The sequence below is a fragment of the Eumetopias jubatus genome, unplaced genomic scaffold (assembly GCF_037043125.1).
Source record: "Eumetopias jubatus isolate StellerSeaLion01/CBP00866 unplaced genomic scaffold, mEumJub1_p1.0 scaffold_27, whole genome shotgun sequence".
NCBI lineage: Eukaryota > Metazoa > Chordata > Mammalia > Carnivora > Otariidae > Eumetopias > Eumetopias jubatus.
The window spans coordinates 1,524,942-1,597,030 of NW_028274833.1; the positions used below are offsets into that span (position 1 = coordinate 1,524,942).

Genomic DNA, 72,089 nt, shown 5'->3' on the forward strand with positions numbered 1-72,089 from the left:
ACACAAATGAAATAGGACCACACATGTTGTCTGCACACAGGTATGTGCACATGGTCACCCCCACACACACCTGTCCATGTGCAAACACACACTCAGGCAACACCCACCAACTCACAAGGTCTGTGGCACTCAAGCATGCACACTTGGACACACACATCAACACATATGTCGGCATGCAAACACACACACACAACACATAAATACTCAGGGTCCCTACATACTGGTACGCACACAGGGCCTCGCAAACACACATACCCGTGCACCTGCAAACACACCCCCCCCGATATACACACCAAGACTCATGGTCTCCGGTCCACAGGCATGCACTCTTGCCACACACACATGTGTGCATGCAAACACATACACACTGCACAAACATACACAATCCCCGGCAAAGAGGCCTGCTCAGCTGACTGCACATGCCAGCACACACACACACACATGCACGTGCGTACACACACACCCGAATGCAGATATCCCTCACACACAGCCCACTCACAAACCCACAGTGCCCACCACTCACACCTGCCTTCCCTCGCACGTCCTTGGAACTGCCCCCTGTGGCCGGGTGGTGAAGCGCAGGAGGGCATGTGTCCACAGGGATCGCCAGAGACGGCCTCCTCCTTAGTCCTCCCGGGACACATGGGTTTTGCAGTGCTCCTGACCGGACGCATGCATGGGAGCGCATCACAGCAGTGCGGGGCCCACTTCCAGGAGCAAGGGTACTGGGCCAAGTTCCCCAAGCAGTGTCAACGCGGCGGTACCAGGAGCCACCAGGCCACAAGGGCCCTGCTCTCCAGGACCCTTCCCCGCCGGTGTGCCCTGCCCTAAAGAACAAGGCTCCCGTGAAAAGTGGTCTGCCTTTTCCAGTCCTCCTCCCAGACCCTTCCTAGTAAGGGCGGTGCTCTGTCAGCATGTTTTTCTGCTGGTAAAATATTTTATTTCACTTTAAGTATTACACCAGCCAAAGAATGTAAAAGGGATGAAAGGAAAATATTTTCATCTTTTACAGTACTTAAGTCATTGGTTTTAAACTTTTTTTCTTTTTTAAGGTGTTTAGAGATACATATTTCTTTCTAATTATTGCTCTGCCTGTAGCTAACAAATTTTAACATTTATCATCAGTATCATTTGGTTAGCAATATTTTCCATTTTTTCTTGGGATTTATTCTCTGGCCTATTAATAAGTATTCTTAATTTCCAGTGTTCCATTGTTCCAGAAATATGTTATTATTATTAACTTCGCATATGATTCTATGATGGTCAGAAATATGCTCCAAGATTTCAGTCTCTTCAAATTGTTTACAGAGTTTTAAAAATCTTGAAATAAATTCATATTTTGGGTGCCTGGGTGGCTCAGTTGGTTAAGCGACTGCCTTCGGCTCAGGTCATGATCCCGGAGTCCCAGGATCGAGTCCCACATTGGGCTCTCTGCTCAGCAGGGAGTCTGCTTCTCCCTCTAACCCTATCCCCTCTTGGGCTCTCTCTCTCACTTTCTTTCTCTCTCTAAATAAATAAATAAAATCTTAAAAAAAAAAAGAAATGCATGTTTTGTGGTTTGATTTAGTGGTTTATAAATGTCAGCTAGTCCAGGTACTTAACACTGGTGCTCAGAATTTGTGTATTACCTTTTTTAAGTGTGTATATTTGGCCTATTATTTGCTGAGATGGCAGTATTTCAAATCTACTGAGTGCATTTACCTAGTTTTCTTATATAATCTGCACTTTTTTACTTTATATACTTGGAAACTTCATTATTAGGTGCATCAACACTTATGATGGTTATGTCTTCCTAATGAATCAACTTGTGTCTGGGAATAACTCTTTCTTCTGAACTTAATATATATGATAAGAACAGAGCTACTTAGTGTTTTTTTTAATTAAGTGAAATTCACATAAAAGTCACCATTAAATTATGTATATTTCATTGACATTTAGTCTTTTTCTAGTAGTTTCAAAGATTTTTTTATCATCTCCATTTACCCCTATTGACTTGTGAATTGTTCTGCTAAGAACATCTGTGTACAAAAATTTGAATACCTGTGTTCAATTTTGGGGTACATAGTGTTACATAAGTGGGTTAAAGATGACCCCTGTGTATTGATCTTACATTATTTACTGGTTTGTAGCATGCAGAGACAGCTCAAAGCCACTGGTGCCAAACTCAAAGTCCCATTGTTTTAAATACAGCCAAACAAGAATATTTTTAGTCATTACAAGTCCTCTGCTTTGCTTACCTGATGACACTGCACCCACCATCTGCTAGGCACAGGTAAGACAAGCCCTGGGGCTATAGAACCTTCTAAGTCCTGCTGCCCTTTGGAACTCTCTGACTTATAGTTTCCCTGCTGTGGTGCTGAGTTGTATCACCTAGACCCATAAGTGCTTGCTGTCTCTCTCTCTCTCTGATTCTCTCCTCCTGAAGAATTTCCTTTCAGGATGATGGCCCAGACCATTGTCTCTGAAAAATCTCAGGCTATGAGGGACTTCCTTCCTATCAAAACACCACCTGAATATAGCTCCTTCTGTGCTGTCTTCATTTTGAGGCCCTATCAGCTCCCAAATCCCTGATAGAACCAGTGTAAGGATGGATTTTTTTGTTTGTATGTGATTGGTATGGAGTATATCCAGTAAGTGGCCAATTGGTTGACTGATTAATCTGGAAATGTCAAGATGCCAGGACATAAAACTTAACTCCTCTGCATGAATTTGGTATGGCACTGCCACACACTGTTCTGCACTCTAATTGCCATGGTCTTCCTCTGTGTTTGATTAGCCCGGTAAACTAGGAGTGCCAGTAGTTGAGTGAACCCACAGCACTGGGACTGACTTTGACAGTGAGAGGAATCTGGGAAGGATGTCAACCCACATATGTGGGTTCTCCCTTGAGCAGGCCTGAAAATTGTTAAAATATGTGAGACAGAACAAGAAAAGGGAAGGAATACATGCTTCTGGACCAAGGTGGGCTGCACCTGATCCCATAAGCATAATCCGCTGAATTAGGAAGGATCTCTCCACTGGCACGCCTGTGATTCATAATGTTGTGGGAGACAACTTAAAATCTTTGTGCCTGGTAACAGCAATGACATTTAAAAGAACTGTCACAACAGAGATGCTGGGGTGGGCAAAGACACAGGGAGGACAAGAGACAGACAGACAGAAAGTTCTGGTTTTTTAAGCACAGCTGGGGAGAGCTGTCTTTGCAAGCAACATGTTCTCATCTGCTTTGGGGACCTCACCATTCTAGGCCCTCTACAGACCGATACCAAGACGCCCAAGTCTTGGCCTGAGTTGCTAAAGCCTTATTTAAAGTGACTAAAGGCAACAGAGCTTTTATTCTTGCCTCTCTGAACTCTGAAGAAGGTGGCTCTCTGACTGAATTGCTGCTTCTAACACTTATAGCAGCTTCTCTCCAGGATACTATCCAGAAGAGGAGGTAGGAGCCCAATTCCTGGGAAAACAGTCAGAGGGGAGGATCCCGGGGAAAAGAGTGACCCTCTGAAAAGCAGTGAAACAAAAGAGACAGGAGGGCAGAATCGTCAAGGAGAAGATCATTCTCATTTGGAGGAGGAAATCATGTCTTTTTATTCTGAGGCCCAGTCTCTCCTTAAGGGTATAATCCAAGAACTCTTTGCAAAAGGGCCTGCCCAGCTGTGTAGAAGTAATTCCGGTACAGTGAGGTCCAATTAGCAGGACTAAAAGTGAATAATAGGCTGCCATAGTACAGATGGAAAAATCTGTCCCTGATACAGGACCTGCACAATTACTGTGGAAAGTGGAAAAACCATCAGGGGAGGCTTTAGCTTATCCATTCCACTAAAGTCCACTAAAATCCTCACAATGGTACAGGCAGGTTATGACCTTTATGCATGACGTCTTACTCTGTGGACCATACAATACATAAGATGGCAAGTCTGTCCACATGCTGGGCTTGCTTCTGCCAATCAGGTTTTAGTACACATAGCATAATCGTCTTCCCTGGCCAACCTCCCCCATAAACCTCACTTATCAAGATAAACTTAATTTTATGTGCCATGTTGGGTAGGCTATGGTATCAGCTGTTTGATCAAACACTAGCGTAGATGTTGCTGTGAAGGAATGTTTTAGATATGGTTAACATTTACTTCAGTAGACTATGAATAAACCATATCATCACCCATAAAATGAGTGGGTTTCCTTTAGTCAGTTGAAAGCTTTAAGATAAAAAGCTGAGGTTCGGGCGCCTGTGTGGTATCGATGGTTGAGCGTCTGCCTTCGCCTGGGGTCATGATCCCAGGGTCCTGGGATCAAGTCCTGCATCGGGCTCCCTGCTCAGCGGGCAGCCTGCTTCTCCCTCTGCTTCTCTCTCTCTCTGTCTCTCATGAATAAACAAACAAAATCTTAAAAAAAAAAAGCCGAGGTCCCACAGGGAAGAAGGCATTCTACCTCCAGGCTACCTTGGAACTCAAGACCTTGACAACATTGGCACTTTTCTCAGTCTCCAGCCTGCCCATAGATTTCAGTCTTTTTTTTTTTTTAAAGATTTTCTTTATTTATTTGACAGAGAGAGACACAGCGAGAGAGGGAACACAAGCAGGGGGAGTGGTAGAGGGAGAAGCAGGCTTCCCGCGGAGCAGGGAGCCCAATGCAGGGCTCGATCCCAGGGCCCTGGGATCATGACCTGAGCCGAAGGCAGAGCTTAATGACTGAGCCACCCAGGCGCCCCCCATAGGTTTCAGTCTTGCTAGCCTCTACAATCATGTGAACCAATTCCTTAAAATCTCTCTCTCCGCCCCCCTCTCTCTCACCCACACCCCTACTCTCTTTCTCTTTCCCCGTACCCTCTTTGTTTCTCTAGACACATTCTACAAGCACTGTATCCCTGAAGAACTGTGACTAATACAGATTTGGGTAAAGAGGGTAAATATAGAGGAACAGAGACTTGAAGATGAGTTTCCTGAAATTTGTTCCCTAATGATTTTAGATTTGAAGGCACTAATGATTATTTCCAGTAGGAAAGAGAGCATGAAATAAAGTGGCAAGGGAGAGATGGTAAACAACCTCCACCAGATACTCCTAATCAGATACTTACAGGAAGTAAGATTCTGGGTGACAAAGTATCTGATACTTTGAACCGTTTTGTCAGACTAATTAGTTTAATGGGATTGGCTGGCTAATCCTGTAGGAGAGGAAAATGTTTTCTCTATCCTCTTGTTGTTCAATGTCTGGGCCTAAAAAACCAACTGACAGCAGACCCTTTAACGGAGAAAAGGCATGTAAATTTACTTAATATACAAGGTTTCACCTTATTTGGGGGAGCTTCAGAGAGGAAAGAGGAAACCCTCCACCCAAACAAAATAAAACAACAACAAATCAACAAAGCTTGGAGGCTTTTATACACCATTAGGGCAAAAGAGGATCTGATTTAACGAAAAGCGACAAGACAAAGGAAAGGGACTTTGAGCTTCAAACGGTGGCCGACTGTGGGAAGGCAAATACAGGAGTTAACTTGTGATAGATAAGGGCTCATTAGTAAGGTTTGTCTACATAGACTCTTTTTCAGTGCTAACTCTTCTGCAGAGGTAAGTGCGATGGAGTGGCAGGGGCAGGATCACAAAGCCGACTTAACGATCTGTTTTCAGGCAGGTAGGGAGAGGGCAGAGAATCCATACTGTGTCTCCCTTTCCTCCATTGCCTTCAACTCAAGATAACTCGCATGCCAGGATGGTACATTTTGGGGTGGTGTATTCTGATCTCCAACATTTCTCCTAACTGAAACTTCATGTGAAGCCTACATATTAAAAAATCCAGTTGATGACTGTGGAGAGAAGTTTTGGGAAACAGCTGAGTGGCAAGAGAACTGTAAAGGAAGAGAAGAATATAGATTAGAACAAGAAGAACCAAGCAGGAAAGAACAAATTCAAATAGAGTTTTCCACACCTCATTAAACCATTTTCCCAATCCTGGGGATAAGTCAGTCCAACAAAATGGCCAGTGGAGTGTGATTATCTTGTCTTTTAAAAGGTATAAATTGGACACGATTTATCTCACCCAATTAATATGGAAACTGCATTTTTGTCACCAACGGTTGCACAAGGTTCTCCCTGCTAGGCTACTAGCATATTCTTGGCATGGTGATATTGGAGCACATCTGAGACTGAACTGTTAACTTCTGACGGGACTGTTTCCAGCATTTGTGTAGTGATATTGAATGCTCATTCTACTACCATGGAGAGAGTTAGGACTGCCTTTTCTAACTTACAATTTCCAAAACTTGGGAAAACACTGAAAATATCGTGGAACTGTGCTATTCAAGTGTGTCTCTTACCTGAGACATTTAAGTGGTATTACATTGTGAACAAAGGATCCCAACTTTATAATTTATCTTGTGTAGCTATCTTTATTATTGTTTATTTCTTTGTATGGCTTTGAATTGCTGAGTGATATCCTTTCATTTCTGTCTCAGAATCGTCATTTTCATTTTTTGTAGTGGGTGTCTGCTCTCTTTTGCATTAAATTTGTTATTTTATTTTATTTTTTTATTGGACTGTGTTTGACATACAATATTGTTTTCAGGTGTACAACACAAAATATTCAACATTTGAATATGTTAATGAAATGATCAAATGCTTAATCTCATTACCATTTGTCACCGTCTTCAGCTTTTGTTTATCTAGAGATTAAAAAATCTCTTTACTTTGAAGGATAGACTTTGAGTTTATCATAACTAAAGTTCTTTCAGTTCATTCGATGTGTAGATGAATGGTGTTTCTCAACTGTGACAAATTTTTTGGCTATTTCTTCCAAAAAAACTTTTGGGGGGGCATCTTTCTCTTTCACTTCCCCTTTAACTCTCATTGTGTGTATGAGGGTATGCTTCCCGGTATCCTAGAAGTGTCTTAAGCGCTCCTGATTGTATTCATTCTTCTTTCTGTTTCTCGGACTAATTTCAGTTGACCTAACTTCCAGTTTGCTGATTCTGCTGCCTGCTGAGCTCTGCTATTGCACCTCTCTCTTTAACGGATTTTGCTTTTACAGTTACTGTACTGTTCAGCTCTGGGATTTCTATTTGGTTCTTTCTTTTTTTTTTAAGATTTTATTTATTTATTTTATTTGAGAGAGAGCATGAGATAGAGAGAGCATGAGAGGGGGGACAATTAGAGGGAGAAGCAGGCTCCTCGCCGAGCAGGGAGCCCGATGCGGGCCTCGATCCCGGGACTCCAGGATCATGACCTGAGCCGAAAGCAGTCGCTTAACCAACTGAGCCACCCAGGGGCCCTTATTTGGTTCTTTGTTTAAATAATTTCTCTTTACTGATGCTGTTATTTTGTTCGTATATTGTTTCCCTGATTTAGTGCTTTGTTTAAGTTTTATTTTTTTAGTTTAACTTTTCGAGCATAGTTACAACACTTGGTTCAACATGTACTCCGAATCAGTTTTATACCAGGGTTTGCTCAGGGACATTTTCTCTTAATTTCATACCTGTAATTTGCCCATCTTTCCATGTTTCTTTGCATAATTTGTAATTTTTCTGTTGGCAAGTAAATATTGTGAATGTTATAATGTTGTCAAACAAAAACAAACCGTGATTTGATAAGACACCTTATTCAAGGACAGTACAGCAATAGGGAGAACATTCTGATTTTAGAAAACTGAAAGTATTTCAGAATCAGAATGATTTTTCTTTGATTGGAAGGGGTAGGGTAAACAGGACTAGTAGAAACTTTACAAGAGGAAACTGAGCAAGGAAAGAATGAGCCGACAGCATGATGGGAAATGTGTCACAGCTCTTCCTTGGAATGACCTCTTAATTAAGGGGGCATAATCTGTATTTTAGTGCTCACTCAGGGGTAAGCCCAAATTCAGGGACCTGAGGGAAGGAGAGAAACTTGACTAAAGTTTGATCAAGAGAAGGCAATGAGTACGAGGTGTGCCGTGGTGAACACTGAACTCTGGAAGCCAGATTTCTTCCCCCTACTCCGTAGGGCTCCTGGTTGCTGCTTATGAGGGGTTGTAGTTGTTTAGTAACTTTTTATGCTTTGGCTAGTAGGGAGTTGTTTTGTAAAAATAACATATGCTTTGTATGGCTTTGGAAGTCTCTTCTTTTCGCTTAGAGGTCAGCTAGTGACTTGGAAGAGATTTCCTTGAGAACGGGGAACACCGAGAAAAACAAACTCAGTCTTTGCAAGACTGTTTGGGGAACTCCTTAGCGCTTAGCCAGGCCATTTAAAATTTTGAATATAGCAAGATGTAAAGTGTGAGGTCTTTTCTGAGCATGCACCCTGCCCTTTCGTATGTGTGGTCTTCTAGATTCCCTGGTATACCTGGAGCTTTTTCAAAGCTCTGTTCCATGTATCTTCTTTCTCAACCTTCTCATTTCCAGGCTGTTTGCCTTACCTGTTATTCTTAGCCAGAATAGTAGCTGCAGCTGTTAACTTCAACTTTGATACTAGGAGGCTACACCAGTCTGAGAGAGTTCTAAGGCTGGCAAAACAAAGGCTCCTTGGGAGCTGCCATGTAGGTCAAAATCCATCATCAGGGCTCTTAAGAGTTTCTGTTACCCACCCTGGCAACCAGCAAGTCACACCAGGAATGCTAGCTACTTGCAGGCTGCTAGGCACATAATTAGAAAGCTACAATGTCCCTTTACTAAAATGTAGTATTCTTTCTTCATTTAGCCTGTCTGTGGTTGTTGTAAATTTTGATTATATTCCAGAGTTTCAAAAAATTAATTTTTTTGGATTTTTTTTTTTTTGGAGCTTAATCTTTGCTTTAGTGTAGGAAGAATGGGTTTTTAGAAACCCCGCTTCATCGTTTTCAGTCATGGTTCTCCCTCTAGTATAAGCTTAATTTTGTAAAGTAGTGGTATCTGGATAACACATCCAGTTTAAAAAACAAACACAAGAAACAGCAAAACTTCCTTAGGTGATATAGTTCCTAATCATGTTGCAGATGTTTAATCAGAGCAAGCCAGAGCAATGAAGATACAGGGGAAAATGCTTTATATCACCTCCTATTTGGATTTTCCTGGCTTGATAACACCGATCACTTCACAAAAGGAGGTCTTATTTATAAGTTACAGTTGATTGAGAAGGAAGTGGTTGGTACTCCTCTCCCTGTTGTCCTACCCAGTTCCACGGCATTTTCCCTAAAGTTGGGTTTGCCTGATAATATGTAAGGTAGGGATCCCTCTTCAACAATGTCTTTTTTTCTACTGTCTTCCTGTCTGTGTCCTTATTTACACCCAAGGGCAACAGTTCTCTAACTTAACTATTACTTAATTTTATTTTAAAAATTACTGAAAAAGCACTGATGACTCCAATATTGAATCTTAAGCCCTATTAGAACTTTTTCTAATGTGCCCTTTTAAAATCCAATGCTCTGTTTTATGCTTTAGATGCAGCCTGTCCCTTTGGGTCATTTTGTAATGCGTTGTCATGCGGAAAATATTGAATCACTGAGTTGTGTAGATCTTTCAAATGCTGTTATAAAATATTAGACTATCATAGTTGTTGGTACCATGATCAGTCTCATCATAAAAGTCTTTATGTACTGGGAAGCTGCCAGTCATGGTGGCTGACTGAAATTTTCCAAAAATTCTAATTTTTGTTTCAAAGTTTGAATTTTCCCATTGAGACAGGTACTGTCTGTTGTTTATCCTTATGAGCTTGTTTCATTCATTTTCTAGAAAATGCCTGGCACATACCCAAATTTGAATAATCACGGTGACTAGAAACTACGAAGGGTCAGAGATGTTATTTTACTTACAAACTAATTTTTTTTTTGTCATAGGGAGAAGTATCAAGACAAAAGCCAGGTTTTTACAATAGCATATACCAAAGTGTCCACATTCACACCTGTTTCCTGAGCCTCAGTTCCTGCAGGGTGATGTAAAGAGAACCAGATGATGTTTGCATTTCATAGGAGGAATCCTAAGCTTAGGATCCTCAGATGACTCTTTTAGAATGTGGCAGACTCAAAGATGCCCATGTCTTAAACAGGGACCTGTAAATTATCTTATTGGCCAAAGGGATTTGGTATAGATATGCTTGCATAGATTAGGATTTTGAGGGGTTATCAGGATGGGCCCAGTGAAATTGCAAGGATCTTTATAACAGAAGGAGGAAGACAGGAGTCAGAGTGAGAGGGTAGGCATTGTGCATAAGGCTTGTCTTGCTGTTACTGGCTTTGAAGATGGAAAGAAGAGCCAGGAGCTAGCCTCTATAAAAGGCAAGGGAATGGATCCTCCCATAGACCCTTGAGAAGGGATGTAAGATAATAAATAAGCCACTGAGCTGTGGCAATTTATTATAGCAGCAATTGGAAACATGACAATAAACAAATATGTCTTACTGCTCTTGAAATAGACACCATTTCTCTTTCCCACCCCCCCCCAAGGCTGTTTGTCTCATGGGCATCCTTGGAAAGATGGCCTGAAACAAAGGCATCGTCTCTGTCCACAGGAGAAGCAGAAATACTGTCATAGGTTCTGGTGAATTTTCCCTTGGGTATACAACTCCACTGCTAGGACCAGATTTGTTCAGTTTATCTGATAGGATACTATCAACAGGACTCCAAGCATCAGGAAGAGCCCAAGTGGCAGAATTAACTTCAGCCCTACCCTGAGATCCAGATGTAACAGGCTGAACAAGTCTCATAATCTATCAGATCTACCTCAGAAAACCAGCTGGTTTTCTTCCTTGAGGCTCCGTGTTGACCTTCCACTGGCTGGGAGTGTGGCTCATGAATGGTCCACAAGAAGGGCAGTTTTATCATTACTAATCATTATCATTACATTTATCATTACTAATAATGGACTCACCTGAAACCAGGCAGTCATTGATCATTTCAACTAAAGTTTTGGACAGATTGCAGACTACCTTTTGTTAGTGAGTGGCTCCCATTGTGGGGACAAAACTACCTGCAGTGTGGGCATAAGCCCATGTTATGTGTGGAATGAGTTGGCCCTCTGGTGACTTCATGCAAGGAACCAAAGGTGTAAGGGCTACATGAGTACTAGTTGTGTTTCCTTAAACAGTTGATGATCTTTTATGACCACCCCTCAGGGAGAAGACACAGAGTTTTTTTGAGGGATGCACGTTAATGCACAGCTTCCATGAAAGAAGAGGTGCATATTGTACATCTGTAAAGAAAGTGTTTTTATGATTTTGGGGCTTCCCAAGTAGTACTTAAATCTGTGTTCTCAAGCGGATGCAAGTTTAGAGCGCTTTACTGCTTAGCTCCCTGGAGAACTTGGAAGTCTTACAATTTCCCGTTAAGTAATTAAATTACGCCCTCTTCCCCTTTTTGAAAGGCCTGCCTGAGGCCACTCTGTCCAGTTTGCCCTGTCTGTCGATTACATCAGCTGGATGACATTTGTTTACCCCTGGAATGACTTGGTGATGACTAGAGGAATGAGGGCAGGAAAGACATTCAGTCACTTAACATAAGTGTTTTATTTGGGGGATGCAGGAGTTGGGACATCCATTTCTGCTTCCCTTTAAAAGGCAATAAACTTACCATCGCTGTCTCTCTGTCAAATAAATAAACACACACACACACACACACACACACACACACACACACACACACACACACACACACACTGGTGTGGTCTTCTCAAACTGTTGCAATGTCCTTGGATCTGAGGCACTGCGGAATGTAGCTTCCAGCCAGATCCAAGGACATTGCAACAGTTTGAGAAGGCCACAGCAGATGTGTATGTTATATACATTTATGTGTGTATGTTACATATATTTGTATGTATATGTTATATACACATATATATATATTTAAGATTTTATTTATTTATTTGACAGAAAGGCGGTGAGAGAGGGAACACAAGCAGGGGGAGTGGGAGAGGGAGAAGCAGGCTTCCTGCTGAGCAGGGAGCCCAATGTGGGGCTCGATCCCAGCACCGTGGGATCATGACCTGAGCCGAAGGCAGACGCTTAAAGACAGAGCCACCCAGGGGTCCCCAGAGTATATTTTTTATGAGGAGGTCTCCAGGAATAGTTTTGAAAGACACAGGATAGTTAATTACTTTCCTCCCTCAACACTCCTCAGTCTAAGCTGTTACTCAGTACCTAGATTTTGTAACTGCCACAAGGTTGGTATTTCCAGTAGATTCAACTTCACCTTTTGTCCAGTCATCCCTCACGTGTAGCAGTCCTTTTGTCCAGAAAGGTTAGGTGCTTGGGGGATGGGGAAAGTTTTATAGACTGTACAGAGGTCAGAAGACCTCTTTGACATGTGTGGGCTGTCATCCGAGGGATACCCCATGGGCAGTGGACAAGTGGTCATTATCCTTGTGATATAGGACCATGTCAGTCCCATAAGAGAATCCAGGTAGCTGAACCAAAGTTTGACTCCTCTAGGGCCCATTTTGTACCTGGAGAATGTACCATGTGGATTGATTTGGTTTTGCTTTTGGGGGAATGAAAGAAGCATCAGTTTATGAATGGTCAGGGTTCTTTGAATTTCATTTGATGGTGGTGCAAATGTCATGATCAGTGCAATGACTGTAACTCAGGTAGCAACGGTGGCAATCTGGGTGGGGCAGGCTTGATCAGTGGCTTCATGGCTTCATTTTAGTTGCCTTGGGCATCTGTATGAATAGCCCAGATGATTCATTTAGTAGGTTTGATTGATTTCCTCATTTTGTGATGCTGAAGAGGAGGTCTTTCATCTACGACTGTATTCATCTACTGCTCCACAGTTTTCTAAGTTGAACACCAAAGCGTGGGGCTGTAATAAGGCTTATCAGGGAGTACAGGTCAGAGCAATTCCCTCCACTAACACATTCTTGGTCCTTCATAATTTATGTTGAGGCAAATCAGCCACTGCAGCCAGCTGCACACTGTTCAGTTTCATTGTAACTGAATCCCCTAGTAAACAGGAACAAGGCATTTGCAGAGCCTCTGTGAATCCCACTGGGCCAGTGGCTTTGCTTTAGGCAACAGATCTCCAAAATGATGCCCTATACTTCTTTGTGTAGCATTGAGATGAGACTTTGCTGGCTAAATTCTTGACTCTAGACTCTACCATTTCAGTTTGAGAAATGAAGTTTGTTGGGCCTTTCCTACATGGTTAGTCTGATAAACTGAGCTGACCCACCCCAAAAGAAGAGTATTAGGCCAGAGACTCAGGAGGGTTTCATTCATTAGGTGTTAACTGTTTGCAAGAGCCCCGAGGTAAGATAATCGGTGCTTTTCCAAAAGGATATGTCTGGTGTGTGAGGGAGGCTGCTCTTTGCTTGCCTTAGCATAGAGACTTGTGACATAAAAGAGTCATTAGGGTTTGCGGACCCCCAAAGTACTTATTTGTGGGTTTCCCAAATGAGAGAATCCCCATTGGCAGCATATTACACTTCATATCTAATGTATATACGTATTTGTGTAGTAATCTATACTATACATTCAGATTTGGGGGCAGCACTAACAGTACATTGAATAAAGGCCAAAGCTGGTTGGTCTAACTTCGTAGGTCCACTGTGACGTGTGCCCCAGATGCCATTAGTGAAACAGAATCAGGTGGGGCAGTGATTTAGGTAGCTGTTTCCAAACAGAGACCTAAAAATTTGAGTCCCTCAATTCTACACAGCGCGCCAACATACTAGGATGCGTATGTGTGACCTTTGGTTTCATTTGGGGATGGGGAATCCTTGGTCCCAACCCTAACCATCTTTCTCCTTAAGGTGGTTAACGTCAGGTTACACAGGAAGAAATGAGAGGACATGAAGGAGAGAGTAGGTCCATCCACGTGATACGCAAGAAGTGTTTCTTCTTGCTTCTGAACAGCATAACCAGGGTGTTTATAACTCTGCTTTCAAATGTTAGCCTTCACTTCCGTTTGAAGGCCAGGAGGAGATAAAAGATAAGTTTGGGATGTGAGAGCTTTTAAAAGCATATCATCATCTCCTTTTCCAGTTTCTCTCCTCTCAGTTTTTTTTTCCCCCTCTGTTGCTTGCTTTTTCCTGATTGTTGTCCCTTAATCCAGCTGTTGAAGTCAATATTTGTGCCTATAATGCTTTTTTCCAGAGCTTCCTGGAAAGCTGCCCCACCTTGGGGCAGCTCTCTCAAGAGTGAAACAAAGGCAAACTCTTGCACAGGTTTCTCAGGGAGCTGCCAGAAAGGTTGAGGGAATCCTTTGAAAATAATGTCTGTATTATTCCCTCTGGCACTAAGAGTCTGGGCTGCCATCTTTACGGCCACTGTTGTTAGAGTGTGAGGAAAGGTAGGTGGGTTGTTTTAAATCCCACGGTGCTCTCCTAGAGCAAAACAGCAGCTTTTCTCTTCACTAAAGCCTTCCATTTGGGTTGAAGTTTTAATTTCGTGGGTACATTTTTAGAAAATTCCAGAAGGAGTTGTTTCTGCGAAAGTTGTTTCTGATGGATTCTGCCAGTATATACTACTTTTTGGAGGCACAGGGCCTTGGAGTTTCTTATTCCACTGTTACGGTAGTCCTTTTTAACTCTTTGCCTCCTTTCATTCTAAACAGCATCGTTATTTTGTAAACAACTGTGAAAGGATGAAAAACTGTCAAGTGATGATGTGCCTATTGATTGTACCACATACAAAAAGTAAAACGTACTTTTAGACATGAAGAAAGAATGTAGGATGGAAAACTGTATTTTTATGTACTGCATAGTTCCCTCCCTTGATTTCATTTGATTGAACTTCCCTTCCATGACCTTTCTTTCTCCTCATTCTTTCTGGCTTATGATTGGCATAATGGAAGACTCTAGAGTTTGCAGGCTAGGACTAAAAGCAGATATATCGTGTATCTCTCAATCAAATGACATTCTTCAACATCAAGACTCAAATTGTGCTGGTGCAAGTTATAAGAATCCCTTGCAAGAGGGTGAAGGCAGTAACTTTATAACAAAGAACAGGAATTTGGTGAGCCCAGTACACTGCATGCAAGAGTCAAGAGTGGATCCTTCTGGACCAGAGGCTGGAACAGATCCTTCTGATAGTAAACAAGATTCAGAGTGCAACAGGAACAAAGAAAAAACCTTAGGTCATAATCTCATAAATAAATCTCATGTCTCATAAAATTTGACATTTTTACATGCTGCTCATTTTACCTAACTTTTCTGTGGCACAGGCAATTACAGAACCTGTCCAGTTTCGAGGTAGTTGTGGTTTTGGTTAAAACACACCTCTGTGGTCAGTTATATGTAGAAGGGGAAAATGGCGAGATAGGGACCTTAGTTATAGGATCCGAGTTATTTCTCCCTGAATAATCAAGAATTTTTTGTGTGTGTGAAAAAGTCTATGGGCATTTGGCAGAAGCACTATTCTTTTGGCCTGTTTCTTTTGGTTCTGTAAAGTAATCGGACCAATTACTGTGAAGACTGTGTTTTTGCTCAATTTATTTAAAGAATATTTACTAATATTTGGCATGATACATTATTGCTGGCTTAGAAAGCAGGCTAGTAACACTGGATTTCACGGTGCGTTTTCTCCCTTCTGCTCTGGTAGTTTGAGAATTTAGGGCTAAGAATGTGATACATTAAATTTCATGAATAAAATCTAAAACCCTAACTTTGGCTTTAGGGGTTGCTTCTCATTTTTAAAAATTCCTGTTTGTGGGGCGCCTGGGTGGCTCATTCGTTAAGCGTCTGCCTTCGGCTCAGGTCATGGTCCCAGGGCCCTGGAATCGAGTCCCACATCAGGCTCCCTGCTCAGTGGGAGGCCTGCTTCCCCCCTCCCCCTGCTTGTGTTCCCACTCTCACTGTGTCTCTCTCTGTCAAATAAATGAATAAAATCTTTAAAAAAAAAATTCCTGTTCGAACCAACATTTACCGTATTTGAATTGAGTGATTTCTGTACCTGACACTAACTTGGAATTATTTTAAATCCACTTTCTGCCATCCTTTATGACTTTAAAATTTATAGGAATATGGGTAGTATTTAAAATTCCTTGCAAACAAGACAGGTATCTTCAGACTAGGCATCCTCGACAATATATGTAAAATGCGGCTTTAAGTTAAGATTGTTTAAATAGTTATAAATGGTTACAGTTTAAAATCTTCATAAAATTACATTTTAAATGTTCTGTTACTTAACAAATTGTCATTCCCTCTTTATTTGTCCTTGAACTCAAGGAGAAACAGTTTCAGAATGAAAATTTTATGTGCAAAGTATTTTATTTTATATTATTTAAATTCAATTAAATAACATATAGTGTATTATTAGTTTCAGAGGTAGAGTTCAGTGATACATCAGTTGTATGTAACACCCAGAGCTCATTCCATCACAAGTCCTGGTTAGTGCCCATCACCCAGTTACCCCATCCTGCCTCCCCCTCCCTTGCCCCCAGCAGCCCTCAGTTTGTTTCCTAGAGTTAAGCATCTCTTACGGTTTGATTCCATCTCTGTTTTTGTCTTATTTGTCCTTCCCTTCCCCTATGATCCTCTGTTTTGTTACTTAAATTCCACATATGAGTGAAATCATATGATAATTGTCTTTCCCTGACTGACTTATTTCGCTTAGCATATTACCCTGCAGTTCCATCCATGTCCTTGGAAATGGTAAGATTTCATTCTTTTTGATGGCTGAGTAAAAGTCCGCTGTATATCTTTATCCATTCATCTGTCAACGGACATCTGGGCTCTTTGCATAGTTTGGCTATTGTGGACATTGCTGCTATAAACATTGGGGTGTAGGTGCCCCTTTGGATCACTATTTTTGTATCCTTTGGGTAAATAATTAGTAGTGCGATTGCTGGATCATATGGTAGCTCTATTTTCAACTTTTTGAGGACCCTCCAAACTGTTTTGCAGAGTGGCTGCACCAGCTTGCATTCCCACCAACGGTGTAGTAGGAGGGTTGCCCTTTCTCCACATCCTCACCAACATCTGTTGTTTCCTGGGTTGTTCATTTGAGCCATTCTGACCATGGAAGTGGTATCTCATTGTGGTTTTGATTTGTATTTCCCTGACGATGAGTGATATTGAGCCGGTTTTCATGTGTCTGTTGGCCATTTGTAAGTCTTTGGTGAAATGTCTGTTCACATCTTCTGCCCATTTCTTGACTGGGTTGATTGGTTTTTTTGGGTCTTGAGTTTGATACGTTCTTCATAGGTCTTGGCTACCAGCCCTTTATCTAATAAGACATTTGCAAATATCTTCTCCCAATCTCTCGGTTTTCTTTTGGTTTTGTTCACTGTTTCCTTTGCTGTGCAGAAGCTTTTAGCCTTGACAGAGTCCCATTAGTTCATTCTTGCTTTTGTTTCTCTTGCCTTTGGAGGCGTGCCTAGCGAAATTTGCTGTCACCGAGGTCACAGAGGTTGCTGCCTGTGTTCTCCTCTAGGATTTTGATGGATTGCTGTCTCACATTTAGGATTTTCATCCATTTTTTTTAAAGATTTTATTTATTTATTTGAGAGAAAGAATGAGAGAGAGAGAGAGAGAGCACATGAGAGGCGGGAGGGTCAGAGGGAGAAGCAGACTCCCTGCCAAGCAGGGAGCCCGATGCGGGACTCGATCCCGGGACTCCAGGATCATGACCTGAGCCGAAGGCAGTCGCTTAACCAACTGAGCCACCCAGGCGCCCCGGATTTTCATCCATTTTTTAGTTTATCTTTGTGTATGCTGGAAGAGGTCCAGTTTCATTCTCCCGCATGTGGCTGTCGAGTTTTCCCAACACCATTTGTTGTAGTGACTGTCTTTCCCTATTGGATATTTTTTCCTGCTTTGTCGAAGATTGGTTGGCCATAGAGTTGTGGGTCCATTTCTGGAGTCTCTATTCTGTTCCCTTCGTCTATGTGTCTGTTTTTGTGCCAGTACCATGCTGTCTTGGTGATCACAGCTTTGTAATAGAGCTTGAAGTTGGTCAGCCTGATGCGCCCCTAGCGTTGTTTTTCTTTTTCAACATTCCCCTGGAGATTTGGGGTCTTTTCGGGTTCCATACAAATTTTAGGATTGTTTGTTCCAGTTCTGTGAAAAATGTTAGTGATATTTTGATAAGGATTGCATTAAATGTGTAGATTGCTTTGGGTGGTATAGACATTTTAACATCATTTGTTCTTCCATTCCATGAGCATGGAATGTTTTTCCATCTCTTTGTGTCTTCCTCAATTTCTTTCACAACTGTTCTGTAGTTTTCAGAATACAGATCATTTACCTCTTTGGTTTGGTTTATTCCTAGGTATTTTATGGTTTTGGGTGCATTTGTAAATGGGATCGAATCCTTGGTTTCTCTTTCTTCAGTTACACTGTTAGTGTAAAGCAGTGCAACTGATTTCTGTGCATTGATTTTGTATCCTGCCACATTGCTGAATTCCTGTATGAGTTCTAGCAGTTTTGGGGTGGAGGCTTTTGGGTTTTCCACATAAAATATCATGTCACCGGCAAAGAACGAGAGTTTGACTTCTTCTCTGCCAGTTTGAATGCCCTTTATTTCTTTTTGCTGTCTGACTGAGGCTAGGACTTCTAGTACTATGTTAAACAATAGTGGTGAGCGTGGGCATCCCTGTCATGTTCCTGACCTTAGGGGAAAAGCTCTGTTTTTCCCCATTGAGAATGATATTTGCTGTGGGCTTTTCATGGATGGCTTTTATGATATTGAGGTATATGTTCCCTCTGTCCCTACACTGTGGAGAGTTTTAATCCAGAAAGGATGCTGTATTTTGTCAAATGCTTTTTTCTGCATCAATTGAGAGAATCATATGGTTCTTGTCCGTCCTTTTATTAATGGGATGTATTACACTGATTGACTTGTGGCTGTTGAATTAACCTTGCAGCCCTGGAATAAATCTCACTTGGTCATGTTGAGTAACCATCTTAATGTATTGTTGCATCCTATTGGCTGGTATCATGGTGAGAATTTTGGCATCCCTGTTCATCAGGGATATTGGTCTGTAATTCCCTTTCTTGGTGGGGGTCTTTGTTTTTGAGATCAAGGTAACTCCAGCCTCATAGAATGAGTTGGGACGTATTCCTTCCATTTCTGTTTTCTGAAACAGCTTCAGAAAAATAGGTGTTGGGACACCTGGGTGGCTCAGTCGTTAAGCCTCTGCCTTCGGCTCAGGTCATGATCCCAGGGTCCTGGAATCGAGCCCCGCGTCGGGCTTCCTGCTCGTGGGAAGCCTGCTTCTCCCTCCCCCACTCCCCCAGCTTGTGTTCCCTCTCTCGCTGTGTCTCTCTCTGTCAAGTAAATAAATAAAATCTTAAAAAAAGAAAAATAGGTGTCAATTCTTCCTTGATGTTTGGTAGAATTCCACTGGGAGGCTCTCCGGTCCTAGACTGTTATTTTTGGGGGAGATTTTGGATTAGTTCTTCAATTTTGTTGCTGGTTATGGGTCTGTCCAGGTTTTTTATTTCTTCCTGTTTCATTTTTGGTAATTTATATGTTTCTAGGAATGCATCCCTTTATTTCTTCCAGATTGCCTAATTTGTTGGCATATAGTTGCTCACAATATGTTTTTATAATTGTTTGTATTTCTTCGGTGTTGGTTGTGATCTCTCCTCTTTTCCTTATGTTTATATTTATTTGGGTCCCTTCTCTTTGACAAATCTGGCTAGGGGTATTTCAGTCTTGGTAATTCTTTCAGAGAACCAGCTCCTATTTTCATTGATCTGTTCTACTGTTAATCTGGCTTCTATTTCATTGATGTCTCCTGTACTCTTTATTATTTGCTTTCTCCTGCTGGGTTTGGGCTTTAATTGCTGTTCTTTATACAGGTCCTTTAGGTGTAAGGTTAGGCTGTGTATTTCAGATTTTTCCTATTTCTTGAGAGAGGCCTCTATTGCTATATACTTCACCTTCGCGCGAAGGTTTTGTAGAGTTGTGTTTTCATTTTCATTGAGCAAATATTTTTTTGACGTCAACCTGTTTCTTCCTCCCTACCCCTCTTGCATTGCAGTTTGTAAAGTGTATACCAACTAGGAAAGTTTTCTTCAGATTCTTAAAATGAAATAATCTACATACAAGAGTGACCAGTTTAGGAAATAAAAAGGCACCTACCCTCAGCGTAAAAAGGAAACATTATCACTTACTTTGAAGTACCATTTGCCTGCACTTATCGCAGCCACATCCTTCTTCCTGCCAAAGTTATTAAAAGTATTCTTTTTAAGGTTTTATTTATTTATTTGAGAGAGAGAGAGAGAGAGAATGAGAGATAGAGAGCACGAGAGGGAAGAGGGTCAGAGGGAGAAGCAGACTCCCTGCTGAGCAGGGAGCCCGATGTGGGACTCGATCCCGGGACTCCAGGATCATGACCTGAGCCAAAGGCAGTCGCTTAACCAACTGAGCCACTCAGGCGCCCTTAAAAGTATTCTTTTAAAACTCTTTTGCCTGAGGGAGAAACAAATTATTTGACTTTCTTTTCTTGGCCCTTAAGTTGGTTAACACCCAGAATATGGTTGGTAAATCACCTGAAAACGATTATAACTCAAATTGGTCCTTAGAAAAGTTGTTGGTCACAGCGGATTTTGTGCGTTTTCGATAGGCAGTGTGCTAGCTGAATAGTCTTAAACTTCCTTCAGTATTTGTATTTGGCCAGCGGGAAGGTTTTGAAAGCATTCCCACCCTTTGTAAAATGTTTTATCTTGGAATCAGCAGTTAAGTAAGAAGTGTTTTTTGTTTTGTTTTGTTTTTAATTTTATTATGTTATGTTAGTCACCATACAATACATCATTAGTTTTTGATGTGGTGATCCACGTTCCATTGTTTTCGAAAAACACCCAGTGCTCCATGCAGTACCTGCCCTCCTTAATTCCCATCACCAGGCTAACCAATCTCCACTCCCCTCTCCCCTCTGAAACCTTGTTTGTTTCTCAGAGTCCATAGTCTCTCATGGTTCATCTCTCCCTCCGATCCCCCTACCTTCATTTTTCCCTTCCTTCTCCTAATGTCTTCCATGCTGTTCCTTGTGTTCCACAAATAAGTGAAACCATATGATAATTGACTTTCTCTGCTTGACTTATTTCACTTAGCATAATCTCCTCCAGTCCCATCCATGTTGATGTAAAAGTTGGGTGTTTGCAAATGACACTACAGATAGAGGGCTGGTATCCAAGATCTATAAAGAACTTCTCAAACTCAGCACCCAAAAAACAAATAATCAAGTCAAAAAATGGGCAGAAGATAGGAAAAGACACTTCTCTGAAGAAGACATACAAATGGCTAACGGACACATGAAAAAATGTTCATCATCATTAGCCATCAGGGAAATTCAAATCAAAATCACATTGAGATACCGCCCTACACCAGTTAGAATCGCAAAAATGGACAGGGAAGGAAACAACAAATGTTGGAGAGGTTGTGGAGAATGGGGAACCCTCTTACACTGTTGGTGGGAATGCAGGTTGGTACAGCCGCTTTGGAAAACAGTGTGGAGGTTCCTCAACATTTAAAAAATAGAGCTACCCTATGACCCAGCAATTACACTCCTGGGTATTTACCCCAAAGACACAGATGTAGTGAAAAGAAGGGCCATATGCACCCCAATGTTCATAGCAGCCATGTCAGCAATAGCCAAACTGTGGAAAGCAATCTACACATTCAACAGATGAATGGATAAAGAAGATGTGGTCCATATATACAATGGAATAAGTAAGAGTTTATAAAATTTCAATAAGTGGTGTGCTTACTGTCTTAAGTGCTAATTGCTAATGGCATTAGTAAACTGAAGCAATTTGATGGGGAGGCAGGGAGGGGCTCTTCCTCATAGTTTCCCTGATTTACTGGTGACTCTAAAGCTAATTAACAGCCTTACATCATAATCTGAATATTTGAATATCACATTTATGTAGAATTTACAGATTGGATTCATTTTATCCTTCTGGTACTTTTTTTTTTTTTTATTGACCATCAGGAAAAGAAGTGTTATTATTGATGCAAGCCTAAAACACACTTTCAACTCCAGTGGAGAAGCTGGCAGCTCTCTGTAAGAAATACGCTGATCTCGTGAGTATTAAGGGTGCAAAGCCTATGTAAAATAATAGCAAAATGTGTGTTTTAAAATAGAATTTTGATATGGCTTTAAATGTAAAGTTGTATTTCACTACAAAATTGAAGGGAAGAATCTCTTTTTTTATTGTTATTTTTTTTATTTTTTATTGTTATGCTAATCACCATACATTACATCATTAGTTTGGATGTAGTTTTCCATGATTCATTGTTTGTGCATAACACCCAGTGCTCCACGCCGAATGTGCCCTCTTTAATACCAATCACCAGGCCAACCCATCCCCCCACCTTCCTCCCCTCTAGAACCCTCAGTTTGTTTTTCAGAGTCCATCGTCTCTCATGGTTCGTCTCCCCCTCCGACTTACTCCCCTTCTTTTTTCTCCTCCTGCTATCTTCTTCTTTTCCTTTTTTCTTAACATATGTTGCATTATTTGTTTCAGAAGTACAGATCTCTGATTCAACAGTCTTACACAATTCACAGCGCTCACCATAGCACATACCCTACGCAATGTCTATCACCCAGCCACCCCATCCCTCCCACCTCCCACCACTCCAGCAACACTAGTTTGTTTCCTGAGATTAAGAATTCCTCATATCAGTGAGGTCATATGATACATGTATTTCTCTGATTGACTTATTTCACTCAGCATAACACCCTCCAGTTCCATCCATGTCATTGCAAATGCCAAGATCTCATTCCTTTTTAGGGCTGCATAATATCCCATTGAGTATATATACCACATCTTCTTTATCCATTCACCTGTCGATGGACATCTTGGCTCTTTCCACAGTTTGACTATTGTGGACATTGCTGCTATAAATATTGGGGTGCGCGTACCCCTTCGGGTCCCTACATTTGTATCTTTGTGGTAAATACCCAGTAGTGCAATTGCTGGGTCATATGGTAGCTCTATTTTCAACTTTTTGAGGAACCTCCATACTGTTTTCCAGAGAGGCTGCACCAGCTTGCATCTCCACCAACAGTGTAGGAGGGTTCCCCTTTCTGAAGGGAAGAATCTGATTTCTTGAGGCTTAGGTTGATTGTACGGCCGCATTTTATGGTATGATATATATAACATTTTATTGCTTTCTGACATGTAAGGTAGATTTTGTAAAACTCGGTCGGTTTTAGCATTTCTTTCTTTTCTTTTTTAAGATCTTATTTATTTGAGAGACAGAAAGCAAGCATGGTGGTGGGGACGGGGGCAAGGGAGAGGGAGGCTGAAGAGGGGCTCGACCTCAGGACCCTGGGATCATGACTTGAGCTGAGGGCAGATGCTTACCTGACTGAGCCACCCACATGCACCAGTTCTAGCACTTCTAAGCGAGCATTTTAATTGCATGTTTATATACCTGACAATTGTGAGGGAGTAATTTCATGTGTAAATCGAGGAATTCTAGACATGAAAGCAGTATTAAGTTTGAAGGATTTAAGGATTTTGAATGAAGTTGTGAGTTGCATGAAGTAGTCTAGCAGTTTCTTAGGAAAATATTTCCTTAGCACCCACTCTATGCCAGGCATTGTATTTTTTTCCCATGTTCCAAAGAAATTGACTCCTAAAAAGAGTTTGTTCTGAGCTATGGTCTGTGTTAATTTAAGTAGCATTAATCCTTTCTTGGGGGATATGGAAGAACTCTCAACATGGAAACCCTGCCATCATTTTAAAAGTGAAGAATGGGAAAGTCATAAAACCTTTTGAAGAACAGTTGTGGGAATTTTTTTAGAATCGTTGGTTCTGATGTAAATGATGAAATTCTTGTGTTTTGTGAAATATTTATGTGAATTATTTCTGGTGAATTTTATGCATTCACACGTGTTATTAAATCAACTACGCTATATCGTATATATTAGATTGGAAGGTATACATCATATCATCTAATAGACGATGTTTTGTGAATAATGGACTCTAAGTGTAGAGCTGGAACAATTATAGTTACTATTCCTTCAGGTAGTACATAAATACACCCCACTGGCATTTTCTGAAATTGTGAGATGCAGGAACCACTCAGCATCAATGAAAAGGCCTAGAAACTGTCCAGATGCAAAGATGGCCGTAATCAGAGTTGTTGGATTGCTGGCCTCAGGAAAGGAAAGGGCTGTTGCCATTGGGTAGGGAAGTCAGTCTGTAATGGTACACTCACATGATGAAAATCAAATGAGAAAAGGTAGAAAAAGAAATATGGAGAAAGGAGTGAAACTCACGTAGGAAAGTGGCAGAATGGAAGGTTGGGTAGTTGACCTGGTGATGTGATATATCAGCAGGCAGCATGAAAGGATTAGGGAAGAAAGAGCAAATTGACTAGCAAGCAGAGTGGGCTAGGGCAGTCCTTCTCAAACTCATACACATCACCAGAGAATTTTGATTGTAGATTCCGATTCGGTAGATGTAACATTCACTTTATAGTAGGTCTGAGGCAGGGATGGGGGAGATGACTAAAACACCATATTCTAGCAAATTACTAGTTGATGGCCAAAGCTGTTGGCCCAGGGACTAGACTTGGAGAAACAGAAATCAAGTGGGGTTTCACTTAGGAGGAGGACACGATAAGTAAGAATTACTGCTTTTGTTTTAGCAAGCAACACATTAGAGACTTTGCTAGTGAGTAGCCTCTCTTTGATCCCATTCAGATTAGTAGTTCTTGTGAGTAATACCAGCAGGCATATTTTGTTTTGAAAAAAAAAACACAATGTTCTAATACTTTGTTACTTGAAAAACTAATTTCCTAAAAAAGTAGAGTAGTAGAGTTAGGGTACATAACAGTGAGACCATCTTGAGAGTATAACATCAGTATCAGAGTAAAAAGCAAAGGGCCACATTACAGTGGATAGGAGAGACCGAGACACAAATCCCATCCCCAGCATGGCTGCCAACAATCCGGAGGATTGTCTGTGAGGAGCAAAGCGTTCATAGCTCATATCACACACCCCAAGTTTGAAGATCTGCAACTGAGAGACAGACCTCCACAATATCAGGCTTTGAATACTGGTGGGGTTTCTATTCACAAGACCCAAAGGGCAGTGTCACCTGAGATACTGTTCTGTAAGGACTTGTGCCTAGACTCACTTGCCCTAGGGCCCAACACAGAAGCCGCTGTTTGAAAAACACCCAGACTTAATGTGCAAGACACTCATCTGATTATCTTAGAGTGTGGACCTGAGGGACAAGGGCGTGTTGGAATGCTCCTCAGGGACTGCGGTGATAGCAGGCACCATTTTTATACCGTCCTTCTCCTATCCCTTGCTAAAGCCCATGAGTGCCTTTTTTTCCCCCTTAACTCTAGACCCCCGCCAATCCCCCCTTTAGTGGGTGCCATCTTTGCCCTCTCCCTGTGTGTTGCTACAATCCATGGGAACCATTCTTTTATTTCCTTTTCCTTGGTGGTGCCATCTTTGAGCTCTCCGTCTGCCATGCTCCCCAACTCCCAGGGGGAAGCTTGTTTTTGTGGTTGCCTCCCAGGGGACAACAGTTTTTTGTCTGGCTCTTGAGGCTGAGGAAGTTGTTTTGCTGGATCCCACAGGACTGTAACAAGCAGGGACAGTTCTTGGCTGATTACCACCCCCAGGGCCCTGCACAGACACCACACAGGTAGCCGACTGAAACATGTCTTCAGTCTTTCTGGGAAACTTTATCATCACAGCTGCAGTCTGAGGGTCTGTCTTATAATAGACATCCCTCGATAGGCAGACTGTAAACTTCTCCAGAGATCTTGGAAGTTGTGTGTTGTCTTTGAGCTCTCCCTCTCCCACTCTGGAGCACCAGATTCTCTTAGAGAACAGCTCTTATACGTGTCTGCTGCCCACAGGACACCCCTTGAATGCCTCGTCCAGTGGCCACAAAGTCTTGTGTTCCTGGATCCCATAGGGCTGTAACAATCAGAGAGATAGTTCATGACTAGAACGACCCACAGGACATTGCACAGGCGGCCGACTGAACCATGCCAGCAAGTCTCTGTGAAAAAAGCTTGTTTGCTTGTCCTGAAACATCAGCTCGAGAGGCAGGCTTCAGGTTTCTATATAGTTGCTCTCTTGGAAGAGAGACCAGAGTATGCCATGATTATTCTCTTCCTCTGCCTCACTACAGCTCACGATTATCTCCCAGAAAGCAGCTTGTTCGCTCCTCTGGAATTCTGATTTTTATGACTTTCACCCAGGGGATACCTCCAGATCTCCTGTTCTGGGAGACAGGCTGGCTTATGCTTCTGGTCCTACAGAACTCCAGATATTTGCATATTTTAAGATGTGTTATCTGGGCCTGTCTTCCAGTCAGCACAAATCTCAGTGATCTCTGAGACCTGCCTACTTTGGGACACTGACATATCTTGGCACACTGAACAGCTGTGAGTCCATGAAGGGACAAACAGGCCACTGGACACTCACGAAGGCTTGACAGACAACCAAGACGTAAGGCATTGCTGAATTCCACGGTTCATCCCACAGAAGGCACTCCTTCAAGACTAGGAGGGGTGGCTGCTTCATCTGCTGCATAGAAACCAGGACAGAGAGTCAAGAAAAAGGAAGAAACAGAGGAATGTGTTCCAAAGGAAAGAGCAAGATAAAAAACCATAATGAAACAGAGTAAGTAATTTACCTGATCAAGAGCTCAAAGTGATGGTCATGAAGATGCTCATTGAACTCGGGAAAGGAATGGTTGAAAACAGTGAGAACTTTAACAAAGCCTTAGAAAATACAAGAAAGAGCCAAAGAGAAAAGGAATACGATAACTGAAGTGAAAAATACATTAGAGGGGTTCAATAGCAGCCTAGATGAGGTAGAAGAAAGAGTTGGTGAACTTTGTAGCAAGAACAGTGGAGCTCACACAATCAGAGCAGCAAAAAGAAAAATAAGAATAAAAAAAGGTGAAGATAGCTGAGGGGACGTAACCGGACAACATCAAGTGGATTAACATTTGCATTATAGGACTCTGAGATGGAGAACAAAGGCAGAAAAAAGAAAATTTATTTAAAAAAGAATAGGTGAAAACTTCCCTAACCTGGGGAAGGAAAAAGACCTTGAGATATCCAGAAAGCACAGTTCCAAAGAAGATGGACCCAAACACATCCACACCAGGACACATTGTACCTAAAATGTTAAAAGTTAAAGACAGAGATTATTAAAAGAAGCAGGAGAAAACAAAACAAACAACAACAACAACAACAACAACAAACACCTTATATACATAGGAACCCTACTAGATTATCAGCAGATTTTTTAGGAGAAACTTTGCAAGCCAGAAGGGAGTAACACAATATATTCAAAGTTCTGAAAGGAAACAAAACAAACAAAAACAAAACCTCTAACTAAATGAGAACACCTACCAGGTGAAAGCTATTATTCAGAATTGAAGGAAAGGTAAAGAATCTTCCAGATAAGCAGAAGCTTAAAGGAGTTTGTCAGGCCTAAACTGGCTTTACATGAAATGTTAAAGGGACTTCTTCAAGCTGAAAAGAAAGGATACTACACAGCCATAAAAACACAGGAAAGTCGGGGCGCCTGGTTGGCTCAGTTGGTTAGGCGACTGCCTTCGGCTTAGGTCATGATCCTGGAGTCCCCGGATCGAGTCCCGCATCGGGCTCCCTGCTCAGCGGGGAGTCTGCTTCTCCCTCTGACCCTCTTCCCTCTCGTGCTCTCTGTCTCTCATTCTCTCTCTCAAATCAATAAGAATAAAAAAAAAAAAGAAATTAAAAAAAATAAAAAAATAGAAACACAGGAAAGTATAAATTGCCCAGGTAGAGGTTAAAGGCTATAAAAGGCAGTGGGTTAATCACTTATAAAGCTAGTATAAAGTTTAAAAGACAAAAGTAGTAAAAATAACTACAGTATAGACATGGACATGGATATATAGTACAGGATAGACATGATAAAAAGATGAGAAATGTGACATAAAAACATAAAATGCAGAAAGAGAGAATTAAAATGTAGAGCTTTAGAATATATTCAGTCTTACATTGCTATCAACTTAAAATAGTCTGGTACACACACGTATATGTATGATGTTATGTGCAAGCCTGTTGGTAACCCAAAAACAGAAATCTATGGTAGATACCCAGAAGACATTGAGAAATGGATGTAAGCCTACCGCTTAAGAAACTCATCAAACCACAGAGGAAGAGAGTAACAGAAGAAGAAAGGAACAGCGGTAGCTACAAAATAGCCAGAAAACAATTAACAAAATGGCACTAAGTGCATACCTATCAATAATTACTTGAAGTATAAGTGGACTAAATTATTTAATCAAAAACCTAGTGATTGAATGGATTAAACAACAGCAACCACAACCACCACAAAAAAACCCCAAAACAAGAGCTGTCTATATGCCATGTATAAGAGAATAACATAAGATGTAAGGATGCACACAGACCAGAAGTGAAGGGAAGGGAAAAGACATTCCATGCAAATGAAAACCAAAAGAGAGTTGGGGTAGCTATAGTCAAATCGGACGAAATAGCCTTTAAAATAAAAAACCAAGACAAGGGCATTTCGTAATGAAAAATCAGTCAGTCCAACACGAGGATATAATGGTTTTAATTATCTATGTCTGCAACTTAGAACAGCCCAAATCAAACACTAAGAGACCTAAAGGAAGAAATAGATAGGAATATAGTAACAGTGAGGGGCTTTCACACTCTATTTACATCAATGGACAGAGCGTCCACACAGAAAATCAGTAAGCGAATATTGGCCTTAAAACAGCACCGTTAGAGCAGATGGACTTAACAGCTATATATGGAACATTCCATGCTAAAGCAACTGAATACACATTGATTTAAAATGCACATGGAACATTCTCCAGAATAGATCACATCAGGCCACAAAAGATTTCTTAGTGCATTTAACAAGATTGAAATCATGTCAAGCATCCTTTCCAAACGCAATATATATGTTGGTATAAAACGAGAAATCAGTCAGGAGAACTAAAGTGGGAAATTCACAAATACGTGGAGGTTAAATCACGTGCTGAACCAGTGGATCAGTAAAGGAATTTAATTAATTAAAGGAAATTTTTTTAAATGTTGGGACAAGGGGCACCTGGGTGGCTCAGTCGTTGAGCGTCTGCCTTCGGCTCAGGTCATGATCCCAGGATCGAGCCCCGCGTCTGGCTCCCTGCTCAGCGGGAGGCCTACTTCTCCCCCTCCCACTCCCCCTGCTTGTGTTCCCTCTCTCGCTGTCTGTCTCTCTGTCAAATTAATAAATAAAATATTTAAAAATAAATAAATAAATAAAATGTTGAGACAATTGATGATGGAAATCACATCATACCGGATTGTGGTATACGAAACTGCAAAACTAGTTTTCAGAGGGAAGTTCATAGCACTTTGCTCCTACCTCAACATGAGAAATCTCAAACAAACAACCTAAGTTTACATATCAAGGAACTAGAAAAGGAAGTTAGGAGAAGGAAGGAATACATAAAGATAATAATATTAAGATCCCAGTTGAAATGAATGATAAAGAGACCAAAAAGCAGTAGAAAAGATCAACGAAACTAAGCTGGTTCTTTGAAAAGATTAACAAAACTGACAAAATCTTCAGCTAGACGTAGCCAGAAAAAATAGGGACGCCTGGGTGGCTCAGTCAGTTAAGCGTCTGCCTTTGGCTCAGGTCATGATCCCAGGGTCCTGGGATCTAGCCCCACGTCAGGCTCCCTGCTCAGCAGGGAGTCTGCTTCTCCCTCTCCCTCTGCCTGCCTCTCTGCCTACTTGTGCTCTCTATCTCTCTGTCAAATAAATAAATAAAATCTTAAAAAAAAAGAAAAAGAAAAATATAGAGAGGCCTCCAATAAATGAAATAACTAATAGAGGAGACCTTCCAAGTGATAGCACAAAAATACCATTAACTATAGCTGCTGATAGTGGCTGTCTGTGGGAAACCAATTCCTAGGCCCTGCTCATTGAGCCACACTACCAGAATAATCTTGCCTCCTGGCCGTAAGTGAAAGCCATGGTGCCTAGGACTAGGGGAATTAGGTCTTGAGGATGGATGATGTCTTTCCTTCTCCCCTCTGACCTCCACCAAAAAGGAAACAGACAAAACTTCTATGGTCGTCTTTGATTCTTACTCTGTACCACATGAAATGCAAACTCCAGAATTTATAGCCATATCTAAAATCAGTACCTCAACTTGTATTGCCGAAAGCTGTTTTTCCCCTGAGGACCTTACTCCCTTTTGGTCTCGCCTCCCCCCCCAAATATCTTGAGGCTAGGAGGTGCACCGTTTGCACTTCTTTCTGTTTCTCTGTCTTCTTTTTTCTTTTTTTCTTTTTTTTAAAGATTTTATTTATTTATTTGACAGAGAGACACAGTGAGAGAGGGAACACAAGCAGTGGGAGCGGGAGAGGGAGAAGCAGGCTTCCTGTGGAGCAGGGAGCCCGATGCGGGGCTCGATCCCAGGACCCTGGGATCATGACCTGAGCCGAAGGCAGACGCTTTAACGACTGAGCCACCCAGGCGCCCCTCTGTCCTCTTTTTTCAAAACCTGTGTTTCCAAAGGTTTGAAACAAATCTAGCTCTCGTGCTGTTGTTTATTTTTTTTTTTTCTCTCTCTCTCTCTTTTTGTTACTGTCATGAACCATCTTTTCTGGTCACCCAACTCTCTCACTCATGGAAGACTTTTGCACTGACCCACAGTGGTCCACAATACCCCGACTCCTATTCTCAATCCTGGTGCTTCCTCACTGTGGGTGCCCCATATGAAACTCCAGCCCTGGCCTCTTGTTTCTGTGTTTTTAAAATAATGTGTTTTAATATATATACATACATACCATTAAATGTACCATATTAACCACTGGTAAGCAGTGCATTTCAGTGGTATTAAGTAAATTCATATTGTTGTGAACAGTCGCCACTGTCCATCGCTAGGAACAAACCAAACCTCTAAACGGTAACTCCTCCTCCTGCTCTCCCTCAGCCTCCAGTAACCATAATTCTACTTCCTACCTCTACGATTTTTGACTACTTGAGGTGTGTCATTTAAGTGGTATACGTACATACATATACACTGTTTTATATCATGTAGCATGTCTCAGAGTTCATTCATGTTGTAGCATGTATCAGAACTTTCTTTCTAGCAGAATAATATTGCATTGCATGTGTATACCACAGTTTGTTTATCCACTCATCCTTTGATGGACATTTGTTTTGTTTATATCTTTTGGCTGTTTTGAATAACGCCTCTATGAATATGGGTGTACAAATAATCTGTTCATGTACCTGCTTTCAGTTATATCACGTGCATACCCAGAAGTTGAATTTGCGGATTATATAGTACTTCTGCATATACCCTGGTGGCTATAGCCAGCCAGCAATGCTCAATGATTGCAGTTTCTCCACATCTTTGCCAACATTTGTTGTTTTCTGTTTGTCTGTTAAAAGCCATTCTAATGGGTGTGAAGGGGTATCTCACTGTAGTTTTGTTTGCATTTCTGTAATGACTGGTAATACTGTGCATCTTTTATATGCTTACAGGCAATGTGTATGTCTTCTTCGGAGAAATGTCTATGCAAGTCTTCTGCCCATTTTATAACTGGGTTGTTATTTTGTTCTTATGTTTTAGGAACTGTCTATAACGTGCAAATACTAATCTCTTATGATATGGGACTTATACATAACATTTGTTTTTCTGTTCTGTGAGTTGCCTTTTCACTTCCTGGATAGTGACCTCTGATGTAAAACAGTTTTTAATTTTGATGGAGTTAAGTTGTTTGTTTGTTTCTTTTTCTTTTCTTGCCTATGTCTTTGGTATCAGGTCCAGGAATCATTGTCAAATGCAAGGATTCTTTTCCCTAAGTTTTCTGGTAAGAATTTTACAGTTTTAGGTCTTACATGTAAGTCTTTGATCCATTATTTTTTCTTTTAGGAGACATTTGGGATACAGTCTCTAGGTTGTTGTTGTTGTTGTTGTTTAATAGGGTTCTTCTTCTTTTTTTTTTTTAGTATAGTTGTTAACATTAGTTTCAGGTATACAACATGGCGACTGGACAAATTTAAACATTATGCTATGCTCACTACAAGTGGAACTACCATCTGTCCCATTACATCCCTATTACAACTGTGCCTTTTACTCTTGACACCTAATCATTCCATAATCGGAAGTCTGTTATCTCCCACTCCCCTTCACCCATTTTGCCCATCTTCCCACTCCCCTCTGGCAACCATCAGTTTGTTCTCTGTGCTAATAGGTCTAGTTCTGCTTTTTGTTTGTTTTTTAATTTTTTCCCTTAGATTCCACTTATGAGTGGAATTGTGTGGTATTTGCCTTTCTCAGTCTGACTCATTTCAATTAGCATTGCACCCTCTAGTCCTGCCATGTTGGTGCAGATGGCATGATCTCATCTTCTTCTATGGCTGCGTGATATATCATTGCACGTTATACCATATTTTTCTCACCCATTTTTCTTAGGTTGCTTCCAAGTCCTGGCTGATCTAAGTAATGCGGCAGTAAACTTTGGGACACATATTTTTTCGAATTCATGTTTCATTTTCATTGGGTAAATACACTGTCATTGAATTACCAGCTCATACGGTAATTCTCTTTTTAATTTTTTTTGTGGAACCTCCATACTCTTTCCAGAATAGGCTGTACCAGTTTGCAGGAGGGTGGTTTTTCTCCACATCCTCATCAACAGCTGTTGTTCCTTGTGTTTTTTATTGTAGCCATTTGGGCAGGTGTGAGGTGATAATCTTATGATGGATTTGATTTTCACTTCCCTGAAGATTATTGATTTCTTTTAATTAAATTAATTAATTTTTAGATTTTATCTATTTGAGAAGGACAGTGAGAGAGAGAGAGAGTAGGGGCGGAGTGGGGGGAGGTGCAGAGGGGGAGGGAGAAGCACTCTCCCCACAGAGCAGGGAGTCCGATGCGGGGCTCGATCCCAGGACCCTGAGATCACGACCTGAGCCAAAGGCAGATGCTTAACCGATGGAGCCACCTAGGCGCCCTGAGTTGTTTAAGTTCTTTATATATTCTGGCTATTAGGCCCTTATCGGTTATGTCATTTGCAAATATCTTCTCCATTTAATAGGTTGTCCTCTGTTTTATTGATTGTTTCCCTTGCTGTGCAGAAGCTTTTATTTTGGCATAGACTCAGTAGTTTTTGTTTTTGCTTCCTTTGCCATAGGACACATAATGGAGAAAAATATTGCTGCGATCGGTGTCAGAGACATTACTGCCTGTGCTCTCCTCTAGGAGTTTTATGATTTCGGGTCTGACATTTAGGTCTTTAGTTCGTTTTCTGTTTATTATTGTGTGTGGTGTAAGAAAGTGGTGCAGTTTCATTTTTTGGCTTCTTGCTGTCCATTTTTTCCCGAACCATTTGTTGAAGAGACTGTCTTTTTCCAATTGCATATTCTTGGTTCATGCCAAATGTTAGTTGACCATATACCTTGGGGTACCTTTCAGGGTTTTCTGTTCTGTTCCATTGATCTGTGTGTCTGTTTTTGTGCCAGTACCATGCTGTTTTGAATACTACAGGTTTGCATTATTTCTTGAAGTCCGGTAACATCTTACCTCCAGTTTCATTCATTTTTATCCGTATTTCTTTGACCATTCAGGGTCTTTTGTGGTTCCACACAAATTTTAGTTTCATTTGCTCTAGTTTTGTGAAAAATGCTATTGGCATTTTGATACGGATTGCATTAAATGTGTGGAATGCTTTGGATAATGTGGAGATTTTAACAGTATTCTTCAAATCCACAAGCATGAAATATCTTACCATTTGCTTGTGTCATCCTGAATTCATTGCATAAGTGTTTGTTATAGAGTATAGATGTTTCAGCTCAGTGTTAACTTTATTCATAGGGTTGTTGAATTAATTTATTTATTTGGTACAATTATAAATGGTATGTTTCTTTAATTTCTCTTTCTGCTACTTTGTTATTAGTGCATAGGAACACTACCTATTTCTGGGCATTAATGTTGTATCCTGCCACTTTGCTGAATTAGTTTATGACCCATAGTAGTTTTATTGCTGGAGTCTTTACGATTTTCTATGTCATCTGCAAACTTTAATTTCATTCTTTTTGGATATTATTTCCCCAGCATCTTTTGTTGAAGACACAGGTTTTCCCCCATTGAATGGTCTTGGCAGCCTCGTTGAAAATCATTTACCATGTACTTGAAAAACTATTTCTGTACTGTTTATTCCATTGATCTGCATGTTTGCCTTTATTCCAGTCCACACTATTTTGATTAGTATAGCTTTGCAGAAGTTTTAAAGTCAGGAAGTGGTGAGATATTCAACTGTTCTTTTTCAGTATTTGGCTATTCTTGTCCCTTGATATTCCACATGTTTAGGGTGGATTTTTGTACTTTTGTGAAAAACCAAAAACCAAACCAAACCAAAACGAAAAAGCCCACACCATTGGAAACTTGATAGGGATTTCACTGAATCTGTAGATCACTTTGGTAATGTTGCCATCTTAACAATATCCTGACACTAGTATAGCCACCCCATTTGTCTTTTGGTTCTCTTTGTGTGTAATGTCTTTTTCTTACCTATTTACTCTACCTATGTGTATTTTGGATGGTAAGTGAGTCTCTTGTGGACAGTGTGTAGTAGGCTCATGCATTTGCTTGCCCATTTATTTACTTACATTTTTTATTGAGATATAAATGGCACGACATTTATTAGTTTCAGTTGTACAGCATAATGATTAACATTTGTATATGATCGAAAATGATCACAATAAGTCTAATTAATGTCCATCAACACACATTACTCACAAATTTTATTTTTCTTGTGATGAGAACTTTTAAGATCTTCTGCCTTGCCAACTTTCCAATATACAGTACAGTGTTAGTTACAGTCACAATATAATACATTACATCTTCAGGACTTACTTATAACTGGAAGTTTGTACCTTTTGACCACATTGACCCATTCCTGGCTCCCCCACCAACCCTGCTTCTGGCCACCACCAGAATTTCTTTTGTTTTTGTTTTAGGATCCACATATAAGTCAGGTCACAAGGTATTTATTTTTCTCTGCCTGACTTACTTCACTTACCATAATGTCCTCAAGGCCCATCCATGTTGTTGCAAGTGGCAGCATTCCCTTCCATTTTTATAGCTGAATAATATGCCCCTTCCCCTTTCTGTGAGTGTATGACTTCTTTATCCATTCATCAGTCAGTCGACACAGGTGGTTTTTATGTGTGGCTAATGTAAATAATGCTTCGGTGCACATATATGTTTGAGTTTGTACCTTCATTTCCTTCACAAAAGTACTCACAGGTGGAATATGGTACTCCTATTTTTAACTTTCCAAGAAACGTCCATACTAATCACCATGGTGGTTCTGTGGTTCTGAGCCTCTTGTAGGACAGTTATGTTTCTGTGCAAAATGCCATTACAGTTTGGATACAGACTGCATGAATTAGTAGATTGCCTGGGGTAGTATGAACATCTTAGAATGACAATTCTTCCAACCCATGAGCATGGAATTGCTTTACATTTATTTGTATATTACTCATTTATTATTATTATTTATTTATTTGACAGAGAGAGACAAAGCGAGAGAGGGAACACATGCAGCGGGGAGTGGGAGAGGGAGAAGCAGGCTTCCCACTGAGCAGGGAACCCGATGCGGGCTAGATCCCAGGACCCTGGGATCATGACCTGAGCCAAAGGCAGACACTTAACAACTGAGCCACCCAGGCACTCCTCTTTTTTTTCATCAATATCTTATAGTTTTCAGTACAGGTCTTTCATCCTCTTGGTTAAATTTATTCTGAAGTATTTTATTAGTGTAATCGTATAAGGGATTGTTTTCCCAATTTCTCTTTCTGGTACTCCCTTTGTTGCTGTGTAGAGAAAAACACAGCTGATTTCTGCATATTAATTTTATATTCTTTAACTTTACTGATTCATATATCCATTCTAACAGTTTTTTCGTCGAGTTGTAAGGGTTTTCTCTACATACATATCGTGTCATCTGCAATTAGTTAGAGACACTTTTTTCCTTTCCAATTTGAATTATTTTATTAGTATTTTTTCTTGTTGAATTGCTTGGCTAGAATTTCTTTTCTTTCTTTTTAAGATTTTATGTATTTATTTGACAGAGAGTGAGGGAGCACAAACAGGGGTAGTAGCAGAGGTAAAGGGAGAAGTAAGCTCCCTGCCTGACACAGGGCTCGATCCCAGGACCCCTGGATCAGGACCGGAGAGGAAGGCCGTCGCTTAACCGACTGAGCCACTCAGGCACCCCGTGGCTAAGATTTCTGCTACTATGTTGAATTAAAGTGGTGAGAGTGGGTATCTTTGTCTTTTTCCTGATCTTAAAGATCAGGAAAGCACTGATTTATTTATAGAGACAGGGAAGAGAGGGGGAGAGGGAGACGGAGAGAAAGGATCTCCAGTACTCTATGCTGAGGGTAGAGCCCATCACAGGGTTTGATCTCAAGACCCTGAGATCATGACCTGAGCCAAAATCAGAAATTGGATGCTTAACCTACTGAGGCACACAGAGCCCCCTCGGCTTTTCACCATGGACTGTGATGTTAAGTGTGCGCTTATCACATATGGCCTTTATTGTGATGAGGTGTGTTTCCTCCAAACCCACTTTATCAAGAGTTTTTATCATAAATGGATGTTGGTTTTTCTGCATGTACTATGATGATCCTATGGTTTTTGTCCTTTATTTTTTTGTTGTTGTAGTATATCATATTGATTGATTTGTGAATGTGGAACCATTCTTGTATTCCTGGGATAAATCCCACTTGATCGTGGTGTCTGATCATTTTACTGTATTGTTGAATTTGATTTGCTAATATATTGTTGAAGGTTTTTGCATCTATGCTGCTCAGGGATACTGGCCTATAATTTACTTTCCTGTCTTGTCCTTGTCTGGTTTTGCTGTCAGCATAGTGCTGGCCTCATGAAAATGAGATCAGAAGTTTTCCCTCCTCTTCAGTTTTTTCTTGGAAGAGATTGAGGTGGCGTGTTAATTCTTAAAAGTTTGGTAGAATTCCCTGGTGAGGCCCTTGGGTCCTAAACCTTAGTTTGTGGGGAAGTTGTTGATTACTGAGCTAATCTCCTTACTTGTAAGTTGTGTGTTCGTATTTTCTATATCTTCATGATTCTGCTCATAGGTTATTTGAATCTAGGAATTTATCAATTTCTTCTAGGTCGTCCAATTTGTTGATCTATAATTGTGTGTGATAATCTCTTATGATCCTTTGTATTTCTGTGGTATTTGTTTTTATGTCTCCTCCTTCATTTCTGATTTTGAATCCTGTTGTTTTCTTGGTAATTGTGGCTAAAGATTTGTCAATTTTATTATTATTATTTTTAAATCAGCTTAGTCACTGAGGTTTTCTATTGCCTTTTTAGCCTCTATTGCTTTTATTCCACCTGATCTGTGCTATTTCCTTACTTCTACTAATTTTGGGTTTTGTTTATTCTTTTTTGTTTGTTTGTTTGTTTTTTAGTTCCTTGAGGTATAAATTTAGGTGGTTCTTCATTTGGGCTCTGTGTTTTGATGGAGGCATTTATTACTAAGAACATCACTGTTAGAAATGTTTTTGCTGCGTCCCATTTTGGTAAGTTGTTTATCCACTTTAATTTGTCAGAAGATCTTTTTTAATTTCTTTTGATTTCTTCATTGATCCATTGGTTTTTCAGTATGTGATGTTTAATCTCCACACATTTGTGTATTTTCCCCTCCCCCCCGATATTGATTTCCTGTTCCGTACCATATTGTTTGAAAAAGGATGATACGATTTCAGTGTCCTCAAAATGGGCTTTGGGGCCTATCATAAGACCTCTCCTGGAGACTGTTGCAGGTGCACTTCAGAAAAATGTGTATTCTGCTTTTGGGTGGGGTGTCTCTGGTGCAGTTTTGTTATATCCTTTTGGTCTAACCTTTTTTAATCCATAGATTGATTTTCTGTTTGGGTGATCTTCCTTCTTGTCTCAGTGGAGTTTGCTTTGAAATCTGTTTTGTCTGAAATAAGTGTAGTTACCCCAGCATTTTTGGTTTCCATTTGCATGTACAATTTTTTCCATCCCCTCATTTTCAGTCCTGTGCATTCTTATTGTTGAAGTGAGGCTCTTCTAGGCAGCAAATGGCTAGTCTGTCTTGTTTTTTTAAATCTGTTCAGCCACTCTGTGTCTTTTGATTAGAGAATTTAGTCTATTTACATTTAAAATAACTGTTCCTGCTGTCCCTACTGCTGTTTTGTTCATTGTATTCTGTCTGTTAATGAATTACCAGTGTAAATGTGCTGTAATCATAGACCATAGTAGGACTCAAAAGCAAAACTATTCTTTCCTGGCAGGAATTTCAATGAAAGTATTTTTAGTAGCTGTAAACATGTTGCCTCCAAGAGTGTTTTTTTTTTTAAGATTTATTTGTTTGAGAGAGAGAGAGAGTGCAAGTGAGTTGCCTGAACATGTGGGGGGAGGGGCAGAGGGAGAGAGCAAGAATCTCAAGCAGACTCCCTGCTGAGCACTGAGCAAGACACGGCTGGATCCCATGACCCATGAGATTAGACCTGAGCTGAAACCGAGTCGGATGCTTAACTAACTGAGCCACCCAGGTGCCCCACCTCTAGGAGTGTTTGATAAATCAACATTTGTCAACATTTTTTTCTTCATGAAAGCTTTATTGAAGTGTCAGCAAGACTCCTATAATTTGCTCTGTCTACAATTGCCTTCTTCTCACTCACAAAGAGCTGCTAATTTTTTCAATAAAGTAGTTTTTGTATGTTCTTGTAGAAAAGCAAACCCAGATGGTGTGTACGTTCATAAGAAGTTTTCCTAAAAGATCTCTCTTTGTTTTTCATGAAAAAAATAGACACTGAGTTTTGATTTTCTTCATACACTAAATTATTTGCATACCTTTTTTATGTCTCAACTGAATAAGAGAGTAGTAGAAAGATTCCATGATGGTACCTCCCCAATTTTGCCAACTGTAACTCAGAGGTTCTTACTTTACTTTGTAAACATATGGAGTGCTTGTTAATTTTAGCTGGAGGAGAGCAGGAATGTTCAGAAGCAAATGAAGATTCTGCAGAAGAAACAAGCCCAGATCGTGAAAGAGAAAGTTCACTTGCAGAGTGAACACAGCAAGGCTGTCTTGGCAAGGAACAAGCTAGAGTCTCTTTGCAGGGAACTTCAGTGTCACAACAGGACATTAAAGGTTAGTTTGTTGACTTTTTTGTTTTTCAGGAGATCGTTAGGGTGATTTTATAATCACTGTGTATGTGTTCGAAGTAAATCCTTGCTTCACTTGCTGTACTGTAACTTGGTTGGAATAATGGGTGCCCGTTCATACTCCTAGGTACACTTGCTCTGATAGGTTAGGTTCCTGAGCAGAGGACTTTGTGGGGTCCTCAAGGACGTACTACCTTGCTTATTTGTTTATTCATTTTTGCCTGGGTTAATGCTGTATGTGAGTCCACTATAAATCTGAGACTCACTCTGTCTATCCAACTCATGGTTTCAGCTTCAAGGAAGAGCTCTGTAGTATGTATATCTTATACTTGATCACAGGGAACCGAGATGGTATTGATGTTTACGTCCATAGCCTTCCTGCTTAGTAGGGAGCTCAAGGTGGCCAGATACTCTGCTGATCATTAACGTAGTTGATTACCACACTCTTCTTAGATAAGAAATGAAATGCTTAGCTGAAATGAAGAGACTGGTAGGTACAGACTTGAATCAGAATGAGTTTAAGAAGGAAAAACAGGTTGCAGAGCTGAGCCGCACTATGGATGCTGATTGGTGAGGGTGCCTGAGTATTCTCTGCCAATCTTCAGCTATTCAGTTGCTAAATACTGCAGAATAGCACTTATACCTAGGCTGATTTTATGTACCTGTGTGTATGTAAAAAGTATATATAAATCCAGGTAGTCCTATATATAAATTAATGTCCTGTATATAGGATTATAGATTATTTGATTATTTGTATATGAAAAGGGTTATATGTGTGTGTATTATATATGCATATGATTTTATACATAAAGTATATGTATATTTATACATAAAGGAAGAGGGAACAGGTATCAAAATTTGTGTAAACCAGGGAAGAAGGAACAAGAACAGAGACTCTAGAAGGACTCTGCCTTCTATAAAGGGAACGTGTCTGCCTTTAGCTAACAGTAGCTAAGCAGGTACAAATGGAGTAGGATTTTGATTAAGTAGGATTTCTAATTACCTCTGTCACAGCAAACTCCCTGGAATATAGGACGACTCATGAAATGAATCCTTATGTAGTGTGAGGCTTGACCCCCACCCCCCCCGTTTAGAAGCCTTAAATTTGGATTTAACGAAAGTGGGTTTTTTTCCTCCTTATTTCAAATTAACATTTTGACTAGACTGATCATTGTTTAGGTAAAGCTCTTTTGTGCTTGTATCCTATGAAGGATGGAGAGTAAGGGTTTTTTTTTTTTTTATTATGTTCACTTAGCCACTGTACAGTACATCATTACTTTGTGATGTAGTGTTCAGTGATTCATTAGTTGTGTACAAAACCCATTGCTGGGTATTAAGGAGGGCACGTGTTGTGATGAGCACTGGGAGAATAAGCTTTTAAAATAAAGGTTCCATGTGTCCCTTGACCCTTAGGGAATGGAAAGTGTGACTCAGAAAGTAGGCTGCTAGATGGGACATCTCTCTTCAGACTGATATAGAATGATGTTTTGCCAAACCAGTGAGGAGAATAATGGGGAAAATAATGAGGAAGAATATGACTGTGTGGAGAAGCTTCTTACTTGTGATTTGGGCAGTAAGGTCTGCAAAGTCAGCAAAACACTTATTTGGTAAGCAGGGCAGTTGTTTCTCTCTGTTTATCTACTTAGGAAAATGTTTGCTTTTAAATGAAAGTTTTCTGGTCATAGATAAGGAGAAGGAGGTGAGAAGCAATACTTGGGGCAGGATTACATGAACTGACATAGCAGTAACATGAGCAGTTTATGTATGAGTTTTATACCATACCAGTAACAGAAATTATTTTGGATAATAAGGAAGAAAATACGCAGCAGGCACAAGAAGAGGAAGAACATCGTAAAGAAGCAACTGCACGTTTCCAGTTTACTTTAGATGAAATCCAGGCACAGCTGGAACAACATGACATACACAATGCCAAGCTCTGCCAGGAAAACACTGAACTGGGAGAGAAGCTGAAGAAACTTGTTGAACAGAATGCATTAAGAGAGGAGGTAAAGACGTTTTGTTTATTTAGACAGCATCTTGTTATGAAAAACTTTTCACCATTCATTACTAAAGACTACTGTCACAGGACAATATTTGAAAACTTGTGTACACAGGGTAGTAGTCGGGCATTCATTAGGAAAGTATTAGGCACACTGTGAAGGACTAATTGGGGATCATCACTGATGACCCCAGAGTCTTTGGATTTGGATTTGAGGTACTTTCTGCAAGACATGTTAAGTGGTACTTGTTTTCCCTGCGATAGTAGAAGATTGTGGTTTTAGCATACAGATTGTTTTTCTCATACCCAACCTACCAGTAAATAAATATTTGGCCCCCCGATATCCAATAACTCAGACTTCCATGGTAATCCATCATATATCTATGATGATACAAGGTATAGTACCATTGCATTCTACCTACCATACTTTTTGGGAGAAAAAAAAAAAGAAGCTTCTTTTAACAGAGCACCCAATCTGCTTGGTTGTCACACACAGTAAGTTTACAGGAATGATCTATAGCTGTACAGGTGCAGTTATTTTACACAAACTAGTCTGGAAGTTCCGTGGCATCCAGCTTAAGAGGAAATTGGTGATAACAGGCTCATTAAATTTTGTTACTTTCTGAGTTCAAGTGTACAGGGTGAGAGCCTTTGGGTTTTCCAGAGGGTACATTCCTCTGCCTTTATTATGCTTTAAGAGTAGTAAAATGTGGCATTAGGTGTGTTGAACTCCTCACACAACAGATTAAAACTGCTAATTCAAAAACATTCTGACCAATAAAAATGGCTAAAATGGTAAATTTTAAAATGGTGTATTTTATTCGCCAAAAGAGCCCCCAAACAAATCCAACAACAATTTCTATGGCCTTTATCCAATTGTACTTCAAATTTTAGATTGTTTTAACTTACGGAGTTATTTACAGCCTTTGAAAACATAGTTAGGATTTTGAGCATTTTCCTAACTATTCTCGTTCATTCATCTTTTAACAGCAAATCTGTGTTTAAGCATATCCGAGATGTCATATTACTTCACTCAGCACTATTTGAACATATCTTGAAAGGACAAGACTCTCTTGAAGCAGAAACACAATACCATTTTCACACCAAAATATTTAATAATAATTACTTAATCAACTACCTTGTCACTACCCACCTTTTTCTGTTCCCCAACCGCCTTTTTAAGATTGTTTTAATCAGATCCAAACAAGGTTTATACGTTTCATTGGTTGTTGTGTCTCAAGTCTTTTTTCAAATACAGGTTTCCATCTCTGTGTTCATTCTCCATGCAGTGTATTTATTGAAGAAACTGTTTTTCAGCCCTACAGAGTGGATTGTCTTTTCACTACGTTTATTTTATAAAGTCCTCATTTTCTTAAAGTTTTCTTTCATTCTGTGGTTGTTACAAATGACAGCCTATTTCATTATTAGAGTGGCACATTTTGGAAGTGTATGTTCAAATCATACTACGTGTAAGTCTTTTTGTTTTAGAATTTTCTCTCGTCTGCCCTTTTTTGTAAATGAGGTCAGAATATAATTTGATAATCTAAACAATTTACAAATTGTTTAGACAAATCTAGTGCACTCCTTAAAACTTAGATGACTGATTATTATCTAGCATTTCTTCCTATCACATGGAATATTGAACAAAAAGTTTTAATGTTTCTCCATCTGTAAAGGATGTTCTGATGACTTTATTATACAGAAATACTACTTAACAACCCAGTTTGGAAATAGGAATGACCTCTTCTCTTACTAAGTGTCTAATGTGGTTAGGCACCAAGCACATTAAATACTGTAAGCATTGTATTGATTTTTACAATAACGTCAGAAGGTACATGTGTGGCTGTCCTTCATATAGGACAATAAAGGAGCTGAGATTCATCAAGGAGCAGAATTTGTCCAAGGCCATACACTGAGCCATGATGCAACCCCAGGCCATTCCTACCACTTACCATGCTACTACTATCTACTCTAAGAAATTTGGGGAAATTTAATGAGGAGAAAAAGTATCCTGGAGTTGTGTGTATGATAAATGGGTTCCGTAGTTGGATCTCCTTATCTGTCTGGGGTTTTTTGGTTGTTGTTGTTTGTTTGTTTGTTTGTTTTGATAGTTTGAGCCTAATTCTCAGTGTAAAGCAGAAACAGGAACTACAAAGCCATTGATTGGCTTAGACCCCATCAACAAGAATGGCCTCAGCTTAGTAGTCAGAGGGAATCATTTCTGCAGCTGCAGAGTGGTTTGCAAGGTGACATGAATAGATGCTTCTGCAAACACAAGGATAGAAAGACCCAATGTTACTAGTTATGGTGGTATGAGCAGAAAGAACAGGGAAGGAAATTATTGTTAACTTGTGTTGTATCTCCTCACCAATGTATAGCCTTTTTCATTAAGTGACGGGAGAAATTTTATATTTTCTGTAGCATATTGATAAAGTGTTCAAACATAAGGAATTGCAGCAACAGCTTGTGGATGCCAGGCTTCAGCAAATAACACAGCTCATAGAGGAAGCAGATGAATAACACCAAAGGGAGAGAGAGTTTGTAAGTTCTGTTTCCTAAACCATTATTGCACAATTGTAAACAAAATATTTAAAATCCTTAAATTCATTCAATATTTTACATAGACCTGGGCATGTAATTTGTTTTTTTACTGTCAAGATTGAGAAATTTTAGAATACATTCTGCTTTTTATTTCTGTTGAAATTTTCTTACAGAAATAGACTTGGAAATAATTAGACCAAGTGAGTCGAAAGACCTGCAGTTGGCGATTTTGTTCACGTGTAGAATGTTATCTTGATTTTTAGGTAACAGTCACCAGGTACAATAGTTGTGGCAGGTATTGGCAAATTAGGCCTTAAGAGCTACAGACAGTTACATTTCAGATCAAGTTTACTGTCTCCTATAGCCTGTTACATTTTCTCTTAAATGAGTAACTTGAAATAGGCAAGCTAGTTGTTTAACAACTCTGGTATAATTTTCTGGTAAAATTTAACAGAATTCCCTATTTCCTTAATCATGCAGCATTTTTCCCCTGAAGATGTACTTAGATTATTTTGTGTGTCAGTAATTGTGAACATAGTGAAATCTCATATGTAACATACAGGTCAAACTGTATATTCTTAAGTTAGCTTAGATAAATTGTGGACTATTTCATCAAGCATTTCACATTTCATTCAAGTACCCTAGATGCTGAGGTAATGATGATATGAAATGCTTAGTTCCTGAATCTTCCTCAGGATGTGAACAACACATACTAAGTCTGAGTTTGGAAAGATGGATTTTCCAAAGCATGGACACCTTTAGTGCAGTGCAACAGTGATACCTGGTGTACAACTGAAGGAACTGTTGCCATTTCCAACCTGGAGTATAAAGAGTGTGTGTGTGTGTGTGTGTGTGTGTACACGTATGTATACATAAACGTGTACATACATACATTACATGTATTATACTTTCTGGTTGGTTTACAAACCTTATTTGTAATATATGTGACATTTTACTTCTGAAATTCAAAGACTGAATTTCACAACTGCTTACTCTACAACTTTTTACTATATAATTTTCTTAAAAACCTGGGTACAAAACTAGACCCTCCTCTTCCCCACTTTTTTTTTTTAAATGTAAGCAGAAACTGATACCTGTTTTCACTGCTTTGCTCTGTGTGTCCCCTTTCTACCTGCCTCATCTTATGTCTCTCTTGGAGTGGAAAGGCTTTCTAAACCACCTAGATAATGCCAAGGTTTCCAGTCCTGTTTTGTGCTTCTAAGTGTAGTTGCCTGATTTCGTTCACCTAAACATGACAATTTTAACCCTGAGTTTTATAAACCCTATTATGCCTCCAGGGTACTTTTTCTCCTTAAGCAGTTTAAAGATGCTTCCCACATTCCAAAGTATTAGCAGATGGTGCAGATCAAAGATAGAAATACTTGGCAACTGATATAATAGGATGCTTGACCTGTGATTCTTGTGAAAATCATGAGAGGGAACAGTAAACCTAAGTATCTGGTTATTTAACGTTTCAGCCACATGTGTAATTGCTATTAGTATTTTGCCAGAATGTTTCTGTTTCCTAGTTCTTAAAAGAAGCAACAGAATCGAGGTACAAATATGAAGAAATGAAACAGCAAGAAGTACAATTAAAACAGCAGGTAACTTGACAACAGAGGATAGTAGAATTTGTGAGTTGTTGTTCCCAGCCAATGCCAGCTAGAACTGAAAAATAGATCTCTTGACCTCCTGGAATGTTCCTCTTCATTTATGGTAACTAAATCATCATAAGTTGACTAGGACTTTTCTCAAACTAACACTGTGAGTCCTGTGTCTCAAAGAACTCCCTAGTCCCAAGCAAGTCTGGATGGCTGGTGAGCCTATTTTCAGTGTCCTCTTTCCAATGTCCTAGATTATCTTCTCCAGGGCTTTTGAATTTTGTTCTATGGGGAAAATAAAACAGGCAGAAAATACATACCTTGTTGTATGTGTCGTCTTAAAAACCTGCATATGCTTACCAAATTCACTTTGCAGGTGAGTGTGTGTAGTGTGTGTCTGTGTACTTTCTAAAGGAGGAATTCAGATTCTTTGAGTTCATCCTTCTTATGTAGTTGCTTTATGTGGCATAAAGGAAGTAGATGCTGCATCATCGCTTCAGAAAAAGGTCCAGGAAAGATGGTGCTTCCATCTCTGAAAGATTACTAATATCTACCTAGTGCTTATAGACAATAACAATTAGGTATTTATCCATATAATTTATTCTTTTACTTAACCAAATTATATGTTGTTGAAAAAAATATCACATACTTTTTAAAACTTTATTAAATGGTGTTTAACATAAGGACTCTCTTAATTAGTTCTAAAATACACTCATATATTAAGACTGGCACACACGCTCATGAGCAACTCTTCTGTGAGTGCTCTTTATCGCTTTGGGAACAGTTTTTAATGTGATATGGGTGATAAAGCTAGTAGCCCCACTTACTGTGAAAATTGAAGAGGAATCAGATATGAGAAGTCTTTTCTTCTTATGAAGCATAAGTTATGACTCTGCTTAGCATGCTTCCAGAAACTTCAAACCCTTGCTTATTAGTCCTATATACTCAGAAATCCATATAAAAGGCAGAGAGGATTGATGTGGAGAAGGTATACAATGTCTATATACAGCTTTGGAAGATGTTCTTTAATGTGGGATCATTGATAATTTCTCCAGTACCAGTCAGCAAAGGGCGTGTGATCAAGCGCCCAGTCAGCTCTGATTCTGTTGGGCTGTTCTTATTGCAACTTCTGTTGTCTGTACATCTGTGTCACTATGGGTCGTGTTATCGGATCATTACTTTGTATCCTTTGCTGTCGCCTCTTCCTTGTCCCAGTCCTTAAATGTGGCTCTCCTTTCCAAGACTCAGTCTCACGTGTCAGTTTCCAGCATTTGTTGAGGATAGACTCACATTGGTGTGTGTTGACCATAAGGCAGGCATGTACGTCCAGGGGTGTTGGTAGTTGCCACTTACTAACTACCCAGTTTGAGCCACCATTGAGCTCTTGGATGGGACAGTCTACCTGTTCCATCTTCAGTATATGCACACCATGCCCAGACTGCCATAACTTCTTATCTCCCTCAAGTGCCCAAACTGCTCCCTTTGTCTCCCTGAGCAGCACCATTGCTCTGACTGCAGGCCAGCACCTTCAGAAGCCCTGTCAGTGTGTGTCCCTCTACAGACTACTCACAGGATTTTCCACATCGCTCCTGAGTTTTGATTCAGCCTGGTCCTTTGTCAACGTCTAGTGCGTTGGGGTCCCTGGGTAAGGGTCGCGAAATCACCGGGACACAGGGGATGCAGAGCAAAGGCAGGCCTTGCAACTGCATGCTGTCGTTTATTTTCCACATAGCTATATACTTGTAGCAATCAGGTAAGCATAACAATATGTACTTTCACACATACTGGGATTAAACTAACATCCTTGAAGAAAGATACATTAAAGAATTCTCTCAGCCACCCTTCCTCTGGAGACAGCATGTTGTTGTCCTAAGGAGGGACGCCTCTAATCTAGTCAAGAGCCACTTCTTGCAGATCCAGGCATTCAGAACTTGCAACATGAGATAAGGGGAAGAGAACATTTTCTCCTCCTTGCTCAGGTTTGCCTGGCTTTCCTAACTCTCACTGCAGTCCTTGAATGACCCTGGCTCGCAAGGGGCCTGCAAGCCTATGCCATCTCATTTCCCCCTTTTTTCTTTTGTTTTAATAAAATTGCCTTCCAGAGGGTGGCCATAGAATTCTGGGACGGTTTTATATAGCAGAAATGTAGCAGCGTAAAGCATAAGATAACAATTAGCAACACAATGCCCATTCCTCCAGCAGTATGCCCTAAACTCTGAATGATACCTTTTGGGTCTAATCCCTCAAGTTGTTTAAGGAATATTCTGGCTTAAATTCTATAGAATTATTAACACAAGAGTATAATCGGCATTTGATACAGTTAATTCCATTATAGAAACTAAAGTTCCCAACCAGAAATAGATATGGCAGAGGTACACAAGCAGTTACATTCATTTCTTTAAAAATAGTGAAATTATAAGTTGATGCAGAGTTCGCTGTGCCAGAAAAAGTTCCATTGTAAATTCTAACAGTCTTAAGCGTGGCTGCAATTTTCCATAAGTGTGTTTGAATATGATCAGGAAATTTCTGATGTGCTACACGAGGATTTGCAATGCCGCCATCTCCCCAGGCCATCAATTGATGATTTACCATTGGCTCACTCCAGTTGTTCTGCGGTGGTATCCTATAAGTTAAAGATAAATCACAATGTGTTTTATTCCATTCTGAGCAATTCCGAAGAAATTGACCATATGGCCCCCACATAAGCAAATTCTTGTAAAATTTTGCAAACTTTCCAACACATTCCTGCCATACAAACGGCTTATAGGCCAGTCTTATGTATGTGAAGTCAGGACAGACAGGAAATGAGGGGAACTTATCAAATGTAACATTTCCCCATGTCATGTTAAGAGACCATGCCTCAAATCTTTGTAAATGAGTTTGGGATCCATTAGACATATCGCCGGGTAGGATCCAGTTTTGCCAGTTCATTTTGGCACAGGGAGAGGGGCCAAGACAAATGTAAGGACCATCCCCTTTATGTAGAAAATCAAATAGGGAGCCATCATCTTGATTAAGGTAAGTAAGATTTTTCCAAGGGGGTGAAAGTATCACTGGGGAAGTATAAATAGGAATATCCGCACTTCCCCAGGGTGCAGGTTCCATCCTAGGTGGGTTGGGTATATAGGCCCAATAGCTTACATCTGTCGCTTCAGCGGAGGATGATACAGTAAGTAAAGCGCACATGGCCAAAAACAAATTTTCGGGTGTGCAAGCCTTCCCTGTCCGCTGCAAGATTTTTTGCCCTTCCCCACCAAGCCTTTTAATTTGTCCCCAGGTAGGCAAAACAGTAGCAAATGTTTGCCGACGGCGACGTCGTCCCCCCAAATTTAGGTGTGCCATGGCCTGTATTGGAAGTTCATCGTGGTCTGGATTCCTTGCTCGTCGCCTGACAGGATACGGTGCCGTTCGAATTGGTCCTTGGCTGGATCCACCTCGCGGGGAGCCAGGAACAGGTCCGTCCATCCTCTGTGGAGACATAAGCATAACCCTTCCTTCTGGTTGCCACTCTGCATCTGCAGCCGGTTTAAACCATATTTTTTCATTTAACGGAGGAGGAGCAGCCTCTCCCTCTATGAAATGCTTTTCTGCTCGGGAAAGAATATCTCCTTGCGGAAGATTCAAGAAATTCAGTGTAAATAGTGCCTGTATCAAAATAGAACGTGCATTAGATTGAGTAAATGATAATATATGATCCTTTTTCCTCCCTTTTAATTTTTTAATTTGTAACTTTAAAGTACTATGCGCACGTTCCACAATAGCCTGTCCTTGGGGGTTGTACTCAATGCCTGTTTTATGCATTATACTATATTGTTTACAAAAGGCTTGAAATTTTTTGCTGCTATATGCAGGGCCATTGTCTGTCTTAATGATAGATGGTAAACCCATCACAGCGAAAGTTTCTAATAGATGGGTGATGACATGTTGTGCAGTTTCACCAACTTGTGCCGTAGCCCACATGAAATGAGAATAAGTATCTATTACTACGTGCACATAAGAGAATCGGCCAAACTGCACCACATGAGTAACATCCATTTGCCAAAGTTCATTGGCATATGTGCCTCGGGGGTTTACCCCAGCTTTTGTAGTGCGCAGATGTAAAGGTCTACAGATTGGACATTGCTTCACGATAGATTTTGCTTGACGGTATGGAATTTTATATTGAACATGTAACCTTCCGGCATTGGTATGCAATAAATTATGTTCTTCCTCCGCAGATGCAAATGACACCAAAGCGTCCACTTGAGCATTACCATGTGTCAATGAACCAGGAAGATTAGTATGGGAACGAATATGAGTCACATAAATACGAGCATTCCGGCTTCTAAGCAAAGTTTGCAAAAGTAAAAATAGGTTAAGTAAATTGGACTTATGTGAATGTACAACAGCAGTGTATATATTTTTAAGGACTCCTACAGCGTAAGCAGAGTCAGCGATAATATTTACAGCGGAGGGAAAATCCTTTAACACCTGAGTAATGGCGAATAATTCATTTTGCTGGACTGAATTAAAGTCTGTATATTGAACCCAATATTTAGTAGGGGTCCAGTAAGCACTTTTAGTTTTGGAGCCATCGGTAAAGACCGTGGGTGCATCAATTAGGGGCTGATCACTGATGATATCCTGAATAACAAACTCTTGTTTACGAAAACAGTCCCATAATTTTCCTTTGGGAAAATGATAATTAATTTGACCAACATACCCTGCAAGAGCAATTTGTAGTTCTTCCATATTTCGTAACAAAAATGAAAATTGATCCTTGGACAGGGGGATAATAATGTCCATAATATCACAACCAGTTATGGTTATAGCCCTGTCTCGAGCTTGTTCTATCAGATATGCTATTTGAATACCATAGGGCATAATAATTTTTGAAAAATGATGTTTAGTATAGATCCATTCAATGGGTAACTCATTTTGACCTAGTATAGCCGTGAGATATTGCCATGTATGAAGAATATACAATTTTAGAGGCAAGGAGGGATCAATTCGGGTTAAGAAAGCAGATTTAATTTTTTCCTCTACAAACTGTAGTTCAATTTCGGCTTCAGTAGTAAGTTGTCTGGGGCTATTGATATCAGGGTTTCCCTGTAGGTTTTCAAATAAGTTATGCAATCGGTAAGTAGGGATACCTAGAGAGGGTCGCAACCAATTAATATCCCCTAATAGTTTTTGGAAATCATTTAAAGTTCTCAAGTTATCCCTACGAATAGCCATCTTCTGTGGCCTAATTGCATTTCTTTCTATCACATATCCCAGATAATTGATGATATCTCCTTTTTGAATTTTCTCTGGGGCAATTATTAAGCCAAAAGGAGCAAAGTACTCAGGTAATAATTTTAAAATTTTATCCAATTCATTTTGATGAGGGCTAGCGAACAGGATGTCATCCATATAATGAGATATGTATACATGGGACCACCTTTGCCGTACAGGGCGCAAAGCAGCATCAACATAAAGCTGGCACATAGTAGGAGAGTTCATCATGCCTTGAGGTAAAACTTTCCATTGGAACCTTTGATGAGGTCCCTGTCTATTTATAGGGGGAAGGGAAAAGGGAAAGCGTTTTTTATCATCTTTATGCACAGGGATAGTGAAGAAACAGTCTTGTAGATCAATAACTACAGTATGCCAACCTTTTGGTAAGACAGCTGGCGAAGGTATACCAGGCTGAAGGGCCCCCATAGGGAACATGGAGTTGTTAACCCCACGTAGATCAGTAAGTAGACGCCATTTACCTGAGGTCTTCTTTATAACAAAAATTGGAGAATTCCACGGGGAAGTGGAATGCTCAATATGTTGCTTTTGTAATTGTTCTTGAACCAATTGATGGGCAGCAGTAAGTTTTTCCTTAGTTAAAGGCCATTGTTCAATCCACAAAGGATCTTCAGATTTCCATAAAATTTTGATGGGTTCCATCTACAGTTAGAATTCGAGATGAGCTCCCCACTGCTCTAGGACATCGCGGCCCAAAATATTTAAAGGAACATCTAAAATATATGGTTTTAGGACAGCCATCTGACCATCCTGGGAAGTAAATGTCACGAACTGAGTAGCTAGGCCGATACTGTGAACGGGAGTATTGCCAACTCCTTTTATGTGACAAGGCACGATAGTATAGGGGAGCTTCTCAGGCCAATCAGCAGTCTTAATAATAGTGATGTCTGATCCAGTATCTAGTAAAACAGTAATATCTTTAGTATTCAATTTAACTTTCATCAAGGGCTGCATATGAGTTATCTGTGTAGTCCAAAAAACATTTTTTGTGTCTGTACTACCGAATCCCCCATGTCTAATAACAGTAGACTGACCGACAGAAAGGTAAGGTAATAACAATAATTGGGCAATGCGTTCTCCTGCTTCAAAAGATATATCAACTAGGGAAGACATAAGAATTTGGATTTCTCCCATATAATCAGCATCAATTATGCCTAAATGAACTGTTACTCCCTTTGATGTCAGGCTTGAGCGTCCAGTTAATAAAGCAAAGGTGCCAGTTGGCAAAGGTCCATAAATGCCAGTGGGCACTCTCTGCGGTTTGTCCCCTCCTTTTAAAGTAAATGATTTTATGGCTGGTATATCCACTGTGGCGCTGTGTTGGGTGGCTGGGCTAAGGGAGAATATAGTTGGTTTCCCCTGTTCGTTTGTCCTGGGCCCGGGGTAGGGCCCGAAATGGAGTTTCCCTGGTGCTTCTCTGCAAAACTGGTATTTAGTTTAGCATGACATTCGCGAGCCCAATGCTTTCCCTTTTTACATAGTGGACAAATTCCAAGCCCACGCCCTTTATCAAGTTTCTTCCCTTTACAATTCTTTCTCAAATGTCCTGGTTGCCCGCAGCCAAAACATTTCATCTTATCTAGTTGTTTGGACTGCAAGGAATGCCAAGTAGTGGCCATAGTTTCAGCAAACAGCTGCATCTTTCGACTTTCTGATGTTACATCCCTACAGGCCTTCATAAAAGTGTTAATGTCTCCTGTATCCTTAATGGGTAATATAACTCTCTTACAATCCTCATTAGCATTCTCATATGCTAGCAGTCTTAACAACTGTTGTCTAGCTTCTTCTCCAATAACAGTTCTTTCTAAAGTTAATTTTAATCGTGATAAGAATTCAACATAAGGTTCATTAGTCTTTTGAATAACTTTAGTCCATGATCCATAGTGCTCCCCTGTTGGCCGAATACGTTCCCAAGCCTCTAAACCTATCTCCCGCAATTGCTCATGAATTTCTTCAGGGGTATTAACCTGGGCAGCAATATCAGAATATTGACCTATCCCTGCCAACATTTGATAATCTATAACCTGTATACGAGGGTTAGGGCTTAATGTGTTCTGACGAGCCCGATCCATACATAGCTCAGAAAACCACATCTGCCATTGCAGATACTCAGGCTCTTTCAGAAGGGCTCTACAAAGGACCCTCCAATCTTCAGGGGAAAAGTTGTTATAATGTCAAGCTAATCCATTAAGTAGCTCCTTCACATAATGTGACTGTGGTCCATATAGAGACACTGCCTTTTTCAAGCGACCGATATCCTCTATTCCGATACCTTTATAATATGGTGCTTGTGCTACTCCCTGGACCGGGGGAGGCCTGATAACAGGAAAAGCAAAGACAGAATTATCAGCCTCGCTCTCATCATCGCTATCTTCTAGCGCATCAAGCTCAGCCAAGGCAGCAGAAAGGAAAGGATTCTTAAGAGAAAGACCTGGTGCGGGTGGCAGAGGTGGAGCGGAGGGTTTTTTAGGGGGCTTCTTAGATCCCTCTGCTATAGCTAGAACCCGCTGGAGAATCTTTTGTAAGTGCTCCGTCCCGGAATCCGATTTTACTTTTGGTTTTGTTTCAATGTGGCCACACTCACTCGGTTCCTGAGACGGTGCAAGCTCAAAAGTATCTCTTACTACCGCCTTTAAGCACATCTCAATATCAGTAGAAGCAACAGTAATGCCATAGACAGCAAGTGAATGCTTCAGCATTCGAACATAAGGAGTAGAAGTTTCTTGTCCCATAACCCTGTTATTTTAAGTTACTCACCCTTCCTGTACGTCCTTCAGGGTCCCTGTTCGGGCGCCAATTGTCAACGTCTAGTGCGTTGGGGTCCCTGGGTAAGGGTCGCGAAATCACCGGGACACAGGGGATGCAGAGCAAAGGCAGGCCTTGCAACTGCATGCTGTCGTTTATTTTCCACATAGCTATATACTTGTAGCAATCAGGTAAGCATAACAATATGTACTTTCACACATACTGGGATTAAACTAACATCCTTGAAGAAAGATACATTAAAGAATTCTCTCAGCCACCCTTCCTCTGGAGACAGCATGTTGTTGTCCTAAGGAGGGACGCCTCTAATCTAGTCAAGAGCCACTTCTTGCAGATCCAGGCATTCAGAACTTGCAACATGAGATAAGGGGAAGAGAACATTTTCTCCTCCTTGCTCAGGTTTGCCTGGCTTTCCTAACTCTCACTGCAGTCCTTGAATGACCCTGGCTCGCAAGGGGCCTGCAAGCCTATGCCATCTCAGTCCTTGCCTTCCCTTTCTGTGGAAGTGAGTTGGTTATCTTATAATCATCTTGTCTACCCTGTTACCGGTAACACTCCCTTTAGTGTGTTTCTCCCTCCCATGTGCGGCAGAACTTGCTTTTTTATTTGATTTGATTTGGTTTGATTTGATTTGATTTTAATTTAATTTAATTTATTTTATTTTATTATTTTTATTTTATTTTATTATTTAATTTAATTTTATTTATTTTAGTTTAATTTTATTATTTTATTTTACTTATTTTATTTTATTTTATATGTATTTTATTTTATTTATTTATTTTTATTTTATTTTAATGTTATGTTATGTTAGCCACCATACAGTACATCATTAGTTTTTGATGTAGTGTTCCATGATTCATTGTTTGCGTATAACACCCAGTGCTCCGTGCAGAACGTGCTCTCCTTAATACCGGTGATGGGTATTAAGCAGAACTTGCTTGTAAATGCTGTTTCCCATATGACCCATTCCATGTGATAACGGGGTGGACCGGTTCCATCATACCACATCCTATCCCTTCCCCATTGTGTTCAGGTGGTTTTGTTTATTAGTTCTCATACAGCACTGATGAAAATGGAAAGATATCACTTATATTATTTCTGGGCCTCTGATGGTTTTTTATTCTTTTCTAAACTTTTCTTGGGCAAACCACTATATTTCTCTGGTCCTCTTTCCTCATCCTGAACATAATATAATCATATATTAGTTACATACACTGTGTAACATGTACCATATATAATATGTATGTAATATTTGTATAAAATTAATTACCTTCATATTTGGAGACAGTCTTCAAAGGGCTCCCCCTGGCCTACGTAAAACAATTCAGCCCATCCTGAGGCCTAGCTCAGCACTCACCTATGTGAGCTTTCTCTTCTGGCCACTACTATGCATGTTCCTCCCCTCCGCTGCAACTCCTTTTCTCAGGGGAAGAAAGAAGGGAGTCTGCATGCTGTATCCTTTGGGCTGCTCGGTTGGCATTGTCTTCCCAGCTACAATTTAAAAACTTCTTGAGGGTGGGCATTAAAAGAAAAATTGGTGTCTCTAACTTAATTTAGCTTTCCTTTTTCTCAACTACAGTCCCACTGAATTCTTTATCCTCCAACCAAGCCATTCTTCACCTTCTGTTATATTTTCCTGCCTACATTAAGGAAAGATTTAACCTTGGTATCAAGCTAACAACTATGCAGGCTACTGATCTAAAAGAAAGATTCCCCCCCCGCAAGAAGTTCTTCAAATGTATGGACAGGGGGTAGTGTATAAAGCATTATAGTTATAGGAAGTTTATAGTTTCAGGAAATTTTAGTTTTCATTATTGACATAATACAGCTAGTAAAGGCTTGACATTTCAGATATTTATAGTTAGATTAAATCAACAAGATTTCAGAAGTTTCAGAGCATTTCTTCTTCTTTGTAGCACTTATAACAAATAACAAAGGTTTCACTATAGTACGTTCTTTTGCAAGTCTTTGGGAGTGTAAATCGCTTATCTGGAACTCAGAATATTTGATACTTTTTTTCTGTAGCTTTCTCTTTATATGGATAAGTTTGAAGAATTCCAGACTACCATGGCAAAAAGCAATGAACTCTTTACAACCTTCCGGCAGGAAATGGAAAAGGTATTTACATGATTTTAAGTAGAATATTACCACTAAATTTATCTGAGGTCATTTTAAGCGTAATTAGTATTTGGATGAGTTTATATTGAACTGATATGATTTTAACTTTGTCTTTCCTGGTCTTCACCTGGCATACTCAGACATTTTGTCTTGAAATTACTCCAAGTTGCGCATGATCTTGATGCTCTCAAAATTCTATCATCGTTAAAAATAATTCTTTTATTAAAGACAGCTTATTGTTAGAAGTAGATTTTGTTTTAAAAAAATCACTTCAGATGATCCCCACCCAGTTCTTTTCACAGAGCATTATTTTTTTTTTTAAATTGAGGTCAAGGGAAGTTATGATATATTTTGGTTGAAATAGATGATTTCTGAGGATCTAGGTAAGCTGAATGTATTCTTGCTCTTTTAAATTTGATCTTTATACATACAATATACAGGGACAGACGTCCTTATAAAATTTTAAAATACTGTTAAAATTCAGGGTAGAAAAATGTTTGGGATCATTCCAGTTCAGAATGTGGGCTAAGTTACCTGCCTCTTCCCCAAATAAATAAACAGCCACCTTGGTTTGGAACATGGACTTTGGAACTGGGTTCTGTTATTTGCATTGTGTAACTTCCATGGGGCAAACGGTTTAGCTTGGCATTTCCCCCTTTTAAAATTGGGATTTAAAAAGAAATGGTGGTCAATGGAGGATGAGTAACAGTAAGGCTGACATTTTGTAGCCATCCAGTACATACCAGGCATGACTATTACTAGCTCTTACATGATGGTTGAGAGCATATGCTCGTTAGTCAGATTTCTTGGATTAATAGTCCTGGTCATCACTTACGGTAGACCTTGGACACGTTGTTTAACTTTTCTGTTCCTTCATTGTTAAGAATGGGAATAACAGAGCTAACTGCTGTGTTTCAAATGGTGCTTAGCCATGTTAAGTAGTCCAGTTACTACCTTCAGGTATTTTAACACCCAGTGGTGCCTAGAATTCAGCAGGCAGCAGATTGGTTGTGCCTGCCAGTCCTTTCAGCTGGGTGCTGCAATGGAAGGGAAACTCCTCCACACAGAGAAAGTATTAGCGGACAGGGACTCCTCAGTTTGCTACCATTCTGGAGAACTCACTGCAGTGGAACATATTCCTCTGTGCTAGTTGCTAATGCCTGTAGAGATCCTATTTTCAGTGTCCTCTTTCAGTTGGCAACACTGAACTTAGATCTTTCGGGAGCTCCTCCCACAGCTGTTGTCCTACTCTGCCTTGTGGGACTTCTCTGGTCAATTACCTATGGCACAGGGTGTTGGCTCTGGCTTATCCTAGTTTCCCTTAACAGTGCCTGATGCAGCTTCCCTACTTGGAACAGAGCTGATGTGCAGACCAACACTAAAGGAATATTGGAAAGATGGGTGATTGATGGGCATAGTTGAATCTAATTTTGAATTTCGGAGAATTGGGGTCCTGTAGCATTAATTTAAGATCACTCTTATTTTTACCCCCATTTTATCTTTAATAACAATCTTGAAATAGAATAGTCTTGTGAGTTGTGAGGATGGTTAAAGCTAAGGATTTAATAATTCCAGTATCATTTTCCTGATCACTTGCCTGAAATATGTGGCCTTTACTTCTGATACTTGATAGGGTTTTAGATTCTTAATCTCTTTGTGGACTAAGGATATCACTCTTTCTGGAAATCTGATGAATTAGTTTAGTGTACTGTCTCTATAGAAAACTCGAGGTCATGGATGTTTTTTGATACAATTTAGGGAGAAGGTAGTCCCATTTCTTGCTACCTCTGGCTGGAATCAATGGCACTCCACTCTTAACTGAAAGAGTTCGGAGTGTGGTGGTATCTGAAGTTTCCATGTGCTGCTTCCTCTGAAATTGAGGAGATCAAGTTTGTTGTTCTTCTGATTATATGAAACTCCTACCTACTTTGGTTCCTGCTGCCACCACTGTAGGGGTTTCTGCTATATTAGTTCTGCTAACAACAATCAAACGCAGCTACTTTTAGCAAGACATGCACAGCTATCAGCTGGTTGAAGCAAGTGCACTAATGAGGGAGGGGAGGAACAATATAAGATATTTTCGTGGTGGGTCAGGGAATGCAACTGAGAATTTAAATTTACAATTGTGTTGATTCACAGATGACAAAGAAAATTAAAAAACTGGAAAAAGAGATGATAATATGGCGTACCAAATGGGAAAATAATAATAAAGTACTTCTGCAAAAGCCTGAAGAGGTGAGAAGTCTTTACATGAATAACTGTTCATTTAATTCAGTAGTAAGGCAGGCTAACACTTCTAGAGGTTTCCTTACATGGTCTCTTGCCTGTAGTAAGTTAGGTTGTCTTAGGTGAGGGATCAAAATTATTTCCCCAACTTATTACCTCAGGGTTGTGTTATAGACACCTACAAAGTAAGTAGATTTTGCTTTCCTCTACAGCAAACCTAGCTTATAGAGACTAAGGCTTGTTAAACAGGATGCTGTGCCCACCCTGCCCCCGCTTTTGATTCATTAGATCTGAGGTGTGGCCTAAAATTTTGCATCTCTAACAAGTGTCCAGCATATGTTCCTGTTGCTGGTTCAGGAGTACACAAGTTGAGAATCCCAGCTTTTCCAGGAAGACAACTTTATTCAAATTGCCTATGGACAGAGAACAAACTTTTAACCCAACAACCTTTTAAGTTGATTTTGTATCTTGACTTACTTCCAAAGGCAGCAAAGTACTTTTTGCAAGGTTTGCTGTAAAGGAAGCTGAAGTATATTCCATTTGCTAAATTTCTCACTTTCATAAACTGGATAAGGAGTAGCTCATAACATTGAGAGAAAATATTGAGCTTATAACATGAGAGAAAATATTAGGGTTAGAAAATGGTGGAAAGGAAGAAAAATCAAAGAAATAAGCATTTTAATTTAAAATCCTGAATTTTGTTAATACTTCAGTAATTTGACATAGATACTTGCAGTCAAAAAGTGGATTTTGGTTACTTTAAAGAGATATGAAAGAAGAGTATTTAACTTTTTGCATTGCTACAGAATAATTATAAATATTTTAAATATCATTATAGAGGGAGGTTCAACAGATGACAAAAGGTAGTTTACAGTATAGCACAGATTTCTTAATTTCCTTTTTTTTGTATGCAGTAATATAATTTCTATTTACATGTAGAATGGTTACATGAATTCTGCCCTTTTCTTTCCCCCCTCAGAAAGCCGTCCGCGGTAAAGAGTACAGGGCCTTTCAGATAAAACTGGAACGGTTAAAGAAGCTGTGTAGAGCTCTCCAAATGGAAAGAAATGAGCTCAGTGAGCAGGTGAAAGTCCTGAAACAGCAGGTCTCTGTCAATGCAGTGGATGTAGATTTAGCTGCACCTGTAATACGGTCCTGCACTGCTCTTGTTTCTCAGAATGAGTTGTTGAGTTCCTCTAGTAAAGATCCAGGGGTCTACCTGGATGCTGAGCTTGAGGGAGTGAATGAAACAAAAGCAGCTCCAAAGACCCTCTCTACATGATCTCTTCCAGACACTGATTCAGTTGACTAACATGAAGTGTGATCACTGTATTGAGTGGTATTTTGTGTATAACTTTTCTGTGTTAATTACTGTTGGTTTTGTGGTGAATGTTCTTAACTTTTTCTATTATATCTGTATTTTTCAAGAACTTTTGGACTGTGTGGTACAGGAGGCTGTTAAGCAGTCTTGCATTGTTTTAATGTATACACTTTCCAGAGCTGTATTGCACACCTGCCTTACCTTCCCTTTCCCTGGAATACATGTGTTCATTGCCTTTTGCTTTTCACTTTGTGTATTCTTTTGCCTTAATCTTGCCCCTTGTGTAATTATCATAAGTAAATGGTTTCCCAATGTGGAAACTAATACTAATTTAAACTCTATAGTCCATTGATACAAAAGAAAGAGAGAGAGAGACAAAGAGAGAAAGAGAGAAAGAAAGAAAAAGAAAGAGAAAGGAAGGGAGGGAAAGAAAGAAAATATAAAGATGATTAGTTTTGTCTGGTAGCTCATTTAAATGCCATGTTAAAATGTCAAGTGTAGGGTATGAAATAAGCAAAGCAAATTTGATATAGATTGTTTTTTTAATAATATTTTCATCACTTGCAAATTGAGATGATTGCAAGTTTGTGGTACAATATGTATATGAAGATGTCATTTGTAAAGAAAACAGCATAATGCGGGCAAGTGATTGGACAAACAGGTTTCATGTTTGAGTCACTAAAAATAGTACTACTGCTTTGGTTTCAGCTTAGAACACATGTTTTAAGAAAAAAAATGATTATCTAGTCCACTGCATTTACAGTGGCAAAATTTCTGGAATTTGTAATTTTGTTCCTTACTTTGTTATTCCAGTGTTCAAAAGCTAGTTTTATTTATGTGTTCCTGTCACATTTACGACCTAAAATGGGTTGAAAAGTGAAAATCACCTAGTAGGTAATCACATTTATGACCTAAAATGGGTTGAAAAGTGAAAATCACCTAGTAGGTAAGATAGTCTGGAGTGTGAGGTACTTGTAATCTTTCACCACTGACCATGATTAATTAATGGCTAGAGGGTGAAAGAAAAGAAATTTACATGAAATTTGACACTCTTAGTCCTCCAGGATGAGCAAAACCAAACAACAACCCCCCACAACTTTTTAAAAGCCGCTGCATCAGGCTCCAAAGACCCACTACTTTGAGGGGAAATGAAAGTTATGTGCCACAAATATAATTTACCTTAAAAGTAATACTAATGATCATATTGCGGCAGAACCCAGCTGCACGTAAAGGTCTTAACATCTTAACTAAGGTAGTTATGTGGCTCCCACACTTCTTTGTGGCACTTGTTTTGTGTGGAAGGTAAATCTTGGGCCAAAAGCGATGTGGTTCAGAGCATGTGCTCTACTGTTTTGTGTTTAGTAGGTAAATGTTAGATAGTATTGTGTGAAATAATATAAGACATTGACAAGATCTGGATTCTGTTTGGGAAGCATTTGGTTTCCTTTCAGATTTTTTTCTCTGGTTAGCAAGAAAAAAGGAGCCCTTATGACAAGGATAAGCTTCCAAATGACTTTGTAGTATGTGCAGTAATACTATATTCTGGAACACAGGAGTTGTCAAACCAGCTCTATATTGGCTAGGCCTGCTTTCATACTACAACTGCTGAGTTGAGCAAGTCTTAAATATGTACTATCTGACCTTTGTTTGTCAGCCCTGTTTAAAAGCCTTGTAGCTGGCCCAGGAAAAGTTTAAATGTTGCAGTCTGTTAAATTATGTTTGTTACACCACTTGGTGGAACCCTCTGGAGTTGTAAAATCAGTAGTGTCCGTGGACTCCAAGGTGTAGAAAAAAACATGGCTCTACAAAAATAGGACATTTCATCTTCATGTGTGTAGGGAGTACATTTTGTGGTCATGAGACCAGTATTTTTAAATTATGTATTAACTGTCTTATCACACCTGCTTATCACAGTTCATCTCTCAGGTGTTAACAGGAATATCTACCTCTTTCAAACTGTAACTGAAAATAACCCAAAAAAGGATGCAGTGCTAAATAAACTGCTCTATTTTTACAGCTCACATCTTTCATGAAGATACAAAATTGATGAAGCAGCCATATTTTGCTTTTCAAAGACATTTTGTAGAGATTTTTCACTAATGTGAATCTGATTTTATCTACTCTGTTAAGGTTGAATAAATATGTGATGATTAATTTAACAGTGTCTGTGTGTTCTTTATACTGAATGTGACTTAACTTGTAACATTCAAGCTCAAAGATAATTGTTCTAAATAGCTGATTTCTCAGGTCTTAAAACACAGCTAATTAATTATTACACAATTCAATAAGCAAGGGGTGGAGGAGATTGCCTTCTGATGTTGGTAAAAACAATTTTATTCCACCAGAGCACTGTAAGCACTCCCCATCACCCCCATAAAGTAGGTGATTGTAGATGATGTTTATGGTATCACTGTGAATTTCTCTGGTCCTAGCCGACCTTACCGAGAGACACTTGTATATAGAGTGTCTTTCTGTTGAACTAGTTGTTGATAATAAAAGGCGCAGTTGATCTGATCCTATAAAAGCAAGTTAAGTGAGTGAGTATTTTCTAGTTGAATAACCTGGAAGAAAGCTAATAATTGAGTACCCTGTTCAGGTACAAGTTAAAAAATAAAAAGTCAAGAATAACATCACAGAAGATGCCAGGAGTGTGGCCCTGCACTGAAACAACCAATTTTGAAAACTTTATGTCAAAGAACGTTATCGAGTAAGTGCCAAGCTAATCTATAAAATAGAAAAAAATTTCTAAATCATGTATCTGATCAGGGTATACCATTCAGAAGGTACAAAGAACAAAAAGACAATTAAAAACTAGGTAGAAGGACTTGTATGGATATTTCCCATATGTAAGACCCTATGTAATCATTAGTTAACCATATGAAATGAAGCTCAACATTAGTAATCTTTAGTGACATGCAAACCAGTATCATGAGACACCAGTTCATATTCACTAGTCCAAATAACAGTAGTAAACACTAGGCAAAATGAGAGAATGTGGAGAAATCGGAACTCTTGTTAATTGCTTAGGGGAATGTAAAATGGTGCAAATGCAGTGCAAAAGAGTTTGGCTGCTCTTCAAACAGATGGGAAGTGAGTGATATCCCAAGATGGCAATATAGGTCATTCTCAGTTTCACCCCCCTCTCACAAGAACCACCAACAGCTGTTCATGGACAAGATACGACTGACAGAATCCTAGAATATGCAGGTGAGGCTGGGGCAACCCTCCGCACCTCAGAGACCAAGACAGACTGCCTTAAAAGGGTCAGAGGAAAGGCTACATGCTGATCTCATTGCCCCTCCCCCAGGCCAGTGCAGCACCATAAGGAGAGGTCTCCCTGAGCCTATGGTTCCTCCAGTGGGAAGAAAGAACCCAGGGTGGACAACCAGCCCCATCCCTCTCCCTGCCGCCCTCATGTGGGTCACTTTGTGGGAGCCACTACCCTGACCTCATCTCATGGAGAGTGCAGGGGAGTCCGCAGGGTCCAGCCACAGGGAATCTGACTGTGATGGAGAAGGGAGAGGGGCTCACAGGGATCTTGGCTGACTGAGTGCATACCTGTAGTGCCCAAGTAATATTCCCAACTGGCGGTTTTGCTCATCTGCAGAGCCAAGTTGGGGGAGGGTTCTAATCAGGGAGCTTGGCAGGGGCAGTTCTGTGTGACATGGATCCTTAAATGAGTTTGCCAGCCATAAAGCCTGGTTGGCCCTGTGCAGTAAAGGTGCTGAATCACCACCCGAACCTGTTGTGGAGAGTGCCTTCCAGTCCTATCTGACATGCAGGGCGCCTGGCATCTCCTGGAAGCTGTGTGGCTGTGTGGCCTAGTGGCACTTTAACTCAGAAGCTGAGAGGTAGTACCAATAATTTTCAGAACAGAGTCAGTGGCTCGCCTCAGCCAGGGGAATGGGGATGCCCGGTGGCTTGAGTTAAGATGATAAATGAAGAGATCTACAGGCTTTAGAACTCCTTCCCCCACTGTGCATGGGGAGGGAAGCTATTTTGTAGTGCCACTCATCAGTGAATACAGACTTCATTCAGCCTGTCCTACAAGGAAACCTAATGACAGCACGTGGGAAGCTGTGTAGCCCAGTCAACAGCCATATGTACAGTAGCACTTGAAAAGAGAGCACAACCTGTGGTCTCACCCAAATACAAAGCAAACCTGGTGGCCTCCCCGGACCAGGAAATTGACTGCATACTCCAGGCCTCATTTGGACCCTCTAACGTTGAGCTGTACAGGACATGGGTTCCCTTCTGCTGCCCTGCTATGTCATGACAGCTAATTCATAGTCCCACTGAGTATAGTACCCAGTCCTGGCCATAGAAGCTGTGCCACAGAATCCAGGCAATGCAGAACCTATCCTACAACCTCACTTGTGTAGGGAACTAAGCCACTAGCCCTACCCAACTGTTATCAATTAGAGACACACCCCACATCCGTGTCCCCATGTCTATCCCAAAAATATGCTCTAAGAGTAGGCCCCACCTGCCCGAAGACTTTACCAGCAGATATGTCCAGAAACTCAAACTGAGCTGATATGATGAACCATCTCTGGCAAAGTAAACCTGTAAAGTCTGGAAGAGGAACCACATTACTAAAATGCACAGATATCAAAGATCACAAGAAATGAGGTAAACATGGTATCAATAAGTTTCAAAGGAAAATAATACAGCTCCAATAACTGACCTTAAAGAAATGGAGATCAGGGAGCCTGGGTGGCTCAGTTGGTTAAGCATCTGCCTTTGGCTCGGGTCATGATCCCAGGGTCCTGGGATAGAAAGAAAGGAAAGAAAGAAAGGAAAGAAAAAGAAAGAAAGAAAGGAAAGAAAAGAAAGGAAAAAAGAAAGAAGAAGAAAGAAAGAAAGAAAGAAAGAAAGAAAGAAAGAAAGAAAGAAAGAAAGAAAGAAAGAAAGAAAGAAAGAAAGAAAGAAAGAAAGAAAGGGACAAACAGAGAGAGAAGAAAGAAAGAAAGAAAGAAAGAAAGAAAGAAAGAAAGAAAGAAAGAAAGAAAGAAAGAAAGAAAGAAAGAAAGAAAGAAAGAAAGAAAGAAAGAAAGAAAGAAAGAAAGAAAGAAACAGAGAGAGAAAGAAAGAAAGAAGAGAGAGAAAAAAGGAAAAGAAAGAAACAGAGAGAGAAAGAAAGAAAGAGAAAGAAAAAAGGAAAAGAAAGAAAAATCAGGTAAACATGGTATCAATAAGTTTCAAAGGAAAATAATACAGCTCCAATAACTGAACTTAAAGAAATGTCAGGAGGCCTGGGTGGCTCAGTCACTGAGTGTCTGCCTTCGGGTCAGATCATGATCCTAGGGTCCTGGGATCGAGCCCCACATCAGGCTCCCTGCTCAGTGCAGAGCCTGCTTCTCCCTCTCCCTCTGCAATTCCCTCTGCTTGTGCTCTTCTATCTCTCTGTCAAATAAATAAATAAAATCTTAAAAAAAAAAGAAATGGAGATCAGTGAAGTCAAAGAATTCAGAATAATCCTCTTAAGGAAGGTTAGAGTTACACGCCGACTACTAAATGAAATTAGGAAAACAATGCATGAACAAAATTAGAAATTTGCAAAGGAAATAGTAACCATCAAAAAAACCAATAGAGGTCACCCAGGTGGCTCAGTCATTGAGCATCAGCCTTCTGCTCAGGTCATGATCCCAGGGTCCTAGGATTGAGTCCTGGTCAGGCTCCCTGCTCAGCAGGGGGAGTCTGCTGCTCCCCCTGCTCATGCTCTCTCTGTGTCTGTATCTTTCTCTCTCTCTGTCAAATAAAGAAAATCTTAAAAAAAAAAAAGCCAACAGAAATCCTGATTGAAAAATACAATAGCCCAACTGAAGAATTCAGTAGGCTTTCTAAATCAGACTCAAGCATGCAGAAGAAAGAGTAAGTGACCTGGGAAAATAGACATTTAAAATGCTCCCCAGTAAGGGGAGTGAAAAAGAAAAGAAAACATGAAAAAGAGTAAAGAAAGACTATGGGACATATAGGACACAATGTGCATTATGGGAATTCAAGAAGGAAAACAGAAACACAAAGGGACAGAGTATATTCAATATATACTCAACTTCCTGAGCCTGGGGAGAGCAATGGACATCCAGATGCATGAGGCCCGAATAGGGTTACACAGAGTCACAAAGTAATTAAATTGTCAAAAGTCAAAGACAAAAAGAAGGACTTCTGGGAAAATGGTGGAGTAGGAGGCTCCTAACCTCACCTCATCCCACAGATACACCTAGATAACACCCACATCAGAGCAATTAACCCAGAAATGGGTCCACAGGACTGTCCATAGGAGCGAGGGACTCCACGGGTTTCAAGAGGGAAGAGGACCACACCCCCATGCCCCCAGACATGGGGGACCCTAACTGTGAAGACATCCCCATAACATTTTGTTTTGAAAACCAGAAAGCTTAACTTTATGAATTCTAACAACCAGCACAGCTTAACATCTGGAACTTTACACATCAGTGGGCTCAGCTCTGGGGAAGCTGGAGGGTGAGAGTGAACTGTGTCCCTGCCCTTAAAAAGGCAGTCCAAAAAAGAGCGCAACTGATATGGCATAGAAACAACAGTTTGCAAAGTACATGGGGTATACGGGAAGGAGATTTGTTTACTAATCTCAGAGCATGCCCTGGAGGGACAGGGATCTTTGGGGGACTCCTCCAAGAACAAAAGAGCTGGAGGGCATCATTTCAGTCCCCTGCCCTGGACACTCAGACATCTTTAAGAGCCAGCACAGCATGAACAGTCAGCACCTAGCTTGCTAACAGCCCACCCTGCCCCCACACTCTCCCGCAGACCTGCACCCTCCAACCTTCCCCCAGCAGTTCTCCACAGCAGCTGCAGTTTGCCTCCCACAGGAAGCCTGTGCAAACCTTGCTAATGCCAGGCACCCCAGCCCTGCATTGTCCTGTAGACTTGTCCCCTTGGCCAGAATCCTACTCCAAAGAGGTGCCACAAGTGTGGCAGGATGCAAGCAGCCCCCGTAGGGACCAGCACCACTCTGGTGTGACCCCTGCCCCAGAAACAGATAACATCCGTCAGACTGCAGTCCTAGGAGTGAGCTGGGGGCAGGGTGCCCCCAACACCATGGAAATGCCACCACCCATGGAAAGCTCATCAGGGACATCACAGGGAGAGGGACTTGCAGTTCAGTCTGACTGTAACATTGGAAAATACCTGGGCTGACCTAGCTCAAGCCCAAATCAGCCCCAGACTGGCCGACTACCAACACCATGACCAAACCCTGCCCACAACAGGCCAAGACAGCCATTGCAGATGACTGGAGGGAAGGCAGACACAACTCAATCATAATAGTAAGAGGAACACAAAACACATAGCAGATACCCTGGAAGCCCCAGGTCCTGGTGAACAGGGTTAGGGTTAGGGTTAGGGCACTACAGGACCTCATCTTCATAAGGTGACAATTTTAAAGAGCAGGAGACGCAGCTGGCCTTCCTAACACACAGACACACACATAGAAAGAAAAATGAGGACATAGAGGAATACATCCCAAAAGAAGGAACAAGGCAAAATCACAGTAAGAGAGCTAAATGAAACAGAAATAAGTAATACACCTGAGAGAGAATTTGAAGTAAAGGCCAAAGTTCTCTAGACTTGAGAAAAGAGTGGAGGATTTCAGTGAGACCCTCAACAAAGGAACAGAAAACATTAAAAAGAACCAATCTCAGGTGAAGAACTCAAGAACTGAAATTAAAAATACACTACAGGGAATAAACAGTATACCAGAGGAAGCAGAAAAATGAATCAGTGAGCTAGCTGCAGGGCAGAGTAATGGAAAACAACCAAGCTGAACAGGAGAAAGAAAAACAGGATAATAAAAATTGAAAATAGCTTTGGGGCTTCTGGGTGGGTCAGTGAGTTGAGCATTGACTCTTGATTTTGGCTCAGGTAACGATCTCAGGGTAAGGAGATCAAGCCCCGCATCTGGCTTCCTGCTCGCGGGGAGCCTCCTTCTCTCCCTCTCCCTCTGCCTCATGTCACCACCCTCAAATAAATAAAGACATCTTTAAAAAAATGAGAACAGGGGCACCTGAGTGGCTCAGTCGTTAAGCATCTGCCTTCAGCTCAGGTCATGATCCCAGGGGGATCATGCTCCCCTGCTTGTGCTCTCTCCCTCCCTCTCTCATAACAACTAACTAACGAAATAACTAACCAACTAACTAACTAACTAACTAACTAACTAACTAACTAAATAAATAAATAAATAAATAAAACCTTAAAAAAATATTTTAAGAAACATTTTAAGAATCCCAGAGGAGAAGAAAGAAAGGTGGGAAGAAAATTTATTTGAAAAAACAATAGCTGAAAACGACCCAAATCTGAAGAAGGAAAACAGACATCCGGATCCAGGAGGCACAGAAAACTCCCATCAAAATCAACCCAAGGATGGCTGCACATACTTATATTTGCTGGATTGTACACATTCTTTGCGAGTGCACCATGGAGCATTCCCCAGAACAGATCACATGGTAGCCCACAAAAGAATTCTCAACAAGTTTTTGAAAAGTCCAAGTCATATATAATTACACATAGTAATTAAAATGACAAAAAGTAGTGATAAGGAGAAAAATTTTAAAACAACAAGACCAAAGAAGACTTACATTCAAGGAGAACTTCTAAGGGCTTTAAGCTGATTTTTCAGCAGTAGCATGGCAAGCCAGACAGGAGTGGCATGATGTGTTCAAAGTGCTGAAAGCAAAAAAACCTGAAGCCAAGAATACTCTATCCAGTAAGGTCATCATTTGGATAGAAGGAGAGATAAAAAGAGTTTCAAGGACAAATAAAAGTTAAAGGAATTCATCACCATCCACCCGGCTTTACAAGAAATATTAAAAGGGACTCTGTGTGTGGAAAGGAAAGACCAGAAGCAGGAATAAAAAAGAAGTAGGAAGCACAAAAGCTGTAAAATTAAGTATATCTGTAAGTATACACAAGGGATTCACAAAATAAGAGAACGTAAAGTATGACTTCATGTACCTAAATTGTTGGGGGAAAGGAGTAAAACTAGTGATTTTAGAATGGGTTCAAATTTAAGTGGCCATCAATTAAATACAGACTCCTATAGGCAAAATGTTATACATAAACCTAATGGTAACCACAAATATGCTTGCCCCGATAATAGATATGCAAAAATAAAGAAAAGTAATCCAAATATATCAATAGAGAAAACCTGCAAACCCCGAGAGAACTAGAGAAGAAAGAAACAAAGAACTGCAAAAACAACCATAAAACAAGTAACAAAATGGAAGTACATACCTACCAATAATTAATTTGCATCTAAATGAATTAACACTCCAATTGATGTAGGAAAGACATTATGTTTCAAAGCCAAGAACCAAGAAAGAATTCTTGAGATGTCTTTGGTGCAAAAATGTGATTTTATTAAAGCACAGGGACAGGAGAAAAAACTGCCCTGGGGTCATGAGGAGTGGTCCATTATATACTTTCAAGTTGGGAGGGGGTAAGGGATAGCACAAGTCTCTAGGGAATTTTGGAAGCAAGGTTTCCAGGACCTTGAGGTGGCTAGCTATTGTTGGGAAAAGGCCATTTATTACCGTCTAGTAAAACCCGAGTCATGAGACCCTCAGATGTGTATCGGTGTGTCATATGCTTGGAGGATGATTGGCAACACCTATCTTGGAGGGGGGCAGTTGGAGATAAAGGAAGTTTCCAAAGCAATTTTTATATGTTGAAGTAGACTTAGAGGATCCTGGTGGGGCTAGGGGGAGGGGGTCAGGCTACGATTGTCTTTGGCCCTTAGCAAAGCATCAACATCGAGGCACTTCAGTCCCTACAGGAAGGTCACTTTGCCTGTTTCAAGGACTTGTCAAAGGGGTGTAGGTAGTAAGGAAATTTAATATTTTTTTCTTCTGCCTTTGTTTCCCACATCACACTCAAATGGCATAGAGTGTCAGAATGGATAAAGAAACAAGACCCATCTATAATGCTGCTCTCAAGACACCATTTTAGACCTAAAGTCATCTGCAGATAGAAAGAGTGAGGGGGTGCAGAAACATTTGCCATGCAATGGAAGTGAAAAGAACTCCAGAGTAGCAATATCTATATAAACAAAACAGATTTAAAAAACAAAACAAAACAAAAAACAACGTTTTTGTTTGTTTGTTTGTTTGTTTTTAAGATCTACTTATTTATTTGAGAGGAAGAGCGTGAGAGAGAGAGAGAGAGAGAGCGAGATCACGAGCAAGGAGTAGGGGTAGAGGGAGAAGCGGACTCCCCGCTGAGCAGGGAGCCAGATGCTGGACTCAATGTCAGGACTCTGGGATCACAACCTGAACTAAAGGCAGCTGCTTAACTGGCTGAGCCCAACAAAATAGATTTAGAACAAAGCCTGTAACAAGAGAAAAATAAGGACACTACATAATCATAAAGGGAACAATCCAACAGATATATAACAATTATAAATACTTATGCACCCAAAATGGGAGCACCCAAATACATTAAGCAACTTATAGCAAATATAAAGGAAATAATGGGTAGTAACACAATAATAGCAGGGGACGTTAACACACCACTTACATCAATGGAGAGATCATCCAAACAGAAAACCATAAGAAAACAGTAGCATTAAATGACACATTTGACCAGATGGGTCTAACAAAATGTGTTCAGATCACTCCAACCGAAAACATTCTTTTCAAGTGAACATGGAGCGATCCCCAGAACAGATCACATATTAGCCCACAAAAAAGTGTCAACAAGTTTGTGCAAAGTCCAAGTCATATTGTGCATCTCTTCTGACCACAGTGGTATGAAATGAGAAGTCAATCACAAGAAAAAATCTGGAAAGGACATAAATACATGGAGGTTAAATACCATGCTACTGAACAATCAATGGGTCAACCAAGAAGTCAAAGAGGAAATTTAAAAAAAGGACATGGAGACTAACAAAAATGAAAATGCAATGGTCCAAAACGTTTGGGATGTGTCAAAAGTGGTCCTAAAGTCCATAGTCTTCTTTCTTTTCTTCTTCTCCTTTCTTTCTTCTTCTTCTACTTCTCCTCATTCTTCCTCCTTCTCCTCCTCCTCCTCCTTCACCTTCTCCTTTTCCTTCTCTCCTCCTCCTCCTTTCTTCTCCTTCCTTCTCCTTCTCCTTCTTTCTCCTTTCTCCTCCTTCTTCTCCTTCTTCTCCTTCTCCTTCTCCTCCTCCTCCTCCTCCCTCTTCTTCTTCTTCTTCTTCTTCTTCTTCTTCTTCTTCTTCTTCTTCTTCTTCTTCTTCTTCTTCTTCTTCTTCTTCTTCTTCTTCTTCTTCTTCTTCTTCTTCTTCTTCTTCTTCTTCTTCTTCTTCTTCTTCTTCTTCTTCTTCTTCTTCTTCTTCTTCTTCTTCTTCTTCTTCTTCTTCTTCTTCTTCTTCTTCTTCTTCTCCTTCTCCTTCTCCTTCTCCTTCTCCTTCTTTTCTTCTTTTCTTTTCTCCTTCTTCTTCTTCTTCTTCTTCTTCTTCTTCTTCTTCTTCTTCTTCTTCTTCTTCTTCTTCTTCTTCTTCTTCTTCTTCTTCTTCTTCTTCTTTTCCTTTTTAACATAATGTATTATTTGTTTCAGAGATACAGATCTGTGATTCATCAGTCTTACACAATTCACAGCGTCACCACAGCACCTATTCTCCCCAATGTCTATCACCCAGCCACCCCATCCCTCCCACCCCCCACCACTCCAGCAAAACTCAGTTTTTAGACTATGGACCCTGAGAAACAAACTGAGGGTTCTAGAGGACAAGGGGTGGGGGGATGGGTTAGCCTGGTGGTGGGTATTAAAGAGAGCACATACTGCATGGAGCCTGGGTGTTATATGCAAACAATGAATCATGGACCACTACATCAAACACTGATGATGCAATGTATGGTGATTAACATAACATAATAATAATAATTTAAAAAGTGGTCCTAATAGGGAAGTTGATAGAAATACAGGTCTACCTCAAGGAGCAAGAACATTTCTAATAAACAAACTAACGTTATACTTGAAGGAGGTAGAACAGAGAAGAGCAAACAAAACCCAGAGCCAGAAGAATAAAGGGAATAGTGGTTAGAGAAGAAAACAAAATAGCAACTCAAATACAATAGAATGCATCAATGAAATCAGTAGGTCGTTCTTTGCAAAGATGAACAAAATCAGTAGACCTCTAGTTAGAGTAATCAGTGAGAGAGACAGAAAGAGGGAATAAGGGAAGGGAGCCAGAAAAGGACAGGGGGAGAGAGCGAGAGAGAGACAAAGACTTAAATTCAGAAATGAGAGAGGACAAATAACTGATACCACAGAATTACAAAGGGCGATAAGAGAATATTTTGGAAAATTATATGCCGAAAAGTGAGACAACTTAGAAGAAATGGATAAATTCCAAGAAACATAAAACCTTCCAAAACTGAAGCAGGAAGAAAATTTGAACAGGCCAATTCACCAGCAAAGAAATTGAATCAGTCAAAAATCTACCACCACCACTACCACCACCACCACCAACAACAACAACAGCAAAACATACCAACAAGCAAAAGTCCAGGAACAGATGGCCTCACAGGCTATTTCTACCCAATACTTAAAGAAGAATTAATACCTATTCCTCTCAAACTATTCCGCACGAGAAGAGGATGGAAATCTTACAAATTAATCGTATGAGGTTGGCATCACTCTAATTCCAAAATGAGATAAAAACAAAACAAAACAAAACAAAAAATACTCCCCCAAAAGAGACTACAGGTCAGTATCTCTAGGTAACCTAGATGCAAAATATCTAGATAACCTAGATACAAAAATCCTCAACACAATATTGGCAAACCAAGTCCAGCAATACATTTAAAATGTCATTTATCTCAAATAACATGGATTTGTTCCTGGGATCAAAGGGTGCAAGGGTGGTTCAATATTTGTAAATCAATCACTGTGATGCATCACAATAACACAAAAGGATGAGAAAACCATATGATCATTTCAGTAAGTGCAGACAGAGCATTTGACAAAGTACAACATGCATTCATGATAAGATAACTCAACAAGGTAGGGTTACAGGGAACACTCCGCAGCATATCTTAAAAATCCCATAGCTAACATTATCCTCAGTAGAAAAAACAACAACAACAACAACAACAAAACAAAACAAACAAAAAATTAAGAGTTTTCTGCTAAGGTCAGGAAGAAGACAAGAATGTCCACTCTCACTAGAAAATGA

At 40.2% G+C, this 72,089-nt stretch overlaps 1 pseudogene; it reads left to right on the forward strand.

Annotated features, from left to right (window-relative positions):
* Positions 1 to 14,699: 14,699 nt before the first annotated feature.
* Positions 14,700 to 58,858, forward strand: LOC148162017 (gamma-taxilin-like; annotated as a pseudogene).
* The last annotated feature ends 13,231 nt before the right edge of the window (positions 58,859 to 72,089 follow it).